Source organism: Rhyacophila brunnea, unplaced genomic scaffold (genome assembly GCF_057557595.1).
Source record: "Rhyacophila brunnea isolate RB1 unplaced genomic scaffold, BYU_Rbru_1.0 scaffold_18, whole genome shotgun sequence".
In the NCBI taxonomy this organism is placed as follows: Eukaryota; Metazoa; Arthropoda; class Insecta; order Trichoptera; family Rhyacophilidae; genus Rhyacophila; species Rhyacophila brunnea.
In genome coordinates this window covers 8,302,382-8,363,329 of record NW_028232837.1, presented here as the reverse complement: position 1 = coordinate 8,363,329, position 60,948 = coordinate 8,302,382, and the positions used below count along the sequence as shown (strand labels likewise).

The window sequence follows — 60,948 nt, the reverse complement described above, 5'->3', positions numbered from 1 at the left end:
AACAAAAATATACGAATGTCCGTTAGTACGTATAGGTATTCGTAATTACCAATTTGTAAACTCACAAAAAGTTCAATTTTTATTTGGGAGTTGAACTCAGAACCTACGCAGAATGGTTACATGTATTTATTATCTGCTTTATTATCTGAATCTCGTATATGTATATATATACGGTCATCTCCATAGCACTAAGATGAAAAAAAATACGCGTTGTTCATGCATTGTAGACAATATTGTTCCTTCAAAAATGAAAACCTAACCTAACCTAAGAAATAATCCAGTAAATCGGCTAATTTCGAAATTTGCTTGCCGCTGGCTCCTGTAAACGGTCAAGAACCGTATTTTATTTAGACATAAATTTTATCTCAGTACTATACGACCCAAAGAGGTTGGACGGTCTTTAATACACGCCCATATATTTTTGGTACAACATTTCACGGTGAAGTGTGAGACGGCGAAATGCATACGTACAAATTTCCGGACACGACGCAGAATAAAAGACTGCTTGTATACAATGACTTGCCACGTAATATTATTTTAAGAAAAAAAAGAGTCATTACTTACAACTAATTACATCAATTATCGATATTTTTTAGAGATGTATATATGTGTCGCTACATTTCAAAATCAGCCAAGTCCACCTTTAGGTATTTTTGACTTGTTTCTGAATTGCTGAAGAACTACTCCTTTCTAACATTTCTGCATTATCAAAGTATGGAATTTATTAATTTAAAAAATTCTATACTCGAAATAATATAAACTTTCACCCTTGTGACTGTGTATTTGAGAAAACAAAAAGCTGTTTTTCTCCTATTCATCTATTATGGACTTGGCTGATTTTGAAATCTAGCAACACATATTATTATGATTCGACTAACTATTGAAAAATAATAAAAAATACTTTCACTGTGTGCATTGTGATATAAAAAATAAAAAATATTTGTTTGTAATTATTGTATTGCAGAAAAGGTCAAGCTATTAAGAGTGTAATGGCTGTTAAATATTTAAAAATACTTTCGATAGCATCTCAATTAGGCATAGGTCAAACGCAATGTTTTTTTTTTATTAGCATTGTTTTCATAATAATGTTTAAAATATTCATTTTTAAGTACTTTCTAATAATAGCTCCCTACTTAGATGTACACAGTTTTAAGTTATGTAAGGAACGGAAGTATCCGGCCTTTAGTTTCAATATTCTTTTTTTGAATTTATTTAGTTTGTGATATGAGAGTCTATTTTTAGATACATATCGAATAATGACATTTTTAATGTCTGTATCTCGAAAAGTAAATCGATGACGCCTACGTAATTTTTTGCATTTCTCAGTGCAAGCCGACCAAGAGATCTTTTTTATTAATGTTGTAATGAGATACAATATGAAACCCAGTCGTCATAGAACAATACTTTAAAGCCAGATTTGCTCTACGAACTAATGACGGGCAAACCATAAAACGTAAGAAATACAAAGCCCGCTCGATGTCTTCAAGTATTACCTACCTTTAATGACCGTTACGATACGAACGTAAATATTGAAGATAGCATATTATTGTCTAACATGTGTTAAAGACGTGTGTTCCATATTTCTCTACATTAGAGGTTTGTACCTTGTTACAGCCACACCCATACGGTAATCCGCTTGCCTTATTTTTATTTTCCCAGCGAGCACTGAGAGAAAATGAAACTTTACTAAATCGGTACCAAAATAGGTCATTTGTAATCTGTGATTTAATTGATTATAAAATTACGACTAGAATATTATACCATTGTCAAAAACAATGCGAAATAAGAAAATATACAAGAAACACTATTTATGTATAACTCTCATTGGTATTACATAAAAGTTGCCTAGAGTAATCACTCATTTTTTTAATTTTCTCAATCTATAAAAAAATGGTTGGTTATCAAAAATCACTTTGAATAATTATGTATAAACCTTTGGTAAATTATATTCTGGCACAAACGTCTTTCTAACTAACCAGGAATCTGAATTTTTCTCACACTGTCGTGGAGAATATTACATCTTAAGAAAGAGAGATAATAAGCTCCATAATTCGACTGTAGAAAAGAAAAACGGCGTAACTTTCAATTTTTTCAAAATAAGTTTTATTGCATAAAAATGTTGTATACGACTAAATAAATATACGTTGTGCTCAAAGGGTGTAAGCTGCAAATGCTGATTTATTATCTAAATTTAGCTAATAATTAAAAAAAAGAAGGAAGTGATGTGGAAAAAACGAGTTAACCATAATTTTTGTTGGTTTTTTTTTAATTAAGTCAATAATTAATTATGGATTAATAATATAAAAACCAAATTATTAGTTATCATGCACCTCATGGTCTATTTCGTATTTTAACTTTGACCGAAAACATAACATAAACGTTTTTGTGCTTCCTGCAAAATTTGATTTTAGTGGATTACGCCCTTTTTCCTTTCCAAAGTCGATATACATTAAAAAAAATCAAATTGACAATGTCACTCATGATATTTCATTACTATTTAGTGATTACGAATTGTGATTTATTCAAAATTAGATTTTTTGAGAATATGAGTTATGACTCTAGGCGACATATATTTTATGAAAGACAGTTAGTTATATTTGGTAAGTGGTGATACTTTAAACATATTTTTTATTTATCCACTACCTCCAGTTCTGTGCTTTTATGACATACAACTTTAACCAGTTTTTTTCAGTATATAAGATGGCAATGTTTTTTTATAAATTATCGACTATTTGGTGCACACTATTTAATTGATGTTTTAATTTCCTGATTTCCACATTTACAATGATACGCTCAAAATTGTTTTTACAGTATAATAAAATGTATATTTTATTGGTTATAAATAATTGTTATTTTATATACAATATAATATAATGAATTGCTTTTATTTGGAAGCGATGCTAGGAAAGATTATAAAAACTAGTGTATTATCGTTATAATATTCTAATGAAACAATGTGAAATCTATACATATCCACTATGATACATGGTACCACAATATACTTCTAATTGTTTTAATGAATGTTTCCGTATATATAAGTTATTTTAATAATTAAGTAATTAGTTTTTAGAGGGTTTATCAAAAACCAAAAATCTGACCTATGTAAACGAAACATATCACTATGTAGAATATACACAAATTATGTATAAAAAAAATGATAAATGAATACGTATTTTGAGCATGGTTTTTCGGTGTATGTATTAATTGCTATACAATTTAGTGAATAAATAAAATATGAAACTTCAATAAAATCTTTGGTGAATATTTCATAAATATTGAGCTTTTCGGAAACACATAATATGCACTATATTATATATATATTATTACATAGTATATGTATCTGCAGACTACACTAACTATTTAATATTTATTTTTGAAAACAAATCTGTTGCTTGATATATAAAATTTTAGGGAAAATCTGCCGTCGTTTGTAAAAATAAATAATGAAATATTATCTTAATGGGTATAGTATAAAAACAGTGCTCGGGAAACTTATGATCGGGCAGCTTTTCGTGGGACAGGTGTCGGCAACTTTTTCGGACTTGTGGGCCGCGTTCAACTTTTAATTTTAGAGCCACAAGTTTTTTAAGGCACATTACTAAAATTTGAAATTTCTATATTTGAAACAAATGGAACTAAATTAAATTGAATTACCACAGACTATAACTTTACTTATCGGTCACGGCCTGGTTTAATATGGGGCTTCTGCCTATTTTCAATTTAAAGTCTGTAGTGCAAATTCACCTGATAGTGAAATAAAATGAAATGTAGAGGGGAAAAAACAGTCTAAGATAGTAATAATAATAAATTTTTTTCTTTATAAATATATACCTATCATATATGTTATTGGAGTTACGAAAATGCCTGAAAAGTTTGCCGACTACTGGTTTAAATGAAAATATTTATATTGTTCAAAAATAAATATATAATATCATATTGTGAAAGTTCAGCTGGAAATTTTAACTAGTACATCATTTTAACGTCTATATTTCCTAACAATGGATGTCTAATAGTGTGAGAGTGTTACACATGTAATGTATTTGAATGAAAATTTTATCTAATAACCATAATTGTGTAATTTATTATACGAGCATACATGCAGACTTGATGTCTCTTGCCAATCGCAATTAGAAGTATTGTGAAATTGCATGTAAACATTTATTCAGAAACCAATTCGATCGTCTCGACGCTTGTATTGTACGAAGTGTTTGTTACTAACGTTAAAAATTACATATAAACAAAAAAAACTTTTAGTTTTCCCATATTTTCTTCTATGGAAATTGCATTTGGACAAGCAACAAGTTTCTGATTGTATTTTTTTATATTTATGTCATGCCCGATTTGAAGAAGGTCATTAGCTACTTGCTCAACCTATTAGGTCTATATTCTGAGTCCCAAATTTGTACTCTCGACATTATAAGCCATCATTGTAACAGAATAAAACGAATTAGCATATTTTTGTTCGTAATATCGTCTGTCAAAATAATGAAATAATCCAGCAATTTTAAATATAAACGAACTGACAGTATGGGCAGTTGTATTGGGCTAAAAATATTTTTTCACCAAAATTTTGAATTAAAATAAAATCATTTGGTCTGCGAGTATGTTCGTGTAAGTTGTGCTTTATCAATACAGGATTGACAATTAAATGCCTACTTTTAAAAAAGTATTAATGCAAATAGACGCATTTATTAAAAAACAAATATTTACAATAAAATTGAAATTACCAACTTTGTGTATTGTATTGAAATTTGGCAAAATAATATTAGTTGTTAGTGAGTTGACGCAGTGTTGGTACTACATTGGATGTTTAGAAAAAGAACGCTTTAAACAGGATCAAATCGGAACGATTTTAAGATTCTGTAAATCTAATATATAAAAATCAATGAACACGTTAGATTTGTATAAAAACTGCTTTTGAATGGTACCTAGTACAGGTGATGTAATACGCAAAAAAACAGTATTTGGAATTGGGAAATATTAGTAAGAGATTAATAAAATGAAAACACATAGCAATTAAATAAGCATTATGTACTTGTCGTGTGCAAAATATATAGCACTGGCTTCATGAGATTTTTAACGAAAAAAAATTAATGACTTTTTACCCTAAAATATCTAAGAGAGTTTTGGTTATTTTTTCTTGCTAAATAATACAAAAATGAATATTGTTTTTACATTTTGCTATAACAATTACATCAATAATAATTGAAAGTAAAAATAACTTTAAAAGTCCAGTTTTTTGACCCAAAATGAGTAGGTATATAATTGTAAAGTTTCAATGAGATTTTCATTTATTTCTATGTTTTTTTTTAAATAAACAATTTAATTAAATTTTTAATCCGAAAATGACTAATTAACTAAATTAAAAAATAAAAATGATGTTGTTGGTCGGTATGTTTGTATTTTTTGTCACGTTTATTTAATATGTATCAAATATTTAAAATCAGAAAAAATTAAAGAATAAATTATCAGGACCGTTGATGGACTAAACCCTTTTTAACCCGTATGCTGTGATTCTTTAATACTCTTAAAAATCAGTAATATTTATTCCGAATTAATTATTAATAAAATAATAGTTGGTCACCATCACGTACAATATTTTGTCACGTTTATTTAATGGTCGTATCAAATATTTTGAATCTCAAATAATAAATTATCTAATTAAAAAAATAAATTATTGACGAATTAGTTATTTTGACCAATGTCTCTCGCGTTTGTTTATATTTGTCAAAAATTGGATGTAATTTTTTTTTTAAAATTTTTAATCAAAAATTATTAATTTTTTAATTAAAAAATAAATTACACTTATATTGATGGATTAAAATTTGCTATGATTGTTTATTGCATATCTCAAACAATTAAAAATGTCATTGTAAAGAAGCAAAAACGATGATTTTAATTATATTATTGAAATGACTAGAAGCCTATGTAAATTATTATCTTTATATAAAAAAAGCACACAATATATAAAAACGTAGTACAGTATACAATCTTCCAATCAATACTAATTGCATATATTTTAATAGAATATTACCATACGTATAATATATTATTTACTGTTAAAGCTTTTAGACATTATTTTGATAGAAAAAATGAACAAGATAATAAATAATTAATAATGTTCATTCGGGTTATGTAAAAAATACTACAATATGAAACTGTATCGAAAGAGATTATAAAATAATTATAAATAAAACATATCATATCATTATTATAGTCAGTTGAATTGAATAAATGTTTAAAATACTTAAAAAATATATATATGATTAAGTAGTTATTGTTGTTGATCTTCGATTATATAGATATGTAGTATTGAAGTATACATATCAAGAAATATATATTCAAAGCAAAATATACTAGAATGTTTCAAAGAAACTGTGTTTTATTTTATCGTTTGAAATCCCTTAGAATAATAAAATGATTAGTGGTATATTATGAAAGACTGCGCTGGATCGGCTACGTACGTAGAATGCTGGATGATGTACCAGTCAAGCAGCGCTCGAAATGGATACTTTTACGAACCGGAGCGCTTGACTATTATCCGAAAATATTTATGTAATAGTTTTATGAATTATATATAAATACCTAAGTGTATTAAACCAGCCAAACTCAGACGGCCAAATGGGACTGTGGCATGCAAGATTATGTGATAATATTGTCAGTACCGCAGATGAAAATTGAGGTTTATGTCACGTCATAATCATCCATAAACTTTTGCAAATATATTTTAAGTAAATAATTATATTGATTTTATTACTTCACAAATCGGAATGCAATATTTAATTTTTCTACTAGACGGAGCGATAATGACAGGGATTTTACGAACAGGAGCTGCGCTCTAGTGCATTCTGGTTCATTTCGAGCACTGGGCAGGCGGGTTATGTATGCTACCCCCGAGGGCAAGAAAAGACCTGAATGGTCGAAAATGAGATGGCTGACCTGCGCCACAAGATATTTAAGAATGGTCGGTCAAAGCATCTGGAGAGTGTCGGCGCTGGATTGTCCAGGATGGGATGAGGCCAAGGGTTGTAATGATATAAATGATGATGAGCTTAGAAGGTCTTCATCCAGCAGTAAATCTATCATGACTGCCATGAAATAATACTACTAAAATTCAATAAAAAACAGAAGGTATATATAAATTGGTACGAGTATGGATTAATGTTGGTTTTCTTTTTCTGTTGGGGTTGGATTGAGAGAACATAATAATGCGCAGTCTCAGACTTGAGGTCTCGTTTCATTTTGAGTAAGGCATAGGTAGGTATTATCTCGTGATCCCAATAATTCTAGTTTTTATTTGCTGACACTGGTCCCATTTATTAATGACCCATATTCCTAAATATTTATAAAGTATAGCACGTTAAATAAGTTCGCTATTGGTTACATGTAAATTGTTACACAGTTCGCGGTGAGCTTTCTTATCGGAAAAAGATGACAGTATACTATACGGTGTCCAATTTTATTAGATTCAATATGAACATTAATTCAATTTTCATAGCTGATTTTGGTAAAATTCATGAATTCAATAATGAAAACCTAACCTAACACATAATCCAGTATATCGACCATTTTAAAAATTTGTTTGCTGCTCACTTCCTGTAAAGTGTAAACCGACAAGAGCCGTGTTTTATTAAGATTTGAATTTTATGTCAGTATTATACGACCCAAAGAGGTTGGACGGTCTTTAATATGCGGCCATATTATATTTCCGATACAACATTTCACTGTGAAGTGTGATACGGCGAACTGCATACGTACAAGTATCCGGACACGTTCGCTATTAATATAAAAACTTGTTGGTGTTTGGTGTAGCTATTTTTAATATTATTATTTTAAACTGACATCCAATATCTAGAGCCCTTATGAAGTTTCATATAAGCTTGTTTTAGATCATGCCCAGAAGAAATTTCTTCGACATCTTTATTTTAATGTATATAACTATTTTCCTTTTGATAATTTCCCAAACGAATAATTTCCGACTAGTTTTCTTCAAGGCATGCTCGCCTTTTATTCTCTTGAAGCTCGTAGGTCATTTTTGCTCTTAAAGCATTTCTTCCTGCTTTCACATGATATAGTAATCCTGATTTATATGCACGTCAATAACATGCGTGGTCGCAGCAGCCATTACTTCTTTTGGATAAATACTGTTTCCTCATGTCAGGCTTATCAGGCATCAATATCGAGGGCTGTGCGGTTGGTCAATGCGCTATGCACCAATACGTGTTGTTTTTTGTTTTAAAATTCTATTTTATTGTATATTTTTTAAATTTTCTTCAATTACCTACCTTTTGTTCTTTTTTATTTTATTTTTTTGCTATAAAATAATTTTATCGCTTGTTTTTTTTCTCTACTAACTTTATTTTCCGGTTCTTTTCATTCTAAATACCATGTTGTGAACGTCTTGAATTAATAATTTGTTATGTAGTCAATATATTTTTAAAAATAAATAAATAAATCAATGTACAATTAAAATTAGTGGAGATTGGTAGCCCCACACTCAGTACTGTCAAATAGTAAAGTTTCAATATCACACCCAGCAATTGCCATTCTATTTTTATATTAATGAAAGTTCATTCATTCATTAAGAAACGTTTCTACCCCTCTCTACCTGTGCCATGATTCTTCCACTGCCTTAGTTTCAGAGATGCTGTGTCCGTTTCTACACACCAACAACTGCAATAAAGGCATCCTTTTTTATCTGGTTCTTTTTAATTGAAAATAAGACTCCGCCTGAAGACTCTGCCGAACGGAATCACTTTACACGTGATTTGGAGACCATTGCATAACAAATGCAGTTCGTGATTGTCATTTTGATACATAGATACCATATATACAAGATGAGGGTTTTGTATAGGTATAGATTATTATTATTTTTTATTTGTAAGGACTGTAAAGGAGTCCCAATTTGAAGTATTTCTGTAAGCTTTAGGAGTATTTATTTGCTAAATTCTTCTAATTCTTGGTTGAAGTAGTTTTGAGGAATAATGTGTGATGTATTAATTGTCACCGACATAATAATATACCACATATGCATATAAAGAGAAATAGCTTGTGTTTAGAATATTTTAATTAAATAGTTAGGTAGGTACTTGATATGTTTTTATATTTTGCTGGGTTTTGAGATAAGAAAGGTTTGATTAAAAACCAACAGACGCCACCCCAATTGCACAAGGTCGGCTTGTCTAACTAGCAGCACCCTTTTTACGGGAACAATTTAATAAAAGTAAAGTTAAAATATTTAAAAAATGTTTGATTTGAGTTTTAAGTGACGCATCTATTTATTTTTTTAATTCTTTTAGTGTTGTGTAGTGTTCTTGTGATATTTTGTTGTCTACGTTTTTTGTGTTTTTGTTATTGATATGTATTACTTTAGTAAATCATGATTTTCAATTGCTTTCTAATATGAAATAATAAAAATTTCCTGCTAAAAATTCACTGTTTTGCGTTCGTATTGTAAAGTTTTTGCAACAATTAGCAATAGGTAATTTCGTCCGGCAGCCCGATTATTATTATAGACGGCCATTGATATTTTTGATTATATATATATATATTTACTATGTTCGATCCTAGGCAGATCATAAATGGGTATCCACAGAGTTTAACGAGAAATGGATGTTCGCCATTTTCTCAACTTAATAGGTTGTTAATACTCAACAACCCGGGATTCGAGTCTGGGACCTACACCATTATGACTAGCACATTACCCTCTCGGTCATCGTGGTATTTTTTAATGGGCATATTTATTTTTATAATAATTCTTGGACAGGAAGTAAACGATAAATAAAACATGTAATTCTTTCGTTGGGTACAAAAATTTATTTACAAATTATACAAAGAAGGTTTTGTACAGAATATATACATTCTAATACGAATATACAACAGTGTACATGTCAGATGAAACAAAAGTTTGGTTTTTGCATAATAAGTATAAATAAAAAAAGCGGAAAAATATAATAAAATCATATTTAAAAAAATACTATACTATCTTAAAGAATACAAATGAGTATTTTTTATAATCTATTAGCCTATAAAGTATAAAATTACTTTATTTATTTGCTTCACTGATAATTATTATTGGATGAGTATAATAATTAAAAAAGAAGACTTTTGCATTAAATGCATATTTTGATATTATTAAAAACATAGACAAGAAAAAATCTTAAAATTGGTTTAAGATTTTTTTTGTAATGGCAACACTGAATTATTGAATTAATTAAAGTATTGCTTTGATTTTAATGTATTATGTACATTTTTTTTTTACTATGGAGATTAAAAATTATTGTTAAGTATATTAATGGTAACTTTGATAATTAAAATTTATTACTGTGTTGTGACTTTTCTAAGTAACTAAAATACTGATTGCAGATTTTGAACACTTTTATGAAATGCACGCATTCGACAGTGGTCCTTGCTGGTAGTGTATTTAATAAGAGTATCCGCCGTTGGAGTCGTAAGATTGGGGAATGGTGTCTGGAACGCTCGGGTATCCACCGCCTCCACCTCCTCCAGAATGACCACCGCTGGAGAAGCCTCCGCTAGAATGTCCACCTCCGCTGGAGTAGCCGCCGCCTCCCCCGCTTGGGTATCCACCACCGCCTGAATGTCCGCCACCGACTGAGAATCCACCGCCTGATGGGCCGCTCGAGTATCCACCGCCGCCTGATGGACCGCTTGAATATCCACCTCCTCCGCTGGAATGTCCACCACCGCTTGAGAATCCACCTCCTCCGCTAGAGTGTCCACCTCCGCTTGAGAATCCACCGCCGGTCGCTCCGAATGATGGAGCACCATAGCTGCCTGACGGGGCTGAGGCGAAACTGGTGAATGAGCCTCCTTTAGCTGGGCCACTTGGCACGCCGTAACTGGTTGAAGGTGGTCCGTATGATGATGATGGCTTACCGCCGCCAAATCCGCTGCCTCCGTGTCCACCACCACCACCTCCATGTCCACCACCTCCATGTCCACCGCCGCCTCCGCTACCGAAAGATGGTACTCCGTAAGATGATGACGGCTTACCGCCTCCAAATCCGCCGCCACCACCTCCATGTCCACCGCCACCTCCGCTACCGAAAGATGGTGCTCCGTAAGATGAAGAAGGCTTTCCACCGCCGAATCCGCTGCTTCCAAAAGACGGTGCACCATAAGATGAAGAGGGTTTACCACCTCCAAAGCTGCCATGTCCACCGCCTCCTCCGAGTAGGCTTCCAAAACTACCACCGCCGTGTCCGCCTGATGACGGTGCTCCATATGACGATGAAGGTTTTCCTCCGCCGAAACCGCTACTTCCGAAAGATGGGGCTCCATATGATGATGAAGGTCTACCGCCGCCGAAACTACCGCCTCCGTGACTACCACCACCTCCGCCTAATGATGGGGTTCCGTATGACGCAGATGGTGGCAAGTATGATGTAGTGGGCTTTCCACCTCCGAATGATGGTGCTCCATATGACGAAGATGGTCGTCCACCGCCGAATCCGCCGCCGCCGCCTCCATGTCCACCCCCACCTCCGCTACCGAAAGATGGCGCTCCATAAGATGATGATGGCCTGCCGCCGCCGAAACTGCCTCCTCCGTGAGATGGTGCTCCATAAGATGACGAAGGTCTACCACCTCCGAAAGAAGGAGCTCCGTACGAGGACGATGGTTTACCACCACCGAATCCACCACCGCCGCTGCTTCCGAAAGATGGAACTCCATATGAAGATGATGGCTTGCCACCGCCGAATCCTCCTCCTCCGTGTCCACCTCCTCCGCCTCCTCCATGTCCACCTCCTCCGCCTCCTCCGTGTCCACCACCTCCGCTACCTCCAAATGAAGGTACACCATAAGACGTTGATGGAGGGAGATACGAGTTTCCAAGAGGGGCTGAAACAAGTAAACAAACAATAGATTAGGATAATGAGGTATTATTTGACAGATATCTCTACTTCACCATAATATTATATATATTCGCAAGCACTGGAAATTTGATGACATAATAATTCGAAAAAGAGTTCATAATTGTTGCTAAATCAACCCTTTGCAGGTCTTGAATGCTTTCAGGAAATATTTCCATCCTCTATGACTGTAAACTAACTTTCGTCGTTAGTAATGTAGAAAAGGATGTGAAGAAGCATGTCTGCCACAAGCTCTTACTGTGCACAACTATTTAGGTCTCTCGACATTCTTTTCTTTTTCCAATTATTAAAGATCCCTTGGGTAATTATCTATCCTGGTGTCTTACATGGCCTGTCTAATTCGTGATTGCTACTTGGACGTCTTCATCGACTCTTCTTTACAAATATATCTAGTTCCTTCTCATCGTTTCGTTACCAAGAAAAAATATTTGTAAATAAAATATATATTTACCTTCTCTCTTCACAAGCTCGTGCGATAGGGCGCCATTCAGGAGGAAGAAGGCCACAAAAGCGTTCTGAAAAAAAGAAAACCATATGTTAGATCAGACCATCAAACTAATGAGTAAATACAAAATTCATAAGTATATGGAAGTATGCCGAATGAGGTAAGTATACCCTATTTTAAGAATTGATTAAATAATGTCCTTCTGAACTCGTCCTTGCGTAGGTAGAATCTTCTATGTCTTTATTTTAAGACATATAACTATTTTCCTTTCGATAATTGACGGCGTCCCCCGAAAAGGGGTCTATATAATACATCATGTAAAAAAGTGATTTTATTGACTAAAACGGGTCTATATAGCATTGCTCACGTTATTGGAAAGTTTTATTATTTTATCTGCCACAGTTTTTGAGATATTAGCAATACTAAAATGCTTACTGTAGAAGAGGGGTACATATGATTATTTTATTATAAAATAAAAATTGTCAATGATAAATAGTGCTTTCATGAACATAATAATTATTATCACAGATATACTCCAAAAGTAAAAGTTTCCTCTCCTGAACAATTTTGTTTTTGCATATAGACCCCTTTTCGGGGGACGCCTTCAATTCGTCAAATGATTATTTTTCGACTGCATTTCTACAATGCATGCTTACTTTTCATTCTCTTGAATCTTGTATGTCACTTCTGTTCATAAGACATTTTTGCCTGTTATGGCGAAGGATGATGAATTTACATGCGCCTGTCAATTATCTACGTGGTCACAGTCATGATCTATTCTGGATCGGAATCATTCCCTCGTATCAAGCCTATCAAGCACCATTAGCGAGGGGTGCAATACTAGTCAATGCGCTCCCCAAAGACATGGATATTTTTAGTAACGTACTGTGTATTTTGTTTTCTAAATTTTATTTTTCTGTATAAAATTGTATTTTTTTTTTTAAATATATTTTCTTCTTCTCTTTTTTGAGGGTAATATTTGTTATAATATAAATCTCATGTTGTGAACTCCTGAATTTAGATTTGCTATGTCTACAATGTACTCGTACCTATTGTTTTCTTAAATAAATAAATAACAATATCAATACATATCCGAAGCGATTTGGTTTAAGTTAGAGTTTAACTGGAAGGGTTATTGCTATTGATCCTAAGCCCTCTGCTTGGGTTAGATATTATTATGCTTTATAATGATTACAATATAATATAATATTAGACATTTTGGTACTGTTCGGTTATCAGGAATACAGCGGAAAACACATTTTGAAAATACCCGATATACTGGATTATTTGTTAGTTTCGGTTAGTTTAGGTTAGGTTAGGTTGGGTTAGGTTAGGTTAGGTTAGGTTTGGTTAGGTTTGGTTAAGCTAACTTAACAAATAATCCAGTTTGTCGGCTATTTTCAAAATGTGTTTTCCGCTGTATTCCTGATAACCGAACAGTACCGACATTTTTAATATGAAGACACGAAACCACTATTTGGCAGGGATTTGTACCTACTTGATAAAACTGACAATAAAACACGTATTGTAAAATAATTGTTATGCTATTTGAAGTTTACAAAGTGATACATTGTATTATTCTATAGTTAGGTAATAAAACACTTAAATTCTCACAGAGTAACCACTTAAAGGCTTGTCACATCATTATGGAGACAGTGAGAAAAGAAATTACTATTAAATAACTCAACATTATTACGACGTTTGACCGCTTGACTTCCGAAGGTGAAAGCTTCTACAAACATTGCCTATTTTGAAGATACCTGTCTAATTACCTGTGTACTCTTCGGTCACGCACGGCCAGGTGAACGAATAAAAAAAACCACGTGTTTTATTTATTATTTCGCTGCGAATGTATGTGTGCCAAGAGATGAAACGTGCGTCGGAGAGTTGTTGATTAATGGATGACTGTATTGGATAATAAATTACAGGTATTTATTTATCTTGAGATTTTAATGGGCATTACGACATATTATAATGGATAAAAAATCTGAACACTCAACTAGGTAAATGATTAATTATTATAAAAATGGCTTGTCCAATTTCTTTTTTTTTTCAGAAGGAAAAGTTTTTAAACATCATTTCCGTATACAGCAGCTATTTTACAACGTTTTTCTTAGCTTGTATTCTTATTTGTCCGGTACAAATCTTGCAATCGATTTTTAACTAACTTTCCGACTAGCTAGACATTTGAAACTTTTAGAATATATCAGAACACGTTGCCAATGCATTTTTAAAAAAATACTTTTAGCCATTGAATTTAGCCAGTAGAATTGAATTCATTTTCATTTAATTCTGTTTTATATGAAAAGTTATTTCGACACCATTATTGGTTGCTAGGGGTCTGGGGTCCTAGCAACTAAATTATTAATATATAAGTGCGTTACTATGGAAATCAATATGACATTTCAGTATTATTTCTATCAAGTACACATTTTTTTGATCGTTTAAGCTAGTCAAGTCTAGCATGCACCGGGATCCTTTTTTGTTAGTATATTTAAATTAATATAATAATTAGTAATTTATAAAGATGTTGCATAATATAGAAGATGGAGCCTTCTGTGTTGTCATAACTGTAATTTTTATATGCAACAAATAATGGGTTTATTTGTCCGCTGTTCAAAGTTTATATTTATAATATAAAAATTCTTAAACTGAGGTATCCTTTTTTGTTTCATTTTATGGAAAGACTCTGTTCCTATTTCAAATATTATAATATTAATTCATATCACATACCTAGTAAGCATTTATAAAAATGGACGACAACAATTTAATTCATTCGACAATTTATGTAGTTGAGCAAGTGGCTAACATCCATTTCTCGTAAAAACAAAATCTGTTAATACAATCTCCACTCCGTAGGACGCCCATGATGTGATCTTCTTAGGATCGGACATGGTTAAAAAAGTTCATATTATATGATTTTAAAGTCTAAATGTTATTATAATCAAAATAATTTATATTGCAGAAAAAAGGCCATGTTAAAGAACGTTGACAGGTGGCACTACCACCTGATTTTTTTTCTAGTATTATAAACTGATTTGTGTGGATTTTTGTTATTGTTATGTCAGTCATCACCAGGCAGTGTAAAAATGAGATTGCATTTTTTATGTTTTGACTTTCAACATATTGCAGTATTTGGTTTTTATGAATGGTAAAAATCAAATGGTAAACGCCTTATTTAGCTCATTCATAATAATTGAAGACGATGCTTTGGGGTCTGTTGACTAAAGTAAGTAGATATGTAATATTGCAGTATGTCAAATTATGCACATTTCTGTGGAGTTGGTAGTTTGAAATTTTACCGGAGAAATTATAGAATCCAAGAAAACCTACCAAGCCAGTGAATATTCATTATTTGTTCAAAATAATTAATTATGGTCTGTTTTCATTTTCAACTTAATTTTTGGACGACTAAAATGTGCCATAGACTATAGAGCGTCGTACGAGACTTCGATCATTTTTTATTTAATTTAAATTTATCGCTTTTTATTCAATCATATTCTTTTGTTTTTTTTTTAAATTTCTATTTTGTCTTCGTTTGGAATGAAAAATTTATGGTAAGCCTACATACAAATAGTAGATATTGATTACAGAATGAGCAATGACATATAAGCTATTATTAAATATGGATATTTTTCTTATGGAGTGCGTCTTCAGGCTTATTGTAATGTTTATATTACTGCAATATTCTAAGACAAATATTGGTATGGCCTAGTGATTTGTTTGCTGTGGTTATTAGTTAAAATATGCTGATTTAATAATATTTGAAGATGTCATTGTATTAGAATTTGGTGTCACATTGTCAAATAAAAGATGGCCTTTCATATCGAGGTGTGAATCTGCGTAACCGTGGGCACATGTTTTATGACATACAATAAATTAAACAACATTGTAAAATGAGTTTTGGAATTGTGTTTGTTCATGTACGCAATTGCCGTAATGCGACTCATAAAACACCACAAAAGGAAGAACAACAATAATTGCAAAATCAGTTAAATTTTATTCTGAGATATGTACAATAATCCAGCTGTTTATAGTGGCGAAGGGTGGAAGTAGGGTGTTAAGATCCGCCATAAATACTGCACACTAAACTTTGTGAGTAATGCGTATTTGTTTTCATTAGACTAATACTACACTTTACAGATAGTGTTGGTTACTTTTCAAAATTCAATCAAACCCTGCGAAAACCAAACCACAATAGATAATAATCAAAAAATACTTGTCTATTCATAAAATATCTTAAATTATGCTTTTAAATCATACATAATTTTACCTATTATAGTTTGGTTTAGGCCAGGCTTAATGAATTAATCAATCAACAACATGTATAATATGTATTTATAATCAACGAAAACAAATAAGCATGAAAGTGTGCACAATTTTGTCGGATCACGTTCGTATTATGGTTTGGTTGAGGTAGGGCTTAATTTATTTTTCAAAACTAACTAATGCCATCTGTAAACTGTAGTCTTATTTTAATAATAACAAATACGAATGACTAACAAAGTTAAATGTGCACTATTTAAGTCAGATGTGAACAGCCTACCTCTATCCTTCGCCACTGAGCTGTTATACTAAGTGTTGTCAATAGATTTTTTCTGAACAAACTAATTGTTAAAAAATGACGAAGTTTTAAAACTATCACACCTGTTTCGTTTCGAAACATAGCATAATATGGGCGTCCATAGAGTGGTCGTTACTTCAAGACACAGGAACCGAAGATGGTTACCAATGGTTACGGTTATCCATAAAATGGTTAGGAAGGAAGGGGCTATGCATTTCGAGGAACATACAGAATGGATAAAGCCTGCAGAGTTTCTCTCGCCTGAAGTCAGTCTCGAACTCGGAAACTACACAATAGACCGAGAACCAAGATAGGGAATACCTATCCTAGACGATATGGTGAAATGAGGCTTCTCTGGTGCAAGGCATGTCTACTGAAATTGTATTTTCTATAGTACCTTGTAGCTATTGTAGATCCAACACGACCAAGAAGATGTAGAAGACTACCATATTTAATTTCGTGTCTGTATCACAGTTCAATATGAGCTATTGTTTAAAATGGCCGTATAGCATTGAGATCGAATTCATGTATAAATGAAACACTTAAAATACGTAATAACAACCACCGGATTGTATTCCGGATAAATTAGAAATATAATAATAATTGATTCAAAAGTAGGTTAGCAAGTAGGCGCTTCGTATCTGTCAAATTATTGTACAAACAATCGGAACTGTGTCTGCAAACAAGCGTCGCAAGTAAAATTTGTTATCGCAATGCTTTACGGTCATCTGTTTCCGGTTCAATAGCTAATTGTGAATTATTGTGATACGGATAACTGCGTAAGTATAATGTACATGTAGCCATTTAATTTAATTTGTGATTCTATGATAGCTGTTTTATTTTAATCAGGTATTATAAAAGTTTAATCTTTAAATGGCTTAATGAACTAACTCATAACCATTATGAAAAGCTTTATCATTTTCCTCAAAACGTAGTTTTACTTAATGATCCAATTTACTTACCTCAGAGGTATTCTCTGCTGAGAGATTCAATTGTTATTTTCAGTAGTGGAATAGTTATTATGGCATTAAAATATTATGGAACAATTCTGTTGCGTAACTTTAGACTATTTTAAATAATGTCTTGCTATATTAGGTTTAGTATGATGAGCTTCTTGAAGTTTCCCAGGCCTCCGTAATGACTATTTTCTAACTATGACATACCTATAATAATATAATAATATCACTTTGTAATCCACGCATGCGCTTGCGATGGCCAAGTGGTAATCCGTTGAGTTAAAAAGTCACGGTTCTCAAACAAATTCGAGTCCCAGAATATCCATTTCTCGTAAAAAAACTAGTCACCTTTAATTGCATAGTGTTGCCTTTTATCAATAAACTGTATAATTGTTTATATTTTTGTGTGAAAATGAAATTTTATTTAAAAACGTGCAGTTCTCTGCAATGGACAAAGTGTGCTGTTAAAATAGTTATAGTTTTTATTCATAGGTGCCACAGTTAATTTAAAATAATATTAGACATTAAAATATGACGTGATCGATTAGAAAAGTAATATCTACCTATATTAAAGTGTTACCATTATGCAAACCTCTTCATGAGGCGACCAAGATTGTAGAATAAACTAAAAAAAATAGCAGTAAATAAAAGCAAATTGTCAAAAAAATACTTTAAATGGGGATTAAGAAATTTCGAAAAGTTAAAATACTTTTGCTTATTGAGTACCGAGTTAATGTGCGTTTATGATCACAGAATAAGTTAAACACGGAACAGATTAATAACAGTCAGCATGGATGAAGGCATTGAAGCCAGTCTCGGTTTACGACTTATACACGATTAAATCATACAATATTGAATGTGTGTTTCGTTCACGTCACAAACTTTAATGTACAGTTTTATGATACAAACGTAACTATTGAAAATAACATATTATTTGACACGTGTTTAAGATATCCCATATTCTCCAATACTCTAGAATTAAACCTTCTTACAATAACCCAATATCCACTATTTGTGTGTTCTCTGGTTAAATTAAAATTAATACAATATAAAATGGAGCCCGCATGAAGTTATATAATATAAGACTTTCATGAAATGCGCGTATGAAGCTTAACATATCTAGAAAGTGTGGCGTTGTAATGGATGAAATAAGGTGGAGTTCTATTAATTGTGTTGTAATAACTTGTAATAACTTGTGTTGTAGACTGTAGGTAGAGTATTGATATGATGTCCGCTTCTAAATCCGTAGGGTTCTGGTTCGAATTTCGTGTCTTCTAAATTCAAATGTTGTCTGTTCAATGTATATTTGGGCCCAGAGCATGAACCTAACAGAATGGATTAATAGTTTAAGTATTGCTCGTCAAATGATCTGTTAAGAATGTGGGCAAGATCAAAGGGTGATTGTAAAGCCAGTGATCATGAGGAATGAGGTATTTTGGTAAATGTAAGAGTACAAGTACAGATATATTCACCTTTCAACAATTAAGATGTCAAATTACGATTCATTCACAGTATAAATAATACACTCAAAGAAATACATTTTATCGTTTTATCAGTAAAAATTCTTCAGTTGCAAAGAAGCGACGTTTAAAAAAAATGTTTTGCAGGCAAATCACGTCCAAAAAAGCATCTTTAAATTCTGGTCACACGTTACTTTGGACGCCTCGAAACTTAAAATATACATTTTCGTGATCTGAATGATGTTGCCAGTGCCAAAAATATTGTTTTAATTTCGCATTAATTTGAAAGAGAGAAACCTATGGTAATAGTGTTTATCCTAACCCGTATTAACATATTATTATGGTAGAGGTCACTTTATTACTGATTATTAATATTAGGAAAAGTTTATTTATAAAATAAGCTTGGCTCAATTTACAAGTATGTAAATTCTTTCTCGACCACAAAATGTCGAATATGTCGATGTGATTTTGTTGGTATTCCGAAATTGAGAAAATGACTGATTGAAACGTTTTATAACTTTGCACTTTGTTGCACTTTTTACTACACTTATATGCCTCTTTGCCTGATTTCCCCGCATACAATTAAATCAAATGATCTTCACTTCTATTAATATATCGTCACTGTTCTGGTAGAAAACACTATTTCGAAAAAATGACATATTGAGTTAGTACCAAAATGTTCCTTATTTCAAACTTTACCGTCTGGAAACCTTCTTAATAAATAAACTGTCTTTATTTTAAAGTCATCCTTTTTACGGTTACTTAATAAACTCACATGATAGACCATTATTTCAAACATTTTAACAACTTCAAAGTCAAATTACTCAAAACTAGTATTCTCCAGTTAATGTGTTCTGCCAGAACAGAGACGATATGTAGTGATTAATAAATATATAGATAATGATATACTTATGTAAAAAAATATTTTTAGAATATACTTATTACATCATTTTCATCATAGAGCCAGAGTGCAAAGTTATGAAGCATATACCTACTCTACGATGCGTAAATAAATTACCCTCATCTATGACGATGCCGTTACGTTCAGTCTAAATCAAAAATTAACATTTGCCATTTGTAGGCACCTATTTTGATGCTTATTTAACTAATTATTCTGTGATAGGACTTGTAGTAATTAATTCAATACATACGTAAATATTTCAACATAGGTTTCTGCAGACTTTACTTAACTTCGACCAAAGCACAGAGTCACTTTTTAGAATGACTGAAAAATTATGTAATATAATATGTCTACTCCTTATATTATTATGCATCCTTAAAAAGTGAAAACCGCGAACTGATCGGCGATCACGAATCACAAATTTGTTGTAATATATATTATTAATTCAGTACATTACGACCTCACCGCGAGCAGTTTACGCGAACAAGCAATACAATTGAGCTGACAATAGTATGAGATATAGATCTGTTCGGCCACAACGCTCGGCGCGGTGGAACGTAAAAAAATCGTGACTTACATACGACACGTTATTATTTTCGAGATTTGTGTGTTAAGTAAAGATGCATTGTTATTCGACGGTTAAAAGTAAAAGTGTCATAAATCAATAAGTATCGCTGTTTCTCATTTGGTGTGAGTTTATTTTTGTAATATATTGAGTCACGACACTGGTAATGAAAATATTTGGAGAGTTTTCATATTATTTATTTGTATTGACGTGATAATTATTATAACTCGATGGACCTCTGAACTGTTTAAATTATCACCACAATATGTAGGTATTAAATCTATCATTTTACGAGAGTTAGTACACTAATCAATAATATTGTCGACTTCTCAATAAATACGAATGATTAGCAAAAACAGAGTAACAAAAAGGTTTCAACATGTTCATTTGCGTAAAAATTAAAATATAAATAAATCGCAATCACAACAAGTTAAAACTGGGATAATGGAGTGTCTTTGATAATTGTATGAGAAATCGGAAGCTTCACTAAGTTGTTTGTTCTTTAGAGGCAAGAACTACTACCATACTTTATTTTTTAATCAGTTATACTCGATTTACTGCGCTGGAATTCAAGTGTTTTCTTCACATAATCCTTAGGGAGAATGAATATATAAAAATTCGATGTACTTTGTCATGTTGATGTGTCAGATACGAAAAAGAATAGCTTTTACTAGAAAAGCATAATATGCAAAGTAGCACTGGCTTTTATCAGACACAGGTTTTACGTGCTGTAAAATGGCGAAGGGTGGAGAATATAAGTAGTCGACAGGCAAATCACACAAATTACAGGCCACAGTTATGAAGTCGCGATAAACAAGAAGAAGTAATGAAATATGTAAATGAATAACGGGTTGTTCATGCTCATTCACTGTTAATTGCGCCAAAAACTCTTTAATTCGACGCCCATGTAATAATCGGTTCCGGAAACTTCTACGTATGCAGTTCGACGTATTACACTTCACCGTGAAATGTTGTATCGGAAATATATGGCCGTATATCAAAGATCGTTCAACTTCTTTAGATCGTATAGTACCGACATAAAATTTATGTCTAAATAAAACACGGTTCTTGTCAGTTTACACTTTACAAAAAGGCAGCAGCAAACAAATTTTGAAAATAACCTATATACTGGATAATTTGTTAGGTTAGGTTTGGTTAGGGTTTCATTCTTGAATTCATGAATTTTGCTAAAATCAGCTATTAAAATTGAATTAATGTTCATATTTAATCTAATAAATTTGGAGACCGTATACCTAGTATACAGTCATCTCTTTCCGATAAGAAAGCTCACGGTGAAATGTTTAACGTACAATTTACATATATTGTATCATTGTCATCCTAGAGTTGGAGTGGCAACTCTACTTTATATAATTATACAGTTGACTCTAGCCGATTGGTCGACCATATTATGTACGGTTATCAAATAAGAGATATACGATATACAAAACTTTTCTCTAAAATAGTTGATTATGTCACGAGCTGTATGTCATGTTGCACCATATTGTTGGAACCACATATCGTCCAGATCAAAATCATCTAATTCATGGCAGAAAAATCAGTACTTAATCATGTTTATTTAGTTTTCTCCATTGACAGTGACTGTAATCGCGCCTTTTCTAATATACTATATAATTGATACTAATTTGTTTGTTTTCATCAATACGGAATTACTGAAACGTGTGAAAGTTATATTATACGCAATGTTTTGGGCGAGATTTTAAGATACATCATAAAGTAAGTTCACACCATTTTGTTCAATAAAATCGTGTGACGTAACAACTTGTTATCAATATGAAGCAATATGCCAAAGAAAATATGATTGTTGGACGTGTTTTCACATTATCATTGTGAGAAATCAAAACAAAAGGTCTTACCGCAGGGTCAAACATAAATTTTATATGGTCACGTTGTGCTGAAATCGTTTTGGGATTGAGATATTATCTTCTTACACTGATTGGTGTCTTTGAAAAGGAAAGTGAATTAGGTGATCAGCACAGTATTGTAAGGTTATATACCTACGACGAGGCACTCAAATTCAACGGCTCAACAACTACATTTCTCTCGGACAATAAATGTCATTTGACGGTGGCATGTATGAAGAGATTGAGAGCAAAAGCAAACTGGCATTTAGGTGCCTGAATAGTATCTTCAAAAGTGACCTCCCTTATGTCTTATGTATGTCTTATATTGGTTAGCCAAAAGTTCGAGGATAATAAATCGTTCGATTTGTATATGCTCTGCTACTGACCAATATACGATCAACGAACGAGTAAAAAAAGTCGAGCTGTCAAAAGTTAAAATGTCTTCCGATAATCTTAAAATTTTGTGTTATTTACGTGTAGATTTGCATAAAATAATATAATAGTAAAAGCAAGACAAGTTTTACGTTTTATTTTGAGAACTTCATACATTTAAATAAAAAAATAATTGGTAAATCTCCAATTTTCTAATATGTAAGTAAATTAACAAATTAATCAATAAAACTGTTTAGGACAATTTCCTACAGGTTTTTATCGGTCCAAATGATTACATACTATTAATGTCAAATTTAATTTATGTAATGTAAAGTCTGCAGGTTTAGAGTGCTTCACGCGAAGAAATCCTAAGAATGTAAATCGTCTGAGTCAGCATTAAGCGTGAAGTGTGCTACTAGTGTTATACGTATGCATTTAAAACATGAGCTTTTAATGTAAGAGAAATCAAAAAAAAAATACGCGTAGTGCAAAGTAGCATATTGGGCATAACGCAAAAAGACCACAAAATAAACCAATCGATACGAAGGCAGACAAGTTACGTGGTATGGAAAAATGTATGCAAATGAAATTAAGGAATCAATGGCTTAGGATAGCAGACAAGGGTACACGATGTGATAGAGGAGAAGCAGATGAAATAGCGATTGGGAAAATGTCGCTCGGCGAGTGGACAACCGCTGGATAAATACCCTTATACAGTGGTAACCAAGGGACGTCTTAAAACCCGCTGGATTGACGAACTGATAAAGTTTGCTAAATCAAGAGAAAAGATAAAAGCAGAGTATCGTCATGGGTGACGAGTTTTGCTACTTTAGAAAATAGCTGTACTTTGGAGTGACAGTTTTTTCTCTGGCTGCAACGTGATCATCTAATATTTTCCATTATGCGAGGTATTCGAGAAAAAAAAGGAAACTTAATAACGTGTAGAGCCAATCAGATAATAATATTTATTGTTTATACCTGGATAATCGATTGTTTAGAAATCAGATATGCAAATATTTAATATATTATACGCTTCTCTTAATGCTGAGCCTTACAAAATTGCGGAAATTCGCAGGCGACTTTGTTTCGCCGCGCTTTGACTTTCACTCGTAAATATTTATTTTGTCATTAGCATTATTATCTATTTATCACAACGTTGCTAACTGTTATACGATGAAGATTGACGATTAGTTTTAATCGGTAAATATCTTGCAAGTAACAAGGCTATTTAAATTAATGTATTATGTCAAATTATATAAAACGCATTTTTGGGATACTTGATCAGGCGGCATATTCGATTTTTAAATGCGAACGATGCAAAAACTATTTTTTAATTGCGTATTTTAAATGAGGCAATAAACTGCAGATAAATACATTAAAAAGAAATTAATATGTAAAATTTTTGGTATATTTTCACAGAATTCAAATGTAGTAAAAATTTCTAATGAAAGTTATGCAAAATTATTGCGTTTTTATAAAATCTGCACTCAAAATAAGTGTGCATAATATGACACATCTGAATGTAGTGGTTTGTTGTTTACATATTATGCCAAAGCATGCATTTATTATCGTAATACAAAATATATTAGTTGATTATTAATTGGTCAATATTGCATTATTACAACATCCTTACAGAATCACTATATAATTAAAAGATTTCATAATATAAAGTGAGTGAAGATGAGTAAACAATATCAAGAAGGTCGTAAAGCAGCTGGGTGTGACCGAATGGTTAGCGGGAGCTCGGGATAGAGACGTTTTGAAGACGGCTGTGTAGTTAACGACGGATACGAATAGTTGACATATGATATGGTTATAATATACGAGGGTGGGTCAATAATTCCTTAGAAAAAAGCATTAAAACAGTTTTTATTTTTGTATTTTTTTTTTATTTCTCAACATAATCTCCTTGGAGCTCAATACACTTGGTTAGACGTTTCTCAATTTTTTTTAAACCGTCAGAAAAATAAGTTTTCGGAAGGTCCTCAAAATAAGCATTTGTCCGATCGATGACTTCTTCATTTGCAAAAAAACCTTGTCCACTTAGCCATTTTTTTAAGTTTGGGAAAAGGAAAAAGTCACTGGGGGCTAAATCTGGCGAATACGGTGGGTGGTCGACCAATTTGAACTTCAATTCTTTAATTTTAGCCATTGATCGTAAACATGTGTGAACACGGGCATTGTCCTGATGAAAGAGGATTTTTTTCCTGTTTAAATGAGGCCATTTTTCTTCAATTTCGTTTTTTAGCTGGTCCAATAAAGATGCATAATAATCCCCTGTTATTGTTTTTCCTTTTTCCAAATAGTCAACGAAAATAATTTCACGTGCATCCCAAAATACAGTAGCCATAACCTTACCAGCTAATTTTACGGTTTTCGCCTTCTTTGGACATCTACAGTCACAAAGCGACGAAAAAATTCATCCGGATTGCGTTGCATGAGCGACAACAGGGCTTTAGAGGCCACCACCCTATTGCGTTTATTGTCGACTGTGAGCAAACGCGGCACCCATCTTGCAGAAATATTTTTCATGCCCAATTTGTCATGTAAAATAGAAATGACGCTACCTTTTGAGATCCCTGTAACCTCAATTATCTCACTCAACTTTAATCTTCGGTCACTTAACACCATATCGTGGATTTTATTGATCATTTCTGGTGTAGTCACCTCTACAGGACGTCCTGAGCGTGGTTCATCCTTTGTTGATGTACGACCACGTTTAAATTCATTTAACCAGTTATAAATAGTTGCGAGTGAAGGAGCAGATATGCCGTGAACTAAATCTAACTCATTTTTTATTTCCTTTGCTGTTAACCCTTTTATATTAAAATGTTTAATAACAGCTCTAAACTCAATTTTCTCCATTTTCCATTTTTCCATTTTCCACAAGCAATTTGTTTTTTTAAATGTACGAAAAACACACAACAACCCGACCAATCTGATTGAAACTTCGCAGCATACTGAATCGGTAGTGCCGCTGCATGAAAACAAACCGCTTACAGTACTAGTCGCGCCACTTGTCGGCTTTTCTAAGGACTTATTGACCCACCCTCGTATTATATTAACATCATTATTTTACGAGGTTGTTGTTAGTCATTCGCCCAATCTATTAAGCCTTTAACAAAGAGTTAAAACCAGGGAACTCAGAAATAATGGGAACTGAAATACATAACGAGTAAGGCGATAGCAGGTAACCGACTCGAGTAAGGAATAATCCGGGTTAAACTTACACACGTGTCAATAATACTGTTTAGGTCGAATACTGAAAACTGCTCTCGGTTTATGCATTTATGCTCATTTAATGTTGGTGTATTACACACACCATTGCACGTGCATAATGCGTGCTTCATTTTCGTAGGACACTCACACATTCAAAATCCTGCTTCACCATGCGGCGTATTGAATATGGCCTATCGGTATTCTATTTATTATCTGTTCTGTGGTTAAAACATATTTTTTGACTTGGAAATGAAATCCGCACGTACGGTTTCAGAGGCGGACAGTCTACCGATTCACTACTGTGGAGTATTTTTTGACACGCTTATAATTTATTGTCTAATGTCGATATATTCCACTTGCATGAGAGTTGCTTTATGAATATTGTATATATATTTGAGTCTATTGAATTCATTCGGTGTCAGTATTTTCTGGGAGCTACTTACTTAAGTAATTTTGTGTATACTTATTATAGATATACCCGCAATGCCACATGATATTATAAATACTACATCATTAGCCGCCTGCCAAAATCTAACTAATTATTAAACTCTAATTATTAGATAACAATTAGCAAATAATAGTTATATAGATATTATCACACAACAAAAACATCCATGCAATATTAAAAGCCACCACGTACCACTGGTAGGTTGGTATGTATTCGATCACCTATCTACCAACATTTTATCAACTTAAAATTTATCAGTTTTACTTTCCGATAAACACTGCGGCCTTTGAATCCAGCGAAAGTAATTTTCATGAATAAAACATAGTTTTTGTAAGCAATAATAATTAATAATAAGATATATAAATACGACTTGTTTTTTTCAAACATAAAATAATATGATATTTTGTATAATTTAAATATCTGTTAAACTGTGCATAGCTTCTATCGTTATTTTTCATCTTAGAAAGCGAAACGTTTTTACTTTCAAAATATTGTATACAAACTTATAATATTTATTTACTTTTAAAGTCTGACCAGCTAGAAAGTATTCGAGAGATATTATCATTGTTTAAATACAATATTATTACTATTTGAAATATTTTGTATAAAATGACAAGTTTGTTTAGAAAACTATATTGAAATCTATATTGTAATATTATTATTATATGTGCGAAAATATTATTCTTTATCTAGTCAGAATAAGTATATCTTGGGTCTTCAAAAACTATTGATATTAAAATCTTTTATTCCGATACGATTTTTGTCAGTATCGAATGATTCGATATATTTCCAATGGTTAAAATATTTAAATATAATTGAGTAATTTTTTTAAATTAAATTTTTTCGACATTGTTTCTCCAGATGAAGCATATAAATGTGAAATAAAAAGTATTTTGTTTTAATATTCCGTTTTTGTTGTTCGCCAATATACATTAAATCGTAACTTTTATATCAATCAATAATAATTACAAGATAAAAATAACTTTTTATATACAACGTTTTTAAATTTTCTGTTGAATTATTATGCTCAATATGCTCAAACTTGTACTTGATATGAAGTAAATAAAAAAACAAACAAACATAGAATACTGAAATGTCATTTTGATTTCCGTAGTAACGCACGTATATATTAATAACTTAGTTGCTATGACCACCTCCTTCCTTAGCAATCAATAATAGTCTTTTACTTTTTACGGATTTTTCTGAAATAACTTTCCATACAAAACAGAATTAATTGAAAATGAATCCAATTCTGCTTAAAGATGGCTAAAAGTAGGCTTAAAAGAATGCATTGGCATCGTGTTCTGATATATTTTAAAAGTTTCAAATGTCTAGCTAGTCGGGAAGTTAGTTAAAAATCGATTGCAACAAACAAGAATACAAGATAATAAAAACGTTGTAAAAATACACTGTTTATAAATATTTTTTTGACAGTTAGATGTGTCAAAAAAATAAACCCAACGGTGTCATCAGTAACACAAACTACTTTTTAACGTTCTGTGTACCGTAAAAAGGGATGATATTAGGCCAATGCTATTTTTAGAACTTTTTGTGTCAAATTAATGTTGTTAACCTCAAATCTACTTTAATAGTCATGTTGCACTACTATATAAATTTTGTATTATATTACGAATAGTGTTTTTCAAGAAAACTGCTTGTTTTGTAACATTGGAATTATTATTTCCGGTACAATACCGAGTATTGAAAAAAATTGTTATGGAATGCCTGTTTATGTTCGCAATTGGCGGACGGCAATTTAAAAAACGGTAAAAACGCGGCAATTTCAAATAAAATCAATCTGCTCATCAGCTCTGCTTCGGTCAATTGATCACAGCTACAATAATACATCGATTCACAACTGCCATAGATCTATTAATACGATGGTAACACTATATATGGTTATATGTTATTTATTTTATTTCGATATGACGGCCTTACTACTCGTACTTATCGTTTGTAATTCAATTTTATCTATTCATCTAGTAGATAGACAACAATCTTTTTACTATGTAATGTATTAATTCTTTAAATTGCATAACCATAATTTTATCTTATTTACATTAAAAAAAAAACCAACAACAGGTAAATTTGTAATGAGTTTATTTTCATTATTCATTACGCTATTTTATAAAACAATGCTGATTGCCTTAATTTCTTATTTATTCCGCTTTGTAATTGTTTCAAGCCAAACCGTGAGATAAACACTATTTAAATTTGAACCTAAAGGTAGTGTGTTGTACCAACTTATGTAGAAACTGAGTACCTACGGCTTATGCGTAACATTACACAATGGTGAATTCTTTTACCTTACCGTGCATTTTGACCCGCGGGCCATTCACGAGTGAAAAAATACCCGTTCATCTTAATGCAATTATGTCGTACATCGTTTTCGTGCATGTATAATAATTTTTGCTGTCGGCAAGTCCCTGTATATAACATTATTATTTACAATTTAAGTAATATAAGAAAAAGGAAAGGCATCGGAAATAATATAACACTGTCAGCCATTTTAAAAGCATGTTATTAGTTTGACGTTTAATGTTTGAACTTCGAACGAATAATACTGTTATTCCTAAATACAATTTAAGTTATCTTCTTTCATTCATGGGAGCCTAATACTTTTGTGTATACAAGTCATGTTTATAGACAATTTTTTGGGTCGTTTTGCTATTCCAGAAATTAAATATAATTAATTTAAGGACCAATTAAAAAAAAAGAAATCGATGTCTGTACTTATGCACACGCGTTAGAAGTTATATCTATTTGACGTAACAAAACAAAAACAAAACTTGTGATAACCTAGATTCTTCGACTAGCTCTTAATTATCTTGTTAAATTACACACTTAAGAAAAAGGACCGCTTATTGGAACGCCGTTGGTTTATTTCTATACACTTTAACTTATTATACTAAATTATATAATTATTAATCGTTGTTTTTATTTTTAAAGAAACAACTGCCACTATGACGTTTAATAGTTTGTTTAAATAATAAGTAAAACACTGTTGATAATAATTAATATTTGTGTACCTATTACATGTTATTTTAGGGGTTCCTAGTGTATAAATAAATGAAATCACAATGATTTTCAGTATTTTTGAAAGCCCCTATCCTTTCTTCCATTAAAACAAAATCCTTTACCACCTGTCTAAATAACATCATATATTTGAACTCTCCCGAAAACAAATCGTTGAAAATTATTCAAAATCTAATTTACTCTTCATTATAAGTAATGACGTTATGCCAGAATCTGAGCACATTAGCAAGTGACATCATACAAGGACGACCCCTAATATAAAGGTAATTTTTTATCATCAAATTATTATCAAGAACAGCAATTATTATTGTCTTTTAGATTATATTTCTTTAATTGTGTGAACTGTCAATTCATGGTGGTAATGCATTGAATTAATAATTATTATATTAATTGAATCCACCTGTTGAAAATGTCCCTCTGAGCTGGACGAAACCGGTATAATTATTTAATACAATAAAGTGAAATCAGTACAAAAAATTGTGTTGTATTCAAATTATTTTACATGAAGAACTTTTTTCACACTGTCATAAGTATATCATTATAAAAGAAGTCACAGATAAAGCATTAGCTATATTTTATAGTCTACTAATGAATCAAATGCCTGACTAGTTTGTTTTTACAGCAATATTTAAATTTTTCGTTTTTGTCTATGTTCATTGTACACAATGTATCGATGTGATGTTTTTATATTGTAAACAAAGTATTAACTTAATTAAATCGAACGTTAACTCAGCCCTGTTAATGAGGTAAACCAAGTAATAACAGGAATTAAAATTTTCCTCTGAAGACGTTTAACTTTCTCCTTCGGTTAAGTACTAAAAAAAGAATTTGTTGTTCATAATAATTATAGCTTTACGATTTTCTGAAAAGAAAAAGGTGACAGGTGCAGTTTAGAATACTAGTGTTAAAAATATGATTTTATAGTACATATTGGTTATTCTGTCATACCTTTTATGTTTATAATACCGAACAAAGGTGAAGGAAAATTATGTGTACAATGTTAATTAGTTAGGTGTGTATTGATTTTGAGCATTCATTGTATGAAAGCATTGAACCTATGAGAAAGGATTGCCGCGGTGTAACATAATGTAGAAAATACACTAAACGGAGTAGGTATAATGCATGGTTTCCCAAAGTGGGCGCTGGAATGACCTGAGGGGATTTACCAGCCCCAGGTGCAATGAACGTTGGTCAGTAGAGTATAATAAAATTATGCTTCATAACTTTGCACTCCGGATCTAGAATGAAAATGATATAATATATTCTCAAAATATTCTTTATATATATTATCTATTTATTTAATTATTACTACATATATTAATACAAGTGAATATAATTTGATCTAATTTTATGCGATGTAATCAGGCAAAGAGGCGTATTAGTGTAGTAAAAAGTGCAAAAAAGTGAAAAGTTATAAAACGTATACTCTAATAGAAAGACACGATGTATTAATATGTTGACCGATTGTATAATAAATTTACTGAATCTAATTTACTTGTGCTAGGAAACTGAATTTGACAAAAACTAAGTTTGATATTTCTGCATTTGGTGCAAAACTTGTCTTTATTATTTATTCTTTTTAACAGTAACATGAGGCCCAATGACAATGAAAACAATCACAGACATCCAGGCTTTGAAAAAATCACATAAATATATTGTGATATCACCGAGTTCGAACTCGGAGCCCCCGGATGAAAAACGTTATGAATTTTATCACTTTATTCTTTTTAATACTACAACAGGCCATGAGGTCCAATGACAGTAGTGTATTTAGTAATAGAAGAGAAACAATCACAAACACCCAGACATTGATAAAATCATATAAATATATTGTGACCTTACGGAGATCAAACTCGGAGCCCCCGGATGAAAGACGTGAAGAATTTTATCAGTTTTCGAATCAAGTATGTTTATGTGCAATTGTATTTTAATAAATAGTTTTATAATTTCAGTTCTAAGCTTTCTGAAATTCAAAATTTGAACACACAGCTTCCTAGATATATATTTTTGTTAAATTCAAAAATAGCACTTACAATTTTATTATTATTTCAGATAGAGATACAATTGTGAGCGGGGGGGGGGGGGATTAAAAATTTTGAAAATACGGCAGTGAGTCAAATAAAGGCGGAATCCCACGACTGTTATTTGTACTTGATGAATGTATAAAAAATAATTGTGAGCTCATGTCATGAAATTATTCGCCGTTCTTTGATACTTCTGATCACCAGCGGGAAAAGACAAGTGCATCGTGTCAAGAATCCACTAGTATTTATCAAGTACCTACCTATCGTGGGATTCTGCCTTAATGCATGGATATTGCCAGACCACTACAAATCTGTTGAACAGCGCCATTCAATTTTTATGAAACTTTGTTTAAAGTGCGTAATAATTACGGCCAAGGATTTGTTTATTAAAAAACTAAAATTAAAATTGTTATTATACCACGCATTCGTGAAAATAAAAACAATACAACGTGATCTTAATTGGTAAACAATTCAGTTCTTATATAATAATATATTTTAATTAATATTTGGTGCAAGCCAACCATGATATTATAATATACTTTTGCAGTATAGATACAATAAAAAATAGAACATCCGGAATTTATGGTTTCCGGTCGAGATTCACGTTCGCTATTCAAAAAAGTTAAAATCGTTTGCATGTTTGTAAAGTCGGCCATTCGCAAAATTTACGGATAGTGTTCGGAAAAGCCAGTTCCGGAGGTTGCACTTAAAAGCGTGAGTTATATCAATAACATGTACATTGTATGTATTACGTGCCGGGTCATAAATTACCAATTATAGACGCGTGGAGAAAATAGATTTTCGCTTTGATTAATTATCATACAAAGGAAAATGGAAGCTTTATATTTTCATTTTCCTATTATATTGTTGGAGACGGAATTGACCATCTATTTTCACAAAAAAACTGAATATAAATTGATTAAATTGTACTACAGTATTCACAAAGGCTAGGAAAATCTGCTGGTAACATTTGGGTGTAAAATGCTTCGTCAAATATATGCCTTGTTTAATTAGTAATGTGTATAAATACTAAGGGGCATCTAAATATGCCGTCATTAAATAGGGGGAAACGGTAGTGCAATAGGAAGAATAGGAGATGGCGATTTTGAGACGAAGAAGATAGGGGGTGGGGTTTAATAGAAAATGAGAACAAAATGTAAAAAATCTGAGGGAAAGAAGAGGGAGGGGGGGGGGTGGCAGGAAAAAATCTGAAAATAGACGACCCTCTAATTAATAGTTAATTCTATTTTGTATATTAAGAACCCGATCTGTATTCCATAACAAGGGCAGTGAAACATGTTGAGTCAACTTGTACTCTACAGAGAAAATTGCGAAATTGACTTTTTAATTTAATAATATAATTATTTGAAGTTTTTAGGTTATTTTACCATGTTTTTATTAAGTCGTATTCTTGTTTGTCCAATACAAATTTTTTCTTGTTCGCCAAATACAAATCTTGTTTTAACTAACTTCCCGACCAGCTAGACATTTGAAACTTTCAGAATATATCAGAACACGATGCCAATGCATTCTTTATATATTAGCCATCTTTAAGGAGAATTGAATTCATTTTCAGTTAATTCTGTTTTGTATGAAAAGTTATTTCGGAAGAAATCCGTAATCCAATCCACTATTATTGGTTGCTAAGCGGGTGCTCCTAGCAACTAAATTATTAATATATACGTGCGTTACTATAGAAATCAAAACGACAATTCCGTATTCTATATTATTTTGTTTGTTGCAAAATAGCAAAAAAATGATTTGTTGACAATTGCCTTATTTGTCCTAAATTATTAATACTTAGAATTGTCAAATAAAAAACGTTGTATATAAAAAGTTCTTTTTATATTGTAATTATTTAAAGTTCAATGGTAGTTTTATTAATAACTCCAGTTGGTACAATAAAATAGAACCGGTTTTGCGAAGAGAAGTTTGCGTAGTTGTAATACGATTATTTCACATTGCGTGTTGAATGAAAATGAGTTTCATAACACTCTGTCAAAGTCGCGGTTCGATAAACTGTGTAATAACGGACAAGTTTTACTATTATTTAACTCATAATAAATAATTATTACAATAATATATTATATTAATTAATTACTAAAATAGCCAAACGTAACATAATACTATTCTTCCTTTAATATTTTACTTATTTAATCCATCCGCATAGGTAAAACCTTAGAGTAATAATAATTAAAGGAAATGTATTGTCCGGCTGTATGAAGCCGTTTTTTGCGTATAACGCATAGTAGAACCTCAATTTTATAATTATTAACTTACATAATATATGAAACGTAATACCATCGTCTGATTCTAATACGGCGACCAAATTTAAACACAACACCTTTTCTAATTAATTAACTAACAAATTAACTAAATACTAATTTTATATAAAACATTAAAAACTATATTATATTTTAGCAACACAGATCCCGGTTTTATACTAATCATATAAGTTAAACCAATACTTTTATTAAGTCGATTATTCACATATCTTCGCATATTGCATAGTTTAAATACTAGACGATATTTATATTTGGCCACGTATTTTTTCCGACTTATACGTAGTGTAAATGAAGATTCTGCTATTTTTGGTAGCATTGACCTGTGTGTCCCTGATAATTATTTAAGAAATCGGGAGCATCAGTTGTATGTTCTCCCAAGGTTCACAACTAACCTGCAATTGGAAGGGCAATAATTCTGTTCAACCAAATCGCTTCGGATGTTAACACAATTACTGGGTACCTTTCAATTAATTTTTAATTACCACATTTAAATAACATGCTAATTGCATCTAATGGCCGTCTAACGGGGACACGGCAGCCGTGTCGTCCGCGTCGAACGAGTGATCATAAAAGGGTTCATCTGCGTCATTGCTGACTTTGTCAAAATACACATTTTATTTATTAATCGTTTGGTAATCAAAAGAGTGACACAAAACTCAGTATATTCTTATTTTAATTAAAATAGCTGTTTTGGTTTTCTGATGTTAATTTCAAATGAAAGTGAATGTTTGAATGTGAACTATCATTTTATATGGTTCCAATGTTATAGTCGCATTAGTCAGCTGGGGTCAACACTCCAATTAAATATGTATTAACATATTTATTAAAATACTTAAAAACACATCTTATTAGCATTTTACGTTTAAATTCGTGTCCGAAAGACGCGTTGAATGCTTCATTTTATAATTATATGCGAATTCTCGAATAAACTTTGCATACTGATTTTGCAATGCAAACGGATATTGTATTACATTTACAAACGACTGATTGTATAAAGGAATATATTATGATTTTGAAAGTCAAGGGTTCATTTGTTTACGTATAAAAATATTGAAGAAATTTCTTTGATATTTATAATATTTATGTCTACTTATGTTATTTTTGATAGCATATTATTGAATATTTAATTATGTATGATGAAAGAATATATTAAATGAAAGTCAATATCAATCATGTTATTCAAGTTTACTTAAATTTGAGAAATATTGATAATATTATTTAAGCTTGTTATCCACGGTGGTTTGGTTTGTAAGGTTCCCATTTCTAAATCCGTGTGTGACGGTTCTATTCTGCATTTAATAAATTGACATTTTAAATTTAGAATTTGTGTTTGAATCAAAATAATAACTGAATACGTTAGGGTTAGGGTTGGGCGAATAACTGACAACTAATCGACGCATATGCTCCGCTCAGGAACAAAAATGGTATTGTTTTATATTCAGGAACCTAATGGAATAATTGTATTTATACTGTGGCTGGAAAGACGTACAATATTATATAAACATCGAAGTTTTACGTTAATATTTGAAAGTTTTTTAGAGTTAAACTAAACCAAAGATACTGGTTGATTACATACGTTGTAATTATTTTATTTGTTCAAGAATTGAGGTCAGTATTTCAATGAAGAATTTGCTTTTAAATCCAATATAAAATGTTGTTTATTATTATTAAAACCTGGGCCAAATAAATTGAAATTTGTGGATTTTTATTTAGATTTAATATACTTTTATTATTAATAATAATACCGAGTTATTTATTTAACTTTAATATAAGAATTTTACTGTTATTCATAAATTATTAATAAAATATAAATGAAATATTCAAATAGTTATTTTGATCACTTACCATAAGGCTGGCTCTTGCCATCTTGAAACTGTTATTCCAATTGGTTTTGTTTATCTGAAAATAAAAGACAATATTGTTTTAGGATACAGAAATAACACATGATTTATTATTACAGTGTAATATATAGAAACTTTTGTATATTGTAAGGCAAAATAATAAAATTCGTTTGAACGAATACGGTACAGTATACAGTAACTATAATAATAATAATATTGTCTTAGTAGCTAAACGGTAAAGCGATGGATTATGCGTTCAAGTCCTATTCAATACAAATATTGTTCAAGTGTTTTTTTAATAATACGTAAGTTTATGCAATGTCATAAAAAATATATTCAATAATTAAGAGAACACATTTATTAAATCCTTTGTATTATTCATTTAAATAAAAAATAACTCGATTTAAAATAATACAGATTCTGACGCGATTTCATAATAAACGTTAATGCCTACATATTATTAATAATACCTTGATTAAAAATTACAAAAGATCTTTGCCAATATCAACGAAATATAAAATAACAACTCAATTTTAATTATATTGTTATAGTGTTTTGTCATTATTAATTTGTGAGTATATAAATAGGTTAATTAACGGCCCACATGCTCAGCGTAGGTCAAAATGGGGCTTTTATAGAATTTTCAGAGTATAACCCTGGACATACCTTAAACGTTGTAGATAATCTATTTATATAATTTTGAAGCCGTATTATCCTTTATATTTATTTTAAATATTTGATGACTGTAAAAAGTATTTTTATAACATAAAATAGTATTCTTTTTAACCTCTCGCTCTAATGTTTTAGAATATAGTCATATTTCAGTACGTCCATGTGAAGCGGTGTTAAGATTTTTTAGATTTATTAATTTTTAAACGCATTTAAAAAACCATTAGTAAAATAAATGTTAACATTATATAGTGACATATTTACGATAAAAAATTATATTTTATAATCTTTGTGATCCCAAATTTGACAAGAATTAGGCATTTTATTATTCAAAAAATGGGCACGATTAACACATTTGAAGATAATTCTAAAGATACTGATTATAAGCTATGTTTTTGACCATTCAAATGATATAAATTTTCTACGAATAATGATTGGTTTATAATAATTATTGACCTAAGAATAAGGTATTTTTTTGAAATAAGCCATTTCTATTGGCATTTTCCAGTGGTTAAGCTGCTACTTACGGCCGTAGCCATAAATTGACAAAGGATAAATTAAGTAGGGAGTAAGATCATGGTAACGCACGTGTTTGAGCATGTGGACCCTTAAACGGTAGAGCACAGCGCTTGGGCAGCGATGGTAATTGGGTCAAGTCCCCATTCAGTGAAAATATTTTTGAAGTGTATTTTTCTGACAAGTTGTATAAAAAATTGTGTATTCAATAAATAGTTCTATAATATTAAATTCTAAAATATTTAATATTTAATATACTGTAATTTGAATAAAAAATATTGTATTTGCCAAATTATAATGCACACATCTATGAGTATTAATGTAATCTTAAATGTTGGTTTCAATCGATTGAGGTTTTGTATGTAATACTAAAAAGAAAAACAAATGGTTTTATCACCTAGGTAATATTAAGCGATATAACAAAATATTCGTCATGAAATCATACATAATGTTGGATATTTTATAGATAGAAGAATGTTTTTTTTATCTAATATGGCAGGACTAAATGAATTTAAAAAAAACTAACTAACACCATCTGTAATATGTATTCTTAATTCAATGAAAACAAATAAGTATTACTGAAAAAGTGAGCACCATTTTTGTCGGATCGCCCAAAGTATACCAAAACTATTATGGTTTGGCTTAGGCAGGGTTTAATTGATTTTTAAAAACTAGCCAACACTATTTGCGATGTGCAGTATTAGTTAAATGAAAACAAATACGTATGACTGAAAAAGTTCCGTGTGCACTCTAGGTATATCACTATTCTATTTGTGAAATAAGGTAAAATATTATGTAAATATGTATATATTTAAATAAAGATGTCTAAAAGTAAACTCCTAGCACAAAACTCCCATCAATTAGAAAATACATTAACTCACAATGAAGTATGTAATACTTTCCATAGTATTAATTTTGTTTTAAAAATAGTGGTACAAGAGAAATACATATCTGATTAAAACTCAATTAAAGTCTACATTAATCTATTCAATACAATCGTTGTAGTGCTAACATGGAATTAATTGATGTTCCGATAAGAATTTAAATATATAAAAAAATCTTTAATTAAGCTAAAGATGTGTTTAACATATTTTCTAATTAAAAAAACCGTGTTGAATAAATTAAATATTTTAATTAACTACTATACCTACCTTTTAATAATGTAACATATATTATATAAGTATATATTTTATAATATTTTACAAAAAAATATTGATTTAAAGATTGATTATTATTACAGTAGCGTTAACATTTGGCGCCATCGGTCATAATGCATGTTTATGTTTTAATTAAATACTAGTGATATGTGGCAATTTGGTACCCGTGAAATACGGAAATGAAATGCAGACAGATAATAATATACAGAATGAAGAATTATACTAGTAAGATCAGATTTTTTTAAACCAAGGTGCGCACTCCTTTACCTGCACCTCACCTCACCACTCCACCGCTATTATCTGACTACTTTACGCAAGATATTTTTTTCAAGTCCACGTGATTAACAATGCTTAGATGTAGGGACCCCCATCCACTATCTACCTAATCGGGCCATGTTCTGGATCATACACAAATTGAAAAACACTGATTCAGTATTTTAATTCATACATACGATTTTAGTGACTCTAAAAGAGGTACAATATTATATTTCCTACGTTTTAATTCGAAGTTGCAATTAACGCAGTTAATAAATAAATCACTCCTCATCTACGAAGATGGTATATATTGTACGGTGAGTTAGTCATTATTTTTTTTAGGCAGGCAATGGTGATGGTTCGATAGATGTAATCAGGAAAGATTTCTCTTAGGTTAGACAGGTTTTTTTTTTAATAAAATGTGTTGATAATATAAATTAATTTTATAAAAAGTTATTTTTCATATTAAACAAATTTTTACATAGTTTGAAAACACTTCTGAGAAATAATATATAACCACTAGAAAAAAATCTTTTTTGAAAAAAATACGACACCCAGTCTACACTATGTGTGTCCTTAATTAATTAATGGTTCTTACAATTCTCACTGAAGCGGTTTCTTATTTTGGCAATCGGTTTTTGTATTTTTGACCCTCTTTTTACGATGCTAATATATTCTGTCCATTCCGGTGATGTCAACTTGGGTTACCGTACGAATTTGACGATATTACAGTAGGTAAAAGAGAAATGCTTATCTAATTGCGACGAAGTTAACTAATGATTTTTACAATACTCACTGAAGCGCTTTCTGATTATTAAAATAATGTTATATTCTTGAAAAAAATGAACCTCAAGAAAACAAAACTATTACTAGTATCAAAAACAGCGACACCAGACACCAACACAAATTTTGTCATTAACAGCGAACCAATTGAACGTGTGACCCATTATAAATATTTAGGTACATGGGTCAATGAGAAATGGGACCAGTCTCAGGAAATAAAAACTAGAATTGAGATCGCAAGGAGCGCCTTTCTCAAAATGAGACGCCTCCTTAGCAATCGAGATCTTAACCTAGGTCTGAGACTGCGTATGGTACGTTGTTATGTGCTCTCAATTCTTTTCTATGGTATGGAAGTATGGACGCTAAACCAAGAGATGTCACGGAGACTTGAAGCTTTTGAGATGTGGCTGTATAGACGCATCCTCAAAATTCCTTGGACTGACCGGGTGACAAATGTTGAAGTTCTCAATCGAATGGGGAAGGACCGAGAAGTTCTACGTAGTATCAAAACCAGGAAACTACAATACCTCGGCCACATTATGAGAGGACAAAAATACAGCATTCCCCAACTCGTCATTCAAGGAAAGATCAATGGGATGCGTAGCAGAGGACGGCGCCGCATTTCGTAGCTTAAGAACCTCCGTGATTGGTACGAATGCAGCTCCACCGAACTGTTCCGGGTAGCAGACGACAGAGATAAGATCGCCTTGATGGTGGCCGACCTCCGCTAGGGGATGGCACAATAAGAAGAAGAAGATATTCTTAAATCTTGTGAATTATTTGATGAATAAAAAAATAGTTATTAAATAAGAAAGTTACCTTAGTCAGTGATTGATCATGAGGAGAATTTTGTGGTATTATTAATGCGAATTTGAAATGAATATTAAAATATATAATTATGAGATGCAGCAACTTGAATTTTTTAAAATTTATGTATATTTTATTGTGCTAATCTGTTAGTTTCCCTAATGTTGCGGTCATTGCCAGATATCTTAATATAATCCCCAATTAGCATAAGTACAAAACCATATGCTGATTATTTGGCACGTTTATTGCTAGTGAATAACCAGTGATTTTATATAAAAATAAATGAATAATAAAAAGCTTTACTTTCGTTTGATGAATATTGATATATTTTTTTTATTACATTATACCAGTGTTTTTATTTTTTTAGCTTTCACTATTAGTAGTAGTGTGTTCGTGAGATACTAAACTAAAGTAATGGTACATTAACTTGATCTTAACCCCTCATACGATGTTAATACTAATAATCATGTAATTCAAGCGTCGAAATGTGTAATGTTGATTATTCAAAGTTCGACTGATATAGATTGCTTAGAAAGAGTACTTTATGCATTAGTTTGAAACAAGGCCTGAACAAAACGAACCATAAGTGGGAATGAGAAAGCATTTCATACGCTTATATCTCTGCAAGATACGTTAGAGTAAAATAGAATTTCTACGGCTGAATTAAATATTTTTTGGAAACGTCGCCGGTAAATATAGATTTGAATGATTACATTCATTTAAAAACTGCGAGCACGTGTTGCTGAAATTTATTGTTTTTGTGTTAAATATAAAGTTAGTTGTAATTATTTTAACTTAATTTAGTAGAACATAATATGTTTAACCAGGTTGTGTCTAAATTGGTAGCCGTAATGAGAAGCAACATGATGGTATAACGTTTCATAGTTAAGTTAATAATATTAAAATTAAGGTTCCACTGTGCGTTATACGCGAGAAACACGGTTTTATCTTGTCGAACAATAGCCACTCTTTTTATATTGTTACTCTGAGGTTTGGAACGTTTTTTGTTCAAATTTAAATAATTAACTTATTAAGCCTGGGTGCTTGTAATTGTTTCACTTTTATTACTAAAATGTACTACTGTTGTAATTGAGCCTCTAGGCCTGTTAAAGTATTATAAAATTATTATTTTTAAGAAAAAATGATAGTGATCCATAAATTATATTTTAAATACTTCACCAATTATAAATATTTCAACACGAGTGAAAGATGATCGCGAAGAAGCATATTGATTGGTATTATTATACTTATGAAATATTGCATTGATATGAACATGAAAAAGGTTAATACTCGTTGGCCCTTACGCCCTTGGTTGACCTTTTGGACGTAAGTACCTGCTGTATTCTCGTGAGCGAGGAAAGTTACGACCGTAGAAAGTCACATAGGACCATTGTGAACGTTTCGATACGGTCAGTAATTGTAAAACGGCTTACGATCTTCTACTATAATTGGATTGTCAGTTGGAATGACGCTATGGGTTGAAAGGGCAAATATTAAAAGTATGAGAATATTATTTGTATTCGTTTATAAAAAGACACAACAATATTGCGCAATGCTCCTCTTAATGCAGTGTTTCCCAAAGTGTAGTACGCGTACCTCCTGGGGTACGGGAAGAGTTTGGTGGGGGTACGTGCTGGAGCGGGCTTTGGTTGCATCAATACAACATCCATGCTAGAAGGTTTATCGCATGCAGAAGAAGAGCAATTCTTGTTGGAATTAGCTTCAGATTCTTGAAAAATCAATATAAGGAGTGTACTTTAACATCATTCTGGTTGCAAATATGTGTATCCAGTTTTAATAGAGAGAGAGATACCCAATAACATTAAAATATTTAAGGATGTCGCTAGATTCTCAATTTGTAATGCAACTGCTATGTATGTAATATACACCGTTTACACGTGCATTGATTTATTGCTGACAGCATGTATTATCGTGGCCATAACAAGAAAATGCACGTGTATTGTAATTCAAGTTGCAAGATTGCTTTCATGAATCAAAAAAGTTCGGAAACATCTGAATTTTCATGCGAAAGTTGGGATTTTTTCAATCCGCGCCTGCGCAGTAGAATAATAGTGGCATAACTACACAGGGTATAGTCATTTTGAGGTTAACCGATTTTTACGATCTGTCAAATGGTACCATAAAATAACAACATCGCGTCTCGCTTACGCTTAAAGGTTGAGATTGAACAGACAGCTAGCATTTTTACGTGTACATAAACCGTAAAGTTATTGTCACGATATTTTAAAATATTCACTATTGCTGCAATTCACGTATGCACGTGTACATGCGCTATTAGGTACGTTTATAAAACTCTCACAATTCAATTATTTTTATGAGGCAATAATAATAGGCAAGGTAATTATTAAATAATTGCTTATAATCGAGGCTTCTCACATACATAAACTATCATGACATACATTGTATTAAAATGTAATATCATTTGAATGTTTAGACTATTTAACGCAAGCATTTAAGTTGTCTTAAAAATCACGAAGTGAATAATATTATTCAATTCCACTTCCGTTTATTATTTACAGAAAAAAACGACATTATCATAATTTATGTCATCTTCCGCTTGTAAACGATCGAAGAACAATGCCTATAGAGCCGATTATTTATTATAATTTTTGCTCCAATTACTGGCAACTCTGTAATGCTTTCATCGCCGTCTATATTTTTCTATTATCACTTCGTTGCAATTTCCACGTGACGTCACTGCGCATGCGCATTATCTATCAAGAGTCACGATGGTGGCTGTGCTTTCTGATAGAGTCTGACTGACTATACACGACTGAGCTGATATTATTATTGAATATCTATCAATTTCACGTCTGAAAAAAAAACTGGTTTTATTTTACGCAGGTGTAAAAATTTGTTCATTTACAATGCTCTAATTGTATTTTTTTTACATTATTTGTAAAATATGAATGTATAGTGTGTGGTACACAAGACATAATATTAAACGTCCAAAAGATAGAGTTAGATACTGCTAGATATACGAGATAGTTAAGATTTTCAGTGAATAGTACAACAAGAAATATAATCAGTTTTATTCAGCAGTGGATTAATCTAGATTTAAAATGTAGATACTACTTTCCATTGAACGTGGTAAATGCACAATATGATCAGTTATGTCCATTTGATTTAGAATATTGTTGTTAATGTAATATTTTTATAAAAGCATTGTAATAAAGTAAGCAGCAATTGATTTTTAGTCGATAGGTATTTCTGGTTTCACAACACTACAATGCCAAGTGAACAATAAAACATTTGACGTTTTTGTTATTTTTAAGAATAAGAAATTCATGTTTCATGGTTTATCATGGCTATATCTGTAGATCTAATAATTTATTGAATTGACTCATTGAATGAATCGAAGTTGCTTCGAGTCTTTAGTAGATATGTATGATAACAGTGTTTGGGATAATAGGTGATAACAGGAATTTGATAAAAATACATCTTAAAAGTGTATTGAATTCTAGATAATTTAATCATTTGTCTTAGAACTTCTTTTCAGCTTCACTGTCATATATGTAGGTATTTTAGCTCCGTCTATATAGAAATGGGTTTTCAACATTTTAGCCATAATGTAAAAATGTTTTTTTAAACTATATTATGCTTAGAACACAACACTAATGGGAAATGGGTTGCTTCCTAGGTGAGGCTGTAGCACGAATTTATTCTCGAGTGTAAAGAAATATGGGATAAACTTAAAAACGTTTTAAAGAATATATTATTTTCAATCATCTGTATTACAGCATTAAAGTTTGTCATAAAAACAAAACGCGCATTCAATTAGCGTTTTATAGTCTGATTCGTAAATCAAAATGGTTTCACAGTTTTTTATATTATTAATTTATTCTGTGGTGTCATTGTTCAGATAATAAAGAACCTACTATAATAGTATCCACTGAATAGCTTGTCAGTTTGTGTGCACGAATATCATTGTTGCTTTCCCTATACGAATTTTTCGACTTAACATCTATGAACCTATAGTAAGTTGTTATTTAAAGATTCTCTCATCGTGAACGAGAGAAAGAAAAATTGTTCCGGCAAGTGACAGGTTATAAAAATTTTACTATAGTTATTTTTTTAAAGTCATGCCTACTTCTTTTGGGGCGTTTGGTAGAGAGTGAAATTGAGAGGTGCGCGCGCCAACCATTACGAAAGTACGCGACAGTATGAAGTTAGCTGAAAATTAGTTAGCTGTATACAAACACAAGTTTGATAGTAGAATTGTTCCGTTGCCTAGGCAACGAATTTATTATTGTCAGTCATTTGCAATTCCTTACGTAAACAAACGATTAAACGTCAGAGTGACAGCTGTTACTTTAAAAATAAAAACAACGAGAAATAATTATATAATTAACTAATATAAGTTATAGAAATAAACCAACGGCGCTCCAATAGGCGGCACTTCTTCTTGTGTGTGTAATTTAACAAGGTAATTAAGAGCTAGTCGAAGAATCTAGGTTATCACAAGGTTTGTTTTTGTTTTGTTACGCCAAAGAAGTATAACTTCTAACGCGCGTACATAAGTACACACACCGATTTTTTAACAATATTTTTGTTTTCACCAGCATTGCGACATTTATCAGTCTCTATCACTATTACATGATGCTATGCAGAGTGCAGCGAAGATTCACTTTCTTCCGGTGAGTGAACAATCCGATGCCGCGTAATTTAACCGCACAAAATGATTACTACCATTGTCAAATGCGGTCTCTGAAGCAGTTACATCTCCATGCCATCTTCGATCACGTAAAATTTATCATACGGTAACGATTGGTATTATGTACCCATTACTTTACAATGAAAGCGTATCTAATTATAAATAATGTAATATATTACATGATAGATAATTAGATATTTATATAAAACAAATACATGTAATTTTAGCACTTTCAGAACTACAGTCGTTATCATTATTTATTGTGGTACCAACTATTTAAACAGACTTTTCGTTATAATTTTTAATCAAAGTTTACCTATTAGTTCTACAATATTTCAGTTGAATTTGTTAACAGGTGTTTGATGTGGTTTGTAGCCAAAAGTATCTATTATAATCAAAAATAATTCAAAAGTAAAGTAATATAATATTTAACATATTATGTTATTTGAAAATATCTCAAGTATATTATGCCTACTAGAAAAAATCTTTAAACAAAAATAATTACAACGTTTTTAAATTTTCTGTTGAATCATATAAACTTGACTTGACTAGTTTAAACGATCAAAAAAAATGCACTTGATAGAAATAATACTGACATGTCATTTTGACATGTTATATTGATTTCCATAGTAACGCACGGATATATTAATAATTTAGTTGCTAGGACCCCATACCCCCCCTAGCAACCAATAATGGTATCGAAATAACTTTTCATACAAAACAGAATTAACTGAAAATGAATTCAATTCTACTTAAAGATGGTTAATATTAAATGAATGCATTGGCATCGTGTTCTGATATATTCTAAAAGTTTCAAATGTCTAGCTAGTCGGGAAGTTAGTTAAAATTCGATTGCAAGATTTGTACCGGACAAAACCGCCGATTATAATAATAAAGTTTATTTCGTCGTTATTAGATACAACGCACGTAGAATAATTATGACATTAGCTCGAATTCTGTGAATACAGGTTCGAGTCCCTTCGAGCACCATATTTATTTAAAAAAAAAGATTTGTTCTTGCCGAAATGTTTTCAAATCATTATATGTTCAATAAAAATAATTACAAGATAAAAAGAGCTTCTTATATCCAACGGTTTTCAATTTTCTGTTGAACCATATAAACTTGACTTGACTAGCTTAAACGATCAAAAAAATTTGTACTTGACATGTCATATTGACTTCCATAGTAACGCACGTATATATTAATAATTTAGTTGCTAGGGCCCTAGATCCTAGTAACCAATAATGGTGTCGAAATAACTTTTCATACAAAACAGAATTAACTGAAAATGAATTCAATTATAATTAAAGATGGCTAAATGTATTAAAAAATGCATTGGCATCGTGTTCTGATATATTCTAAAGGTTTCAAATATCTAGCTTCGGGAAGTTAATTAAAAATCGATTGGAAGATTTTTACCGGACTAAGAACCACCGGACAAATAAGAATACGAGCTAAGAAAAACGTTGTAATAATATTGTTGTATTCTCAATTCTTAAATAGCTTTAAAAAACATGACAAATAATATTATGTTTGTAATCGATTCTCACTATATTTTCGTAAACTCATACAAGCAATAATCCATCACGGAAAAGCCATTTATATACTTAATAAATAATACATTACGAATTATCGAGATTATCGTAATATAATAAATAGTAAAGTGCTCTTGAGATATAATATGATAGAGTTCATTCAGTCATTGCATATATTATTATATATGTAAGTAGGCATACAATGTTATAGTATATGGAAAGTAAAAGTGATTTCACTCAGAGATGCGCCGCTAATAGTAAGTACTGAGTCACGTTGTGCATTATTATTTAACATTTGAATATAAATACTGGATTAAAAATATATAATAATAATATAATGAATGTAACTTCATAATATAATACAGTATATTTTCTATAACGGGAAATGACATGAAGTATTGTAAAGAAATTTAATTTTAAAATCCTATTATATCCCTTATAAGTCAACATAAAATTGAGGTATCAGAAGATTAATGTTTTTGAATGGGATTTTATAAATAAAAGTTTTATATATATAATCCCATTATTAATAATATTTTTATTATTCATATGAAAGGCATATAAACCACATAGGGATTCCAATACCTAATGAAAATACTAATACCAGTATTCGTGAAATAGATTGACAGCTAATATTTTATAGCACGTGTCATTACTGGTTTCCAATGGCAACAGAAGTAAACCAAACATCGCGTAACCCAACAAAGAAAATAGTCATGTTAACCCTTTTACGTTAAATTAAAACTTCTTCTTACCACTTTCAATACCAAATATATCGGTATTATCTGATTTTTAAAACTGATATTTCGGTATCGACAAGTACTGCGATACTAGTTTTGAAATATCGGTATTGCAATTCCTAACACCACAGTATATTTTATATTATGCAGACTCGAGAATGACTTTACATTACATTATTGGATTATATTATTATTTTTTTTAAAGTAAAATATTGTCACTATTTCTATACATTTTAAAGCACAGAATCAGCATAATATGGAGAGATACTAACATTATTTAAATTAGGTAACAAAGTTGAATATAATTACAGTAGGGCTCTGCCTTCGGTAACTCAACTCCCACCAAACGGAGATAATGCAAGATTTATGTTCCATTATCTCGAAAAGTAGATCGACGATCCCCATGTTTTTTTTAAAAATTTATATTTGAAAAATTTATCTGAGAATAATAAATCAGTACCTACTATTTTCACTGTTAACACTTGATGGATAGGCATTGTAAGTATTATAAAAACAAACATTACCCTAATTTTTAAGTTATAACTAATTACTAATTTTTACACAAATACTAAAATAATTGAAAAAATATAGTGTTTTTTGTTGTTGTTGAGAAAACTATCTAAATTCTAATATTTAGATTTGAAGTCGATTTACTCAATCTTTTCAAGAGAATATATTATATTCCAGTGGGTCTATTTAATTTATTATAAACAAGGCAGCTATCGGCGGCTATCAACAGTAATTTATCGTAGTTATGTGTTGAGGTAATATAATTGTTACAATAAGTTAGCCATATAAACTGTGAAAACTGTTTATCTCGCTCTAAAAGTTAACACAGCTAAGAGAGTGGCTGTTAAAACAAAGAAATTTTTGACAATTTAGACGGTTAACTTATTGTAACAATTATATTACATCAATACTTAAATATGATAAACTATCGTCAGTAGCCGCCTTGTGTATAGAATATACCCACAGATTCCTAGCTCTTCAATTATTACATGTGTACTTCCGTTTAAATAAGCAGTTCTTTTATTTAAAAAAAAAAAACTATTTTATCTTTTTAATCATTAAAAATCGTCAAAAAATCGTGATGACGTACCATCATCATAATGATAATTAGGCTAATATCACTTTAACTTTCAAATCGCGCGGCAACAAAAGCAAAAAACAACGTAATATTAATATAAGAAATGCATTTCATACTAAATTACCCGACATTTGCATGAAGTGAATAAAAATAGTCAAAGAAATTATCATAGCACTGCAAATTTGAAATATGTGCACGGGCATACTGAGTGGGCGCTGAAAAGTAAACACAAAAGTTGTGTTTTATTTACCTATATAATGTAGATTCGTTGAAAAGACTTTGCTGTTTGGACAGGTTAGTATTTTTTTTTGTTTTACTGTCACAAAAAACCGTTCGATATTTGCAGTATGATTAGTTTTAACGAGCATTTTTAAATACGTAACTATGCTGCGGATTATTAGGAAAAACTAGAAGTGTTTTATACTTGCAATGAATTCTACAATTAATGTACATATAATTGTTATAATACGTTAGCCGTCTAAACAGTCAAAACTGTCTATCTCGCTATAAAATTTAGCACAGCCAAGAGAGGTGCTGTTAAAACATAGCACTTATAGTAACAATTACAACTAACTTATTGTAATTGATACAATAAGTGTGAAAAACATAAAAAAACTACTCTCAATAGCAGTTTTGTATATATAATAGATGCGCTGTGCATCTATTCTTGAATATGCATCTAGCTTGCGAAATTTGCGTTAAATCTAGCATTTTTGACACTAACAACAGTTTTAAACTTTTTATTAATAAGTTAGAAAATTACATTTTGTATATTATATCTAATTAGCAATTTTCAATTGAAAGTATTACTTATTTATTAGTTCTAAAATAATAAATCCTCCTTAAATTTTCATTGTATTGGAAACAAAAATATTAATTTATAGATATAGCTTATTTTCTAATTCCATCTGGCATATTTTTATGAATCGCAGTTGGACTGCAAGAATAAAAATGCACCAGTGACCAAGTGAAGTAAATTGATGTAACATATGGCGAGACTTTTTACAATATGATTTATCTATAAGACAACTAACTTCACAGAAAAGCCAAACACATCGAATGAAGCCTTTATTCTAACACTTTGGTTTTTTATTAATTACTTTGAGTTTATGTAATTGTCGCAATTTAATCCATTTAAAATGGCAACCTTTTCAGTGTTTTAATTAGGTATAAAAGTTTATTTTTTTGCAAAACTACATGTAAATTCTTCATAACTGTTTTTAATATTTCGTAAAAGAGGTCATACACTCAAATTATCTACTATTACTATTCCGTAAAAGATGCATTTCTTTCTGTTTAGTGTTTTTAAAATAGACAATATCACAACAACTTTCCAGACAAATCAATTACATGTTTGAATGAGTCCTGGGATGAGGAGATGGGAAAACTGGTTTTACTTTAAAACTATAATATGCCAATTCAAATACTCTACATTTGAGGGTATGTAATAATACTATACGTCGTATATTAATGAAAATACAGCTATGTAAATTTTCGTCCAATTTAAATACACTATAAACTGAGTGTTACCTATATATTATTATTGTATGTTTTTTGTTTTCAAAATTTTATTTATCTGTATTAATTTGTACTTAAGTATGTTTTGATTTAATTTTTTCTGTTATATTCTATATTTTCTTCTTCTCTCTTGTGAGGATAATATTTGTTATAATGTAAATCTCATGCTGTGTACGTCTTGAATTTAGATTTGTTATGTTCACAATGTTTTGTATTCTTAAACAAATAATAATAATACATAATCAATGATTATTTTACAATATATTATTATGTTGATGTTGTAGACTTAAAAAAATGATCGATTCGACGCTTTATAAAAACGAAAAATTTTCATAAATCTACCAACAACTTAATAACTTGAAATATTTATGTAATATTGTCAAAATATAAAGCTGCTACGGTCGTTATCAACGGAAATCTTTAGTAACATATATCAACATAAATTTATATATAAAAAATCAAGTTATCTAGTTGTAGTATTGAGGTGACTAAATATAATTATAAGAACTTCACAGGATAATGAGAAGCTAGGATCCTATTAATGGACATTTTCAGTCTTCCACTCGTCCATATATTTTATGGATGTATACGAAATATCTAAATGCAAACAACAATTTAAAATCTTTATTTGTAGAGTATACATTTTCTAGATAATGTAAAAATGATTTTTTTTATAAGTACCAGGATTTAACTCCATCAATACATGTCTGTATTTGTGTAATTTAATGGTGTATGTTTGGTAATCAACGTGCAATTTGATTATTATTATGCTCAAAAGATAGTTTATAAATTTTATGATTTTATTATAAATATTGTATGAAATTTAGGTGCTTTTTAAATGTGCATTGTTGTATTTATTTTGATTGTACATTTCTTTCATATATTATATTTTTGTTCCCGCGGTAGAGGATTGACGAAGCGTCCGTGTTCTAACGGTCGCGTTGGGTAATTTCACACGCATTTTTATGTGTGTTTAATCCACATCAAATACTTACGAATTAAGCAAATGAATAACACACATTCCTCGTAAAAATCGCATTAAAATCACTTTTATTCTACATATTATGTTCATATGCTCCAATTAGGAAAATTGTAATTTTCCTTATTAAATTGCAATACGTAAAAAGTTATTAATCATGTTCACTGCTAAGCGGAGCATGTGGGCTTACACAGAGTATACGTTATATTTAAATAATTTATTTACGAGGAATAATTATTGTTAGCTATTCACCGGACCCACTTGATTTTTGTTGTTGATCATTCATAATACAATCAATATATTTATAAAAAAAACAATGTCCATTTTTTGACCAGGTGCGGGTTTGTATTTATTGAGACGGTCGCTCTACCAACTAGACCAACGTGTGGGCGAATATTCATTTAATAAGTACGTTATATCGTTTGTAGATTCTGTATATCAAAAAGTAATAATTGTTTTGTACTATTAATAAATTTGTTTTATTGACTGAATATTATAACTTGAATTATATTAAATTTCATAAATTAGTTTTTTTTTGAAATCCGAAATAGCTATCGACTGAAATTTATTTGTAAATAAATTAAAATGGGATTCAACCAGGTGAATGCATTTTAATCAAAAAAAATCTTATTTAGAATGTTAATTTTTAAATTATTTGAGTACATTAACACTATATATTTATTTTTATATGTACTGTAAGAATATCAAACGAAATTTTACAATTATTATTAAAATCATTAAATAAATATATTTATATTATTTTATGAATTATTCAAAAGGGCTTGCTTGGTACTAAAAATATTATTTCACTACCTTGTACTACAGGCCGATCGTATACACTGATATACAACAAAGGATTTGCGATTACTCCTGACGGAACGAACCCTATTGTCGTTAATTATTGAAAACACTCACCTTTTCTGTGTGATACTGTCACTTAATCACACTTGGCTACGATCACGCTAGTTCACTCTCACTTGTACCCTTTAATTGGACACTGTATCAGACCTGATGCGTTTACTTGGAGCACCAAGAACGCAATGATGAAGACACGAGATAGTCCACCTTTTATACTGCTGCCTGTTTGAAGATGGAACACTTTTTTTTGAATTTCGAATGATGCTTTTGGCGCGCGGTAGTCTCGACGAAATCGAATCTCAGGTGGGGGATACGTGAGACGGTATACTGAAAGTAAACGTATTTTTTTTATTATTTGTTTGAAGTCTCATCTGTTTTGTTCTTCATTTATTATCAGAGAGGTTTTTGTTTTTACCGGTGGTGTATATATATTTTTTGTGTGGTTCCGTTAAAGGTACACTAAAATATTTCTAAATGAGGTGACATTTTAAAGAAAAATATGTAGACGGGAATGTTGGGAAAATTTTCCTGCAGTTTTAGAGTTATATTTTGTAGTTATTTGATATCATTCGTCACGTCATATGTTAATTTTGAATGTTTATTGATCGTTTTTTCCACTAATAAATTTGAGAATTGGTATTTTAAACTCAATTATAATGTAGGCATATTCTAATTTTACAATTTTCCAAATTTTGAAGCCTCCAATGAGTGATGTTCTAATTTCAAAAACATTATTTTGAAGTTAGACAATGACATGACAAATAAATAAAACAAACGAAAATCGCAAAGTTGTCATTCGTATTACGTATTGTAAAAAATGTTATCAATTAAATGTACGTGAATATTACATCTTGTGGTGGTTCTTTAACATTTTACAAAGCATGAAAAGTATTTATTGGAAGGTTTTAGACAATATTATAATCATTTGCATGACTTTTTTAATTATTATTCGTGGAAATCATACTTTTAAATATTGTAAAAGACATTTTCCTTGGAAGTGGTAAAAAAATACTAAAAGGTACCAATTTTATATTATTCCTAAATTATAGATGCCAGCATAAAGTTCCTAATAATTAACAGGTATTTTTTCATATATTCTTATATGGGCTTTCTATAGTAGACAATACTGTTGGGAAAAGTTCCATTCAGTACACTTAAATTTTTGTGAATATTAATTAACATTGATTGGAATATCTGTTTACCCCCTTTTCTACAATTTTATCATTAAATTTAAGAACTTGATATTACAATCATTATAATAAAATTAAATCAATGTTAAAAACTTTTAACATATTATATTTATATTTCTAATTTTTAATTTTATGTACATTAAAAATATTAGATTAGGACTCTTTTAAAAAATATATTTAATGAACTATTATTTTATTTTAGAGTAGGTGTGCCAATTTTAATATTATATTTACCTCATAATCAGTAAGTCGACTTGAGTCATATATCAGTCAGTGGCGAAGGGTAGAGGTAGGCTGTTAAGATCCGCCATAAATAGTGCAGACTAAACTTTGTCAGCCATACGTATTTGTTTCCATTGAACTAATACTACAACTTACAGGTGGTGTTCTTTAGTTTTTAAAATTTAATTAAATCCTGCGAAACCAAACCATAATAGATAATAGTCAAAAATATTATTCTATCTATAAAATATCTAAAATTACGCCATTAAATCATATATAATTTTGGATATTTTATAGATAGTATAAATTTTTTCTATTAGGTATAGTTTGATTTAGGCAGGGCTTAATGAATTTAAAAAAATAACCAACAACATGTGTAATGTGTATTTCTAATTCAATGAAAACAAATAAGTATGCATGAAAATGTGTACACAATTTTGTCGGATCGCCCAAAATATACTATAACTATAATGTTTTGGTTAGGCAGGGTTTAATTGATTTTTTAAAAACTAACCAGCACCATCTGGAAATTGTAGTCTTAGTTTAATAAGAACAACTACGTATGACTGATAAAGTTTGATGTGCACTATTCATATCGGATCTTAACAGCCTACCTTCACCCTTCGCTACTGATATCAGTTATAACTAAACATTATCATGTAAATTACAATGAAACAGGATATTATGTAGTATTAATTCCACTTTATTTAATTATGAACAGGAGTAGTTTCGTTAGTTTCAATGTGATATCATCAACTGATACAATGTGACAGATAATATTTATGCTAGCAAGTTTTAAAAGCAAACATATTTATTGAATATAATATGGACAATGAGTTCGTTTATCGTCTATCGAAATTCGGTGGATGTACGTGGCAGCAAAGAACTAGAGACCGAGGAGAGTGGATGGAGATAGGGGATACCTTCATCCGGCAGTGGATCTACCACGGCTAATGATGATGATATGGATAATAATTAAACAAAATGCCAATTTGGAGGGCGATAACTATGTTCAACGAAATTGCTTCGGTTGTTGATATATTCCACCTACGTGAGAATGAGTTTAGGTGGACGTTGTTTTATAATTTCTTAAAATAGGGTCTGATTAACTCACCCGGTGTACTTCTTTGTACCTATCTAATTTATCTACTGATCTATCTCTTTTTTTATGTAATACTGTTTTATCTTCGTTTCTAAATGTCATGTTGAGAACGTCTTAAGCTTATAATTTGTAATATCCACAATATGTTAAAAAATAAATAAATTGAAATTGAAAATTTTGAGAGATTCTCTATTAAAAAAAATCAATTAATTTACTTAGCGTTTAAAAAAATATTGACATAATCGTATTTAGGTACGTTAGTACTACATGTTGTGTTTTATTTTAAATAATACAATGTATTTCTACAATAATTCACAGGCAAGTTAAACACCGTTAAAGAAATTATCAAATACGTAATTTGTAAAGCTGGGCAACTACCTATAATTTAACATGTTAATTTCACTTGTTGTCAAGAAACATCGTTAATTATAAACTTGTTAAAAATATATATTATATGCTTCCAGTAACTAAGTATATGCCCACGATGGCCGAGCGGCTAACGCGTCAGCTTATAATCTCGTGGATCCCAGGTTTGAATCCTGCATCTGGCAAATACACAATATATTGTTTTTCAATGTGTATTTGGAGTCAGAGTATGGACATAATAGGTTGAACAAGTGGCTGACATCAATTTCTCGTAAAAACAAAAATCTGTTAATATAAACCTAAACACTATGGATGCCCACAATATGATCTTCTTAGGATCGGAAACGGTAAAAAAAACTTTGTACAATGTCATATTTTTCTAAAATAAGTTATGTACAGATTTTGTGGTATAATAACTATTATAGGTATTATCTTTGGAGACCAATTATTGATTTTCTCTATTTATTACAGAGTTCTGATTTTTTTAAAAACCAAAAACGTAAGTAAGTCATGAAAAATATAAATTTGCCTTTTCCTGAAAGTTTTTTTTTAATCTAGTAATTTGTGATAAAGTAATTATTAAGAGCACAAATGCCACGTAATGATAAAAAATTAAACTATCTTTGGAAGCTAATTCTTTGCAATCTCTAGTCGTAGTAAAAAATATATATTGAATTAAAGTAACTCTCTGCCTTTTCATATCAGAGGAATTAAATTTTCATGGTCGCATAAAATATAGTAATGCCGTAAAATAGTATTGTCTGAGGTTTTAATAGCAAGCAATTTTTATGATCTTTTGCCAAGACGTGCATTGTACGTTAATTTTACTGTTTACTTAACAATATTAACAAAGCCACATTATGCTAGTTAACTTTCCTTCAAAGTTTACAATTACTTCAATAACGTTACAATCTCAGTGGATATTTAAAGATTTATTTTGATTAAATCTGCATAGTGAGTTTTGTATGATAGTTTAGTATTTTATAGGTAGGTACTATAATTTATTAAAGAGTCATTTGATGGTAAGTTATGTTTCTTCTTCATTAACCATGTCAGGCGTTCAGTTGGAGCATATTGACACTACACGGCGCCTCCAAGGATCGCTGTCACTCGCCAGTCTTCATGCGGCATTCTAGTATAAGCCAGCATCCCGTGGCTCTGCCATACACATTCTCGCCGGAATCCTATTAGCTTTAAGAATTTCAAAAATGGAAAGAACCCTTTTGTTTTTATTTAACCTGCGTCTCTTTATGTACTGCATACATTTACACACACACATTACATATTATATATCAGTTTCGCGAAGATGTCAGTTAATCTATAGTGATGTAGTTAAATATATACATTTACGTAGATAGTAATACTAGCTTACATTTCAGTGGTTTTCAATATTTTTTGGTTAACGGCGCTTGGACTTGAAATTCTCTCGCTATTAATTTAAATCTAAAATTTGATATACATGCATTCACATGCACTTATAATTTTTGTCAACCTACTCAGAAAAAATACTCGAACTTCTTCATTAATTAACCATTTTTTTTAGGATGTGTCACCAGCAAGCAACGCATGAGCTGCTTACCCCCGCGGGACAACACTGCAGCTACCCTCATTTATATTAGATCTTAAATAGACGCAAACTTCTCCATATTATCTTCTTGGAAGTTTTATTGACATCAGTTGCTAAGCAGAGGGTTCCATGAATAAACAGAACACGAAGAAAAAGAACGGTGACAAAACAGAACAGCAATAAACAGAACATGAAGAAATAGAATTGTGACAAAACAAAACAGCGATAAACAGAACTATGACATTTCATGAAAAGTATAACGTCATGTAACATGTATTAGAATTATTTTATCTCTATACTATGTTCTATAGATTTTTAATATTACAGGTTTTCAATACACTGTAAAAAAATCAAATTAAGTATATAGTTTGAGCAATAATAATCGCTGGAAAGCCTCAATTAAACGGGACTCAACACCGAGTTGAGTAGAAAACCTGTGTTATTAAGAATCTAAGCAAAATAATAGAGATACGACAAATTTAATATAAAATGTTATATTTTTCCACTGTTCTGGGTTGTCATAGTTCATTTATTATTCTGTTCTGTTCTGTCACCGTTCTGTTAATTTTAGAACCAATCGGCACACACTTTGAATATTACTGATGTATATTCTTAGAAATTTGGATCACGGTTGCATATTGTGATTTCAATCATTTTAATGATGACATTAATAAATCATTGTATCTACTTTTACTATATAATAAGTCACGATTCTTCAATACTTTGATACTTTTGCCATATTATCTTGAAATCAATTATAATTAAACTGAAATGGCTTTCCTACACATATAACATTATATTCATATTTAGTGTTATTTGTACCAGTTTTATGTAATATTTGATATAACTAGGGCAGTAGTAAAATAGTACTATTTCGTGTATTTTATATTAATTTGAGATAAGCGTTGAGTAGGGTTGTCAAAGTAGACGAGGAATACAACTATGATTTACAAAATAAAACGGAAAGCTCGATAATTTTTTGAAAATATTAAATTGCACCTAGTAGTATTTTTTCTGTTATACTGTAACCATTGGATCCTAATTCTTACACAAAATTCTTATCAAATTGCGTTAATGCTGGTTATCGGTTTTTGTATTTTAAGTCAAGGTATGATTAAGTACCTATCCTAATTACTAACCGACGCCCGAGGATGCCCATCGTTTGATTTGGTAAAGCACATTGGCACAAATCCAGTGGGTAAAGGTTCAAGTCTCGTCGAGCGTCGAATTTTTTTCAAAAAGATATGTAAGTATATTATATCTGAAGTATTTTAAAATTATAAATCGACGCCGAGGATGCCCACAGTTCAATTGGTAAAGCACATTGGCACGAATCCAGTGGGTAAAGGTTCAAGTTTCGTCGAGCACCGTATTTTTTCAAAAAAAAAAAAAATTCTGGTAGGTATACGTGGTATTTTCAAATTATATATTAACCACAATATAGACATTTATATTTATTTATGTTTTTTGTTATGTTTGAAGGAATATAGGTCGGACCAAAACATACATATGAAATAGGTATGTTATAGCTCACATTACATTACATTTTAAACAATAATCACGAGAATACCAAAAAAAAGACGAAACTGAAGCTAAAATTCCAGTCATTATCTAGCAGAGTCTAGCTAATGTATTTCAATGGCGGCTCACTGACGGGATAACTGGAATCTTTCAGTTTCAAAACGTTCGCGACCGAAACCGAAGAGACGCGACATGCTAGTCACCCAGTCTCTCAGTTTCCAGTCACCCATAAAATAGTGGTACCAATATCAGTAGATTCGATCAAAAATTATATCTTCTTACCGAAATTGGTAGTATTGAACTGAACCGAACAAGCAATAACAAGTCAAGACGTCAAAAGTTAAAGATGGGCGAACTGATTTTTAATTTAAAATTTGTGGCAGGAGTTGAGAAATACTCCTGCCTGTATAATTACAGGCTGCCAGCAATCCCGTAAAGATATTATGGAAAAAGCTTAGGATGATGAAGGAAGCAACCGGTGTGTCGGAGTTTAGTTTATCCATGAGCAAACGGCCTAAAGCTTTCAGGATAAATTAATTACAAGATAAAAAGAAATTTCTATATACTTACCACGTTTTAAAATTTTCTATTGAATCATATAAACTTGACAATTCTATGTATTAATAATTTAAGACCTAATAAGGCAATTGTCAACAAATCATTTTTTTTGCTATTTTGCAACAAACAAACAAATATAGAATACTGAAATGTCATTTTGATTTCCATAGTGACGTACGTATATATTAATAATTTGGTTGCTAAGACCACCTCCTTAGCAACCAATAATAGTGGATTGGATTACGGATTTCTTCCTAAATATCTTTTCATACAAAACAGAATTAACTGAAAATGAATTCAATTCTACTAAAAGATGGCTAAAAGTATTAAAAGAATGGATTGGCATCGTGTTCTGATATATTCGAAAAGTTTCAAACGTCTAGCTTGTCGGGAAGTTAGTTAAAAATCGATTGCAAGATTTGTACTGCATAAACAAACACCGGACAAACAAGAATACGAGCTAAGAAAAACGTGGTAAAATAATATTGGATGCTGAAATTCTGGTCTCTTGAAGATAATAATCTGTGTATAAATGCGTAACAAGGAATGATGCTTCACACTGTGTGGCAACCATTTTCGTATATTGTTCAGAATAATGATTCTAAAAGTGTACTTAATACCTTTATGCAACAATATAACGCGTAACCAACATTAATAGAGAATCCGTGTAATCAATAAACTCATCATTAACCTATTATTTCCATAAAGGTGTATTATTTATTTAAAAAGTTATGCACATCTTTAGAAATTAATTAAAATTTTACGTGGTTATAATTTTATATAGATAAAGGTATTAAATAGATAATTAATTATTTTGAAATGATTCAATTAATCAGTGAAGCGATAATCGGTGCTTAAGGGCCCACGTACGCCACGTAGGTCAAAATGGAAGTTTTATAGTATTTTCAGAGCATAATCCTGGACATTCCTTAAACGTTGTAGATAATTTATTTGTATAATTTTGAAGCCATTTGATGACTGCATAAAGTATTTTTATTATATAAAATAGTATTCTTTTAAACCTCTAATCTATAATAAACAATCTAATGTTTTAGAATATAGTCATATTTCAGTACATCCATGTGCAGTGGTGTTAAAATTTTTTAGATTTATTAATTTTTAAACGCATTTATAAAACCATGAAAATTAATGTTAACATTATATAGTGAAATATTTACGATAGAAAAATATATTTTATAATTTCTGTGATCCCAAATTTGAGAAGAATTAGGCATTTTATTTTTCAAAAAATGGGCACGATTAACACATTTGTATGTTATGTCTTTGACTATTCAAATGTGATAAACATCCTACGAATAATGATTGTTTTATAATAATTATTGACCTAAGAATAAGGTAGTATTTTTTTGAAATACGCCATTTCTATTGGCATTTCCCAGTGGTTAAGCTACAACATACGACCGTAGCCATACATTGACAAACGATAAATGAAGTAGGGAGTAAGATCATGTTAACGCGCGTGTTTGAACATGTACCTAACCGAAAACAAAACTTTTTTTTAAACGGTACAAGTTTGCCTTCTACATGTAAGTCATCTATTACGGCCTTTTCTATTAAGGCCGTTGTAAATGATTTTCACCACACCCGCCTCCAAACCTTGATACTGAAAAAGTATCCTTGAAGAAGCGGACTATACACACGTCTTAAGATGCTGGATGCGGCGTCGAAGATCTGGCAGCGAAAGTGAGATGCTTCTACCAAAGACAGGCATACATATTTGTTCTTTCCGAAAAGGTATACAATGGCGATTGGAGATAACCAAATTGACTCCTGACTACTAAACAGTCAGTTTTTCACATGCCGAGGTGGATTTGCTGCCAAACTCTACGAGCTTGGACTTGTTACCCGGCCAACATGTCCATGTGGAGCTACAGGATGCAAACCACATCGTCTCGGGAATGTCCGAGAATATGCTCCGAGAGGGGAGAGATGCTTAAGTCAGTCCAACCAACTGTTGGGCTCATCGGGCCGTCCGAACGTGTCGCCACAAAGATCAATAATATTGTATTGCATTAAAAAAAAATTACGGCATCTTATTGCGAACGTGAAGATCTCTTAACATAGTTTTGTTTGTCCGTATTGTTTTAGATTTGTTTTTTGCATCTTACATCATTTATTTTATTTCTGTTAAGCCTCCGTGCCTTTCTCTCCCACTTTTTAATAAATTAAGTCTTTCAGTAAACTCAGTCAAAGCTCACTTGAGAGCGTGGCAATTTCAGTCTTGGATATCTGGTCCTGAGATATTTCCAGTCTTAAACAATTGCTGATGTTTCTGGCATGCAGGTATTACAAAGACTATTCACCTACGAGACGAATCCAGAAGTTGTTATCGATTGCGTGTGGCTTAACGGTCATAATTATTAGCATCGTTAGTGTCCGTAAGGAGGACCGAATAATTCCGATCCCTCCTAAGATTCATCACTTTCAACTCCTGACTCCTCTGTTTCGGCAGAGTTTCACTACACGGGTACAGACGACACTACATCATGTCAAGATAAATGACGGCAGAGCAAGTCAAGATTCTTTTTATTTTCTAAAACTCTTTAAGCACTAAGGTGCATGGTTGCTACATCAGTCCCATGCAGCATCGCTTCGGCACAAGGAAGTGTGGTACTAAAATCTTTTAATTCTGACACGTTTATAGTGTCATGGAAGGCGGCCGTGCACAAACCGCGACTGCATATACATGGCGGGTGGAAATGGGGCAACTCAAATCATCATTGCTCAATTATGAGGTTGTTACGAAGATTAAAAAGATTTAATATTTCATTTACCTAAATAATTAGATTTTTTTGCCCTCAACCCTCCTCTTGTGTACGCGCCTGAGCTCATCATCTCATCCCTGTTTAGAGCCGTTACGGACAGAGAAAATATTTCCAAAATTATCGCCGACGTCAAATAACGGTTACGAAAAATAAATTATAATAATTACAACATAAAAAAGAA

At 31.1% G+C, this 60,948-nt stretch overlaps 1 protein-coding gene across 1 annotated transcript; it reads right to left on the bottom strand.

Moving 5' to 3' along the window:
- Positions 1-9,799: 9,799 nt before the first annotated feature.
- Muc91C (Mucin 91C) lies at positions 9,800-51,639 on the bottom strand. The gene is made up of 4 exons (XM_085945168.1): positions 51,513-51,639; positions 35,880-35,933; positions 12,349-12,412; positions 9,800-11,865 (listed from the first exon to the last, which is right to left on the bottom strand). Exons 2-4 carry the CDS (start codon positions 35,898-35,900, stop codon positions 10,424-10,426), a joined length of 1,527 nt encoding a protein of 508 aa, XP_085801294.1. The 5' UTR covers positions 35,901-35,933; positions 51,513-51,639; the 3' UTR covers positions 9,800-10,423.
- Between the last annotated feature and the right edge of the window lie 9,309 nt (positions 51,640-60,948).

Coding starts and splice junctions, on each gene's coding strand:
- Muc91C (XM_085945168.1), bottom strand. CDS start 35,900: ATGGCAAGAGCCAGCCTTATG. Junction 12,413..35,879: donor TGGCAAGAGCCAGCCTTATG/GTAAGTGATCAA, acceptor TCTTTTTTTCAG/AACGCTTTTGTGGCCTTCTT. Junction 11,866..12,348: donor CGAGCTTGTGAAGAGAGAAG/GTAAATATATAT, acceptor TACTTGTTTCAG/CCCCTCTTGGAAACTCGTAT.